General features: G+C 40.0%; 1 protein-coding gene across 2 annotated transcripts; it reads right to left on the minus strand.

The window, feature by feature from the left end:
* Positions 1-25,175: 25,175 nt before the first annotated feature.
* Positions 25,176-53,221, minus strand: KLF15 (KLF transcription factor 15). Of its 2 annotated transcripts, none has more exons than XM_088134271.1 (3): positions 52,896-53,221; positions 40,802-41,899; positions 25,176-27,183 (listed from the first exon to the last, which is right to left on the minus strand). In XM_088134271.1, exons 2-3 carry the CDS (start codon positions 41,842-41,844, stop codon positions 27,015-27,017), a joined length of 1,212 nt encoding a protein of 403 aa, XP_087990397.1. In that variant the 5' UTR covers positions 41,845-41,899; positions 52,896-53,221; the 3' UTR covers positions 25,176-27,014. The 2 variants fall into 2 exon arrangements, with proteins under 2 accessions (XP_087990397.1, XP_087990398.1); XM_088134272.1 differs by lacking the exon at positions 52,896-53,221 and adding an exon at positions 52,206-52,787.
* Positions 53,222-72,089: the final 18,868 nt, after the last annotated feature.

Here is a 72,089-nt window from a genome sequence, read left to right on the forward strand (position 1 = left end):
AATGCAGGGATGTGAAGTGAAAATCTGTATGATATAATGAGAATATTGGAGTGGGACTGGGGAGAAAGTAGGTTCAAAACAGATCTCACTGGGTGAGTTTGAATCAGCCATGATCTCTCAGTCTAACCTACTTCTCAGGACTGATGCAAGGATAAAATATATAGTGCTTCATGGAGAAGAGAAGAGGTCCACATATAATGCATACATGAGTAAACTTAATGAATGCTTTTCAAAAGGGCCCAGAGATTCTGAAGAACAATCTTTCTACTGTCCTAATCTATGTCACTGGAGATTCTATCCCCCATCTAATGGGAATGGGAATATTCGCTCAGGTTGTCTGTGAATCCTTCAGACATCCATTTCCCCACAAGATTACAGGCCAACCTCAGGAATGGTAAATGGTAACTTCAAAATGGGAGGGGGGGGGAGGCTTTTTTTGTAAAGCAGCTTGGGAACAGCCAGTGTTTGTACCAATGTTTTTCAATGGGATCCATTTAAAGGCTTTCATTGAACTTTGAAGGAAGTCATTTCCTTATTCACTTTCTAAACTGGAGCTTTTTAACTTAGCAGCAAGAGTCCGTGGCATAGTCACTTGCTTCCACCCCCCTCCCCCCTACCTCTGCCTTTGAACCAAGCCTCACTCAGCAAACAGAAATAATGTTTACTGTGGAAACTTTGCACTGCAGCCATTGCACTCAGTGCCCTGCCAGATTGTCCCCCCACCCCACCTTCTTTTTATATCCACATAAGGAACAGATCCTTGATCTAAGATAGCAATATACGGCATTCATTAAAGGCCAGAGGAGAGATATTTGAATCCCCTGTCTCATTCAACTGATTTATTCACTTATTTTTAGAGAGGTTGGAAAGATGGCATGTGAGTGAGTGAGTGGGACTGAGAGGTAAGCCAGAGGGTAAGTCATATGGCAGGGCTTCAAAGATGTCGTAGTGCTGAGCTATCTCCTATACAGGGGACTCTGAGTTTTGAGCACCTTGTGGCTAGCCACTAGCACCTGATATCATCGGATACTCTTGGACTACAATAGGCAACAGAGTTTTACAGTGCAAACATTACTGATTCCAATCTATCACATCAACATTATTAACTTGGAGAAGAAACCAGCCCTGTGCAGATATTCAGCCTGCATACAAAGGGGCTAAAGGGTTATCAGACTAAGGATTCACAAGCTATGCCCCTAGCCAAACAAGGTCCTGTTATTTAGATTCCTACCAGGGTCACTTATCTCATTCAACCAAATTTGCTTATAATCTTCCTGTAAATCTTTATGCCCACTACCCACAGATATGCACAGGAGTCTAATGTATGAGACTGTTGAGGGTCAGGCCGGCATACGCACCATTTTCCTATTGACTCTCATTTTGTATACAGGTGGATGAGTGCTAGATAGTGTGATTCTAGAGTTTAGTCACTAAATGGCATAAATTGTGTCTGCTTGTGGGGAGTCAAGCATTCCCTGTTTCGATTCCTTTTTGTAGGAAAGGAATAGCAACCTTGTCTAGTTTCCCAGCCTGTGCGCCTTTTATGCCTTCTGTGATGCAGCTGGATAAAATAGAATTGTTTCAAACAGGGGAATATTTAATGCAAAAGTGTCCAATGTTTGTGATCCTTGGAGTGGCATGTTAGAGAGTACCCTTCACAAGGTGGACCAGGACAAAGAAATCAATGGAACTACAACAAAAACTAAATTTGATTAATTGATTTTAGTGCAAATCAGATCAGTTATGTACAGTTAATATAAATACTCATATGTTTAAGGATTTCCTTATTCTGTTATAATAAAAATGACAATTTCATGGCAACTTTTGGAATGGTTCAAGAGTCACATCTAAGGTTCTGCAACAACAGAATTCTAGATCACATTCCCTTGATTTCATGTAAAGATGAGTCAGACAGAATATCCTTCAATCCTACATCCTGTCTCCAATTTTTTCAGGAGTCCTATACTAGATATATAAACAAGTTGAGAAGCAACCAGTGATTTATGGGCTCAATGGAAAATTTATGGAGTAATAACTAGGATTTTTAAAAGGTATTGCCCCAATGGTTTACAGTCCACATGTTGCTGTACCCATAACAACTTAAGTGGATCAAGAAGCTGACATTGATAATATCCAGAAAACTGGCAATATCTCTCTCACTAATGATTATACAACTACTATTCATAATTCAAATTAACTTTAGTTTTAATATTGTCTAGCTTTGGATGGATAAGGACAGTTGCCAAAATGATAAAAAGAATCAAAAGGGAATAGCCATGTTTTTGCAATTTTTCTTTATAGCATTGGCTTCAATAATGACCTCAATCAAATTTGGCTAGAAACCAATATTGCAGAGCCTGAAATTACTGTTCATTGACCTAGGAACATGCTTAATAAGAAGTATAAAACTGTACTTATTTTTTTATTTAGTTGGTTATCATGATGGTTGCGTAAAATTGTAAAAAATAATGGCAATGATAAATACACACAATTAAAACAGGTTAGATTTTAACAGGCTTATAAAAGCTAGAAAGCACTATCCAAAAGAAACCTAAGCTAAGCTGATTATATTTAATGAATAAAATATTTTGAAATTGCTGCAGATTGTACAAGGAGAAGACATTTGGATTTCCCCAGGAAAAATGATTATAAACAAGCACATGAGCAAAAGAAATTCTGTTGCTTCAAAAATGAAGAACAGGGCAGTTATGTGACCTGTGTTGTTAACATTGCTATAATTATTAGGTACAAAAAATTAACTATAAATATATTCTCAAAATATACTTGTTTTCCAGTGTTTAATCTTGGATATAGTCAGGAATGGAGGACTTTTAAACCAAAAAACATATAAACACAGCCGGGGGGGAAGAAATTCTCTGTGCTTGTTCCTAGAATTTAATGATCAGAGTTATATTACTTCCAAATGAGTCACGGGGTATCATCTGGAATCATGCAATGACTGGTATGGGAAATGTCAGAAGAAAAGGGGGAATTATGCAGGTTGCCTCTTAAAAGTTTGAAGCCTTTGTTGGACCAAAGAACCTTCAGTGAATAAAAGGATCGTGTTGGATAAGCTTGAGATTCATACTTTAACTCTATGTGAGATTAATGAATGGTGGAAACTTCACTGAAGCTGAACAGCATGAATTCAAATGGGATTGCTCTGAGCTTTCACAGGAACTTCAGGAGTTAGAAGCTGAACAAGAATATTAAAAGGTGATTATGTGTTACATTAAAAAAAAAACTTTTTGTCTGTCCTAAGCTAATTTTGAGGGGTGATCCTGATGCAGTATATATTGGTTTTTAGAGAAGGTTTTTTTAATAGTCACACCAGTCACAAATTGTGCCATGTCCATGATTTAATAATATTTAGAGAGAGACCTCATTGAACAAAGTGCATATCATGTTCATGCAAATCTCATGTTTTAAAAAAGTATATATTCCCAAAAGAATTTCAGCTGCAGAATCTCCCCCTCCCATCCATTATTGCTCATTATTATAGATTTTTATACATGTCTACTGAGAATTAAATCCAAGGTAATTAATAAGGTTCACTTCCAGTAACTGAACATACAATTGCTTCCTGAAATACCCAGTCCTAGAAGCTGTTCTTCATATGCCCCAATCATTTTAGACCAGGCTGTGCTTCTCCAACAATATGAATTCTGAAAAAAGGTGAGAATTTCTATCTGTTCCTTTTTCTCCATACCATTCCCTTCTTTCACCTAGCAACCCTTCTCAAGTGATAAGGGAATATTCCAATGCAGATGTGTGTGTGATTTATACATCTCTTATTTATTCATTGTTTTATCTGTTTCTTCCCTAATAATCAAACCCCCCCAAAAAAACAGATTAAATCCAAAAGTGCTCTTCCATTTGGGGAACAATTCTTTCACTTCTGAAAGGAGCCCTCCACACACACATCACCTAAGAACTTGTGCAAGAAAAGTAAAGTGAAATTAAATCCAAAGATATTATTATTCTTGTGCAAGAGATTGTGCAACCTATTGCAGAAGCAAAAGCCATGCAACTGCAATTTAACATAGCCCTATATAAACTCTTGTGCAAAGTTTTTGAAACAATGGGTTACCGGTACTTATGGCTATGATCCTTCTACTCACATATTCAACTTATAGGTTTTTATTTTCATTGTCCCATCATTGTGAGGCAACACTTTCAGTGAGTTTTCTAAATCAGTCATAGATCTCTTTATTGAGCAATCATAGCTAATTGTGATTGCATGAAAAGATCATTACTCTAGGAAGAGCTGTGTTACACAGCAAAAATGTGGAGGTAGAGAACCAGTGAGATATCAGAGACAAAGCTGTATGTGCCAGTGAACTAGTAGAAATAGCAGCAGGAAAAAAGGGAAAACCAATGAAGAGTTAAGAATTAAGCTAGGGTGGTCTATTGTCAAGGAGAGAGAAAAAAAAGGTGGGAGGAAGTAAAGGCACTAGATGAAAGGGGAAAGATGTGTGCATGAAGGTTGAAGGTACTAATGTACAGTAAGCTAGCTAGGTAGATACAAATGTAGAAATTATTACTAGGATCCAATATAGTATTATATCTAAATCCATAATGGACAAAACTATGTAACATATCTGCTTGCTGTCTAAGAAATAAATATTGATGGACAGTTTTAAGAATCTTTCCTTTCTTATGATTTGGTACCTTTTAGCTAGAAATGTGTGGGAAATCTCTTCAAACAGAGGACACTTTCAAATAGAAGATTGTTTTCTGTAAAAGTAAGACTTGATTACTCTAAAAATCCACAAACAATGTGATTTTATATAGCATCCAAGGATTCAGACTAGTCTTCCTCATTTAAAGTCAGGAAGTGAAACTCAGAAGATTGTTCTGCATATCCACCATTCACACTTTGCTTATGGACTCTAGATCCAGACTTCCATCAAAGACTAGAATGGATAGGCAAGTTAATGTAGATAGAATTGATCCTAAAGCACTTACAACTTTATAGACCAGCATTTTGAATTGGGTTCAGAAACAAACCAATGTGGAATATAGGATATCAGATATATATATATAGTATGTCACTCAAAATGGACCCCTGTTAACATTTTATGCCAGCTGGCATAGACTGAACTGAAGTTCCTGAGAGCCTTTTAAAGCAGTAATCCCATCCTGATATTCTCAAGCCAAGCGTGACAGTGATCAGATTTGGCTTTGCATTCAAGGTCCTGTATAAACATGTGTTTTAAGCCTGTTTGACTTTCAGATGATAACACGGATGATCAACATTAAGGAAAGTAAGTGGCTACATTCTTGGTTATTCTGGCTTCATGCTAATTGGCAATCATAACAAATTAAATAAATAGACATTTTGATACACAAGTAACTTATTGCCAGTCACTCATATGATCTGGATACCTCACTAAGGGCAATACTACCGAGAGCTACTCCTTCCCACCTTCACCTGACTCCCCCCCCCCCTTAGCCGCACTCTTCTATAGAGATGGCTTTTAGTTAGATTTTTTTGGCGTAATAATCTCAGCAGCTTTTTGAAGCAAAAGAGGAGTTGAATGGTAGGCTTTGTTTGTTGCCATTCTGCTGCTTTTGAAATTCTGACGCTTATTGAAGCATGCTATGTTTAGGGAATTTCAGCCAAATAATCCCGCTAGCCAAGAAAGCAAAGTATTATGTATATCCCTCATTGAAAAGTTTTTATATTTATGCTATTGTTGTCAGGGTAACATCTGGGCTTGGGTTCCAAGGCAGAAAAATCTCATGTTGGTACATACGTGTACAGCTGGGAAGACTAAAGGCCATGATGCTGAGTCCTCCAGATGAGCCTGTCTCATAGCCACACATGTGTTTAGAAAGATTATTTATTTATTTATATATCAAATTTATATCACTGCCCAGCTCCTCCACAAGGAGGGACTCTGGGTAGTTCACAACAAAACAATTTAAAATCAATAAGAACATAAACAATACAAATATAAAATACAAGTATTAAATACAATAAAATCCAAGAGATGGTGATATTATTTCAGCCTGTGACCAGATCATATCGGTCAAAGGTAAGACTAGGGAACCAGCCAACCCCAAGACTGACTATTCCCACCCCACCCTATTCGTGATGGCAGAACCAGGTCTTCAGTTTTTCTGAAGTCTAAAAGGGAGGGGGCCAACCTCACTTCTGGGGGAAGAGTGTCCCAAAGGGCAGGGGCTGTTGCAGAGAAGGCTTACCTCCTGGACCCCGTCAGATGAAATTCTCTTGCAGACGGGGTCCGTAGCATACCCTCTCTGCATGACCGGGTGGGACGGGTTGATGTAACAGGGATGAGACGGTCCTTCAGGTACCCTGGACCCATGCCATGTAGGACTTTAAAGGTGATAACCAACACCTTGAATTGGACCCGGAAGCAAACTGGCACCCAGTGCAGCTCATGGAGCAAAGGTGTTATATGTGCTGATCTTGATGCACCTAAGATCGCCCGCGCGGCCGCATTCTGGACCAGCTGAAGCTTCCAGATACTCTTCAAGGGTAGCCCCATGTAGAGCGCATTACAATAGTCTATATGGGAGATGACCAGGGCATGAGTGACTATTCGAAGGGCCTCTCGGTCCAGGAAAGGGCATAACTGGTGGACAACATGAAGTTGCGCAAATTATGGAGGACTGCCATGAGCCCTGTGCCTTATATCACCAAAAGATGGGCCACTAGTTTTCATTAGGAGGAAATAGAGGATGGCTTTCCATAAGAAGAAAAATAAAGTCAAAGCTTTTCACATTGATATGAATAAATAATATTTTTATTCCTTTTGTACCAGGATAATCAATACTACATTAGGAATTAAGAAGAAATCTGCAGTATCATATCAAAAGCCTATCTACTCGAATCTCTTCCTTATCAGATGCTTTTAAGAAACCCATAAACAGGGCACCCAGGTAGCTAATAGTTAACATAATCAAGAGTTAACATGATTAACAGCTATAGATAGACTTTTGTTGTATAAAATGTGGCTGAAGTAGGTTGGAGGCAGGCCCAGGAATTAGCTGCTGTTTCTCATTCTTACTCTTCTCAGCTCTGAAGCCTGACACCTAACAGTATGCTTCATTATAAAAAAAAAAAAAAGCAGCTGGTATTTAAACATTGTTACACATAGTTGGGTGCAGAGAAATACTTTTCCTGCTCTCTGAGTATACAAGAGATCCTTCAATAAAGTTGAGGGGCTAGACATTCATGACAGACTGAGTGCATAATAAACTTATGGAATTTGCTTCCTTGGTGAAGCCAGTGGTGATGGTGTCTAACTTTGATGGCCTTAAACAAGGATTAGATTAAATAAAAAAGGATAAGGATATTAACAGCAACTAGTTAAGATGGTTATATTTTACCTTCAGAAACAAAGGAAGTTTCTGAGTATCAGTTATTGAGTAACATGAATTAGAGAGTGATTTGGTGCTCACGTCCATCTTACAAAATCCCAATTAGGGCTGGGTAAATCCTTTGAAAGAGCTCTTTCACAAAGCTTAGGAACACATACAAAGCACCTGACTTCTAATGAATAAAGGCCCAGCAGAAACAGCTCCCAAGGCTGCCACGTGCCATCTGAGCCTTGGAAAAGAAGCGGCTGTTTTACTGATTTGAAGAGAGGTGTTTTGTATTGTTCTGATGCACATTACAAAAGAGAGTTTTCAAAGGATTCACATAACTCTATTACTTACAGATCCCTTAGTAGATCATCACCTGATTTGGGTGAAGGGGTTGTGTATCCCAAAGATATGGTGAGCTATAACGTTTGGCATATATACTTGCAGAAAGGTCACCCATGATGGGCAGGTCAGACTAAATATGATTCCAAGGTAATGGCAACCCACTGCAACATTTTGCCAAGAAAATCAGATGGTACTTAATATTGGAGTACGAGCCATCCAGGTCAGAATGTATACAGTAAACTACTGGGAAAAGGCAAATGATGACTATTTCTCTTTGTTATGCTAAATTTTAGTATTTTTTTTATAATACTGGGGTTATCTTACATTTGTGAAATGTGGATTTGTTTAGAGTTTAGGGTTAAGATATGGAATGTTTATTTGAATGAGATAAGTTGTTATTTGGAGTGGGGGGGGGTTGGAATTGTTGGTATTTGGAATTTTGTAAAGGAGAAATGGTCTCTTTTTGTTATGTTAAACTTTGGTTTTCTTTTATTTTGTTTACATTAGAATATTGGGACCATTTTATACTCTTTAAATGGAACTTTGTTACATCTAAGAGTGGAGATGTGAAATGTGGAGTTTTATATATGTTAATTAATGTTAATATTTTAGAGCTCTGTTTGGATCTCTTGCTGGTAATTGGATTGGAGATGACATTACTTATTCGATTTGCCTATTGTTAAGAGATGGATTATGGGATGAGGAGTTTTGTATTTGTTAACTAAGGGGAGGTGAAGAGATCATGGAATTGTTTATACTTGTCAAGATGGGGGTGGGATGTCACTTTCTTGGGGGAAAAGGGTTTTTCCTTCATATATATATATATGGAAAAACCCTTCTATCTATCTATCTATCTATCCCCATAAAAAGGGTTATATATATATATATATATATATATATATATATATATACCCTTTTCCCCCAAGAAAGTGACAAACAGAGCTCTAAAATATACTATATATATTTGCTTTCTTGCACCTTTTTCTCCTTCCTTCCTTCCTTCCTTCCTTCCTTCCTTCCTTCCTTCCTTCCTTCCTTCCTTCCTTCCTTTTCTTTAAGTTTGTGCTATTTTTTTATGGTTCTTTCTAAAACTTTTAATAAAATTATTTTTTTTTTTTAAAAAAAAGGGAAAAACCAAATGGTAAGTATGAGTAGCACTACTACTAATGATGTTACTGGATTAAAGCTGGAAACACATCCAATTTCTGATGTATGAGGCAAAAGGAAGTTTGAAGAGAACCAAAATGGAGTCGAGTGGGTCATTTCCATTTTAGGAGCGTCACATCTTTTAATGCAGACAAGAAAATTATAGAAGAAATGAAGTAGTTGTCACTATTAACAAAGGATGCCAAAGTCAGGGCTTGAATACAAACCCCAAAATGACAGAGTAATCTACCGCTCTTGGCATCCAAAGTGAACCAATCAATATTACAGTAATTCCGATCTATGTCCCAGCCACAGAGGCAGAGGCAGCAGGAGTGAGAAGTTCTTTGGTAACTTGTAACGCTAAAAAAAGACATACTAATTATAGGAGACTGAAATATTAAACTGGAAGTACAATAGCATCTGGAAAAACAGGAAAATTTGTTCTTGGTGTACAAAATAAAGCTGAAGTTAAACTAATAGAATTCTGCCAAGAAAAGATCATTATGTGTGCATTATGAGAAAAAGGAGCATTATGTGTGCCATGTTGAGTTATACAAAATAAAAATGGGATATAGTAATAATAACTAATAATAATAATAAAAATACAAAATTAGATTGATATATTCTGCAAGCAAAGATGGAAAAGCTCAATTCGATCAGCAAGAACAAGACCTGGTGCTGAGTGTGGCTCAAGTAAAAAAAATCATTAAAGTAGTTAAAGAATTCCAGACTGATATTCATGTCATCACCAAAGAAGAAGAAAATAAGAAAATATCCCCCAAATGCAAAAAGAGGTCAAAATGACTGTTCCCTGATATGTTGAAAATAGCTGGGGAAAGTCAGTAAGCAGAAGACAATAGACAGAGGAAAACTTGCCCAACTAAACTTTGAGTTCCAAAGAACTTATTTATATCTAAATAAGCAATACAGAGAGACTGAGAACAATTATCAAATTGAAAAGAAAAGATTTATTTAAGAAATGTATAGAAATCGAGGGAAACTTTTATGCAAAGATGGGTATGGTGAAAGACAAGACAAAGTTATACTGAAGAAAGAAGATATAAAAGAAAGATGCCACAACTGTATGGAAGGACAAAAAAAATAAAAAATTCCAAATCAGTGATACATTCAAAGGTTTGATTACTGAACTAGAGCCAGGCATTTTGGAAAGTAAAGTGGGTCCTAGAAAAATTTGCCAACAAAGCTGCAGGTGTTGATAAAATGCCATCCTAACAGTTTCAAATCTTACAAGATGATGGTGTTATAGTGCTATTTGTCATTTGTAAGCTGGTATAGAAAACACAGCTGTTGCCAAGGGATTTTTATATTCCAAGATCAAAAAAAGGGCAATGCAAAAGAATGTTCAGCGTACTGAACACTCGCTCATCTCCCATGCCAGTATGGTAATGCCCAAGATTTTGCAATCCAAACTTCAACAATAGATGCAACAACAACTGCCAGCCATACAAACTGCATTCAAAAGAGACAGAGGCAACTGAGATCACATTGGGAACATCCAAAAGACAAGGGAATTCCAGAAAGATGTCTGGTTTTACTTTATTGATTGTCATACAGCTTTTGATTGTACAGACTACAGCAAACTGCAGACAGCCCTTAAAAGCAAGGATGTACTAGACTACTTCATCTGCCTACTGAAGAATGTATGCAATGATCAAGAAACAGAATACAAAGGAACTAAACGGTTCAACATATAGAAAGCAGTGTCCCATCACTTTATTTATTTCACTAATGTGCAGTACGTATCATGAGAAAAGCCAGAATAGAAGAAATAGAAATTGGAGTTAAAATTCCTGAAAGAAACATCATCAGTCTCAGAAAAGCTGATGATACTAGATCCTGATGGCTGGAAATTAGAACTATATCATCTGCACCCTGAGTTGATGCATGATCTCAAGCCTTTCAACAAAATAGGAAGCATATTTTTCTATGATTATACAGTATGTCTCTGATGTTAAGCTGTTTTTGTGAGGAGACTGCTTATACTATCAACATATTATCAGAACGGAATCTATGACATTCTGACTAAAGCTAGAAGTGATTTCAATATTCCGTAGTTTCAAATAATGGTAAAGAAGATAACCCCCCACCCCCACCCCTGGCAAGTCCTGTTTTGCTGCCTCATTGTGGCAGAGGAGGGGGTGTTCCTGGGAGGGATGAGTGAAGAACTTCAGGAGTGTATGACAAGAGCATATATTCCCAGCAGGATCACCCAAGGCATGAAGATCATTCCAGCTGCCCAGCTAAAGCAAACTGACACCTACATTGGATAGCAGCAATATAGGAAGATGTTGGAGGCATATAATCACATTGGTGACAACAGCAAAGTCATAATTTCATATTACATGGGAGAAAGCAATTGTGAACTGCTCCTGAACTTTATCAAGAAAACCACATTATAGTAATTGACAATACAGTACCAAATGACGGCCCCCTCAGGTTGAATGGCACTCATGCTACTGAGGAAGAACTGAGAATCTTTCAGCATACTAATGGTGTTTATGATGCCATTAAATTAAAGCCTTCAGGATGTCTAGCTGCCAGTGTTTTCATGCAGGAAAAGAAATTCTGAAGCTGCAAAGACAGAATTACTGTGGAAATATAGAACATAAGAAGCATGAACATTGGAAAGCTCAAGACAGTGAAAGATGAAATAAAACTGTTAAAAATTGATATCTTAGGCAATAGTGAATTGAAATCATTGGAACTGAACATTTTTAGTCAGAAGATCACACTGTTGCTACTCAGGCCACGAAAAACAAAGACAGAATGGTGTTGCTTTCATAGTCTAGAAGAACAGTACTGGGCCACAATGCAATCAATGACTGAATAGTATCAATTAGACTTCATGGACGACTCTTTAACATGATGATTATCCAACCTTGTACTCCAACCACTGATTCAGAAGAAGAGTTTGATAAGTTTTATGGTCAAATTCAATGTGAAATCAACAGCACATACAAGCAAGATATGCTTCTTCTGGTTGGAGACTGGAATGCCTAGGTTGGAAATATTAAGGAGGAAAATGTAGTTGGGATGTATGATCTAGGAAACAGAAATAAAACAGGAGAATGACTTATTATTTTCTTCCAGTTATTTCTTTGTTGCTCATACAGTCTTCAAACAACCAAAATGACACTTATGTGTATGGACATCACCAGATGAAAATACACAGAAATCAGATTGGCTATGTTATTCGTACAATGAGATAGAAGAGCTCAGCCATAACAGCAAAGAATAGCCAGGGGCTGACTGTGGAACAGATCACAAGTAGCTCACATGCAAGTTCCAAGTCAAGCTAAGGTGGAAGAAGAAAGCTAACCACTTTCCATGATTTAATCTTGAACATATACCCACCATTTTCAAGGAGAACATCAGGAATCACTTTGAAGTCCTGAACCTCATTGATAAAGAACCAGAGGAATTATGGAATGAAGTCAAGTTACTAAGGATGAATATAAAAAGAGAATGCCAAAAGTGAAGAAATAGAACAAAGCCAACTGGATGTCAGAACAAACTGGAAATTGCTGAGAAGAGAAGAGATGACAAAGCCAAGAAAGATAAAAATCTCAGAAAGGAACTTAACAAAGAGTTTCAGAGAAGTGTTAGAAGAGACAAGTATCAGTATAACAACAGTGTAAAGACACTGAAGATGGAAACAGACATGGTAAAACAAGGAAAGTCTTTCAAAAGATTTCTGAACTCAAAAGGAGGTTCAGACCTCAAACTGTATGCTAAAGGATGTCAATGGACAGATAGTAACTGATTCAAAAAAGATCAAACTAAGATGGAAGGATTATACTGAAATTCTGTACAGTAGAGATATCAACATCCAAGATACCTTAGAAGACATTCCTAACTTACAAGAATATCTAATACTAGAAGATGAAGTTAGATCAGCTTTCTGCTCATTATCACATTGGAAGGCCACAGGAATTGAAGGAATGTCCACAGAAATATGGCAAGGAAGAGAAGAGTAATCAGTAAAGATTCTAATTGAGCCATGCCAGCAAATCTGGAGAATAACCCAATGGCAACAGATTGGAAAAAGTCAATCTACATACCAATGTCTATTAAAGGAGACTTAATATGGTTTGCAAACTATTGTACAATATCCTTAATTTCACACACTAGCAAAATAATGCTTAGGATCATCCAATACAGATTAAAGTCATACATGGAAAGGAAGATGCCAGATGTTCAAGCTAGCTGTAGAAAAATCAAAATCAATCATTGGAACATTTAGTCCAGCATCCTGTTTCTCATGAGCCAGTCATTCTCTCAGCCCAATCCACTTCACAGGATTGTTGTTTGGGAGAAAATAGGAGGGAGCATTGTGCAAAATGAAGGTGGGATATAAATCTAATGAATACATAAATACCTATATGAAGCTCACAGTAGGGCAGGAATTCTTTCTCATTTAAAGGCATGATACCGTTGCATCTCCAGTTAATATATAGACCTCATGACTAGTAAGTACTGATAGCCTTATGTTCCACAAACATATCTAATTCCCCTTTAAGGATATCTGAGTTAGAATCTATTACCGTATTTTGTGGTAAACAATTCTCTCAATAACTCCTCAATCTTTTGTCAGTTATTGGTATATATTAGTTTTATAGTATAAATTACATTATATAATATAAATTATAATGTAATCTATCTGTACCTAAATTCCAGAATTACAAGCTATCATGTGGATTCAAACATTATGAACTTCAAACTCATTCCAGTAGCAAGCATTTTAGAGCATCACTGATCTTTCAAAAGGTTCTTGTTGAATCCAGTTCTGGACTTTCCTGTATTCTCCCCCACACTTCACAGCCACTTTAAGCCTTATATTTTTAGCATTCTGATTGTACTTTTCAGCTTATTTATAAGATAATTACAGGTAGTTCCTGGGTTAAGAACGCCCAGTTTAAGGATGACCTATAGTTAAGAATGGAGCATATTGTAGCAAAATTCAAGTTAAATATACAATGATTTGAATTAAATATGCAATGGTTTGAGTTAATTACACAATACTACTTAATACAGTATTATACAACAATACTGTTCTGGCTTACATACAAATTTGACTTAAGGACAGGCCTTGGGAATAGAACTCATTCTTAAACTGGCGGACTATATGTACTTTAGTCAGTTTTACATCCATCTGTATTCTGTCATTAGATTATTTGTCCCTCTGAATAAAAGGGGTTAATTACACATAATTTACGTTATAACAAATCTATGTTGGCTAATTGCAATCTCTGAACATTTCAGCCAGATTCACTGATCTGCTATGCAAGGCAAAAGTTAAAAACAGTTCAAAGGTCATTCTACCAGTGCAATACAGTTTTAGTATTGCAGTTATCAAAAAGCCCCATGGATGTCATACTGGTTTAGCAATTTAAGATGGTGAAACTGAGCTGGTTCAGCTGCAACATGAACCGCTGCAACCAGAAAAGGTTCATAGTCAAAACAGTTCTGTCTGACTGAGATGTTGATGTAGAAGCTCAGAGAAATTGCTCTCTGTACATTTAGCTAGTTAATGTATTTCTGTTAACATCTTAGATGAAAAATCTATTTTATTCTGAGAAACACTGAAGAGATGTAAAAGCTTCCAGAAATGAGAGTGAGTCCCAGTCGTGCTGCCAAAAGCTAGTTCCTAACGTCTTCTGTTATTTTATGCAAAATGATATAAGGGGGTGAAAACAATAACCCTCATATCCTGATATTTATCCCAGCAACTGCTATTCTTATATATATATATATATGACATATTCCACCCTCCTTCAATGTCATCCTCAATAAAAATCAAGATTAATGCTCAGCATAAGTATGGCTTATGTTATGTAAAACCAAAAAGTGCTCCTGAGTGGATCAGTGATGCATTGATCCAATAAACCTGCTGAAAAACAAATTACTTCAGACTCATAGAATGGACTGTGTGAATTTTAACACAGCTCGTTTCATCTGAGAGACTTGAATCAAACGAATAAGTGAACCGGTGCTGCCTGAATAAAGGCTGCTTTTCAACTTTCAGAAGCAGGAAACCTATCATATTCAGACACAGTTGCCTACATTAATGGATGACTGCTTAGTCACTAGATGTAGTGAATGAATTACTCACTCTTCTCTTTTCAAAATGTGTTTTTTAGAATTTTCCAATTATTTATTGCAAAGACAGAAATCTGGAAATGATTGGTAAAATAAAGAAGGAAGCTTATTCAGATGACCAAACATTGCCTTCACAAATCTTGCTCTTCGACCACCTTTATTCTCTTTTTTCCTGCTCTTCCTGCCTTTATTTTATACTCAGCATCCTACCTCAAATGGCTCAGAGGAGATATTCTAAACTTATTGTTGTAAATTACTGCTTCGTAAACAACACAGTTGACTACACTTTCCCTTATAGACCCTGAACATACTTTATGTTCAACATAAACTAATCATTTCCACAGCAGTTAACATGGTGAGATTTAGTAGGTTTCTAGGCTTCCTACTTTCAGATAACTGATTGAGGAGGAGAAGAGAGAACAGTGCTTTACAAAATCCCATCCGTAGAAAACAGATCCTGGATACAAGGGGTTTCCAATTCAACTTTTACAGTGGGGAAGAAAGCGAGTAGGGAAGACAAAGGTCAGTCTGAGCAAATGCAATTGCATCTCCTTCAGGCATGGCTGGAGTTGAGAACATGGATAAAAAGGATACGCCAATGATGGCCCGTTGAGAGGTCTCTGTCAGTTGCTTTGTTCGGTTTATCCTTGGTGACCTTATCTTTTTTTTTTTTTTTTTTTACTAATATTGTTTCTATTGTTCTAACAAATGCCCAGAGATGGGCAGCCATATAAATCAATGTAATATAAATACATACAATTTATATAGAGGAGGCTGGGTTATCTGAGGGACTGCCTCTCCCTGATTACATCTGCCTTTCCCATCAAATCTGTCAGACAGGGCATGCAGCGGGTCCCATCTGTCAGGGAATTACATTTGGCGGGTCCCAGGAGGCGGGCCTTCTCTGCCATGGCACCCACCTTGTGGAGTCTTCTCCCCCTAGAAGTGAGATTAGCTCCATATATACTTCTAAAACTCTCGTATCTGTAACCTTCAACTAGGCAAAGTGGTGTGTCATAGGGCAACAATTTTTGAACCAAGCTACCTCAGATGGGCTAACTTACAGAATGTGCAAAATCTAGGACCCATTACTCCTGGGGGATTGAAATTTGGGAAATTTGTGGATGCTTCAGTGCTATTCTACTGCTGTGTCACTGTGGTCAGCCTAGGTCACATGATCATCATGGGTGTATCCCCAACCTCTTTCCCACCTCCCTCTGTCCCCTGTGCCCAATCGCCTGGTGGCAAGGCCTGATGGGTGAGTGGTGATTGGCTGCTTTGGAAACGAGGCAGAAATTTGAAATCTCTTAATGGCTGTGGGTTTGAGGGAAGGACAAGGGAGTGACTTAGATGCCTGCTGGCGAGGCTGGTGGTCACCAGTGGTTGACAGATGAGCCTTCTCCCTCAATGGAGGAGGCCCTTGGGAACATGCTGGAATGGGGAGCGGGGGTACAGTTTTCCTCATAGTCCCCAGCTCCCTTTGTTCCACCTCCCCCCAGCAAAGTGGCAGGCAGTTCTGCTGGTTAGCTAAGGAGGAGGAGGAGGAGGAGGCGGTGGCAGCGGCTTCACAGGGGCGGAAGGAAGGAAGGAAGGAAGGAAGGAAGGAAGGAAGATTTGTGACATTCCCTGCCAGCTTCCCACAAGCAAAGTCAATGGGGAAGCCAGCAGCAAGTCACAAGTCGCTCCCACTCCCACTGCTTTTTTGTCCTTGGTCATTGTGTTTCCCTGTTTAGGTAAGGAAATATCTCTGAAACGATGATCCAACATGTCATGGGTTGTCTAGTCCCTCTTAACTTTCTGCAAGTCCCTCAAGACCTGGCTATGTTATCAGGCCTGTGGGTCCCAGGGGACTGGGGAGGTTTTGCAATGGCTCCCTTATTGTAGTTAATATCATCCTCTCTGTTCTGTGTGCTTTTTATAATTTTATAGTTTTTAATTATGATTGTTTTATGTGTATTTATTGGGTTGTTGTTTTTTTTAATTAAGTGTTGTACACTGCCCAGAGTCACTCTCTTGTGAGATGGGTGGCTATACAAATATAAATACATACATACATAAAAGAGAAGGTGCAGTATCAAGAAGGATTTGATAGGAGAGGTGACATCACGTTCCTACTGTAGAAGTGACTACAGTGTGGGTTCTCTCCCCGCCCCCTGCCCCATGAAGGCAGGTACATTATAACATGTTGAAATAGTTGTAGCTGTTAAATTCAGCCATTGCTGTTGGGTGAACATTTCCTACTGGAATCTGCATTTTTTCTGCAGATATGGAACCACAAGAATTCAAGATGATATAGATTGTAAGTGGGAGAATGTGAAGGTGACATGTTTGACCGTTTCAAGTCTCATGACAGAAATTATTGTCAAAACTTGAAGTGGCCAGGAAAAGGTCATCAGCAGCCTTAAAAACTGTCAGCTAAGGATGCATGGTTATAAAAAATATAATTTGTTATATTTGGCAGAACAGTTGGAACAGATTTGTTGTTGTTGTTGTTGAGGGAGGGAGGCAACATTGTTAGACTGGATTAGGTGGTTAAAGGATCACAAGTAGTTTTGATGTTTTATTTTTTTATGTTTTTATTTTTATAAAGTTTGATATACTAACAGCAGGGCTGGCTGTTACAGAAAACCTTTTCCCTTGACCTGGTGTGCTTCCCAGAATGACCGTGTAATTTACCACACAATTCCTCAGCCAATTTTTTGAGAGGGAAGGACCAATGGTAGCAAGGCTATGTTTATGATGAGTTGTATTCCCTCACACACGCCTCTGGGGGTGAAAAATAACAAAAACAACGATTCTAAACCCAGAGGTCTTTGTGGCAGAATTCTTTTGTATCCTCATTTCTTTGCATGTTACTCATATTTGACCTATGCCTAAGTTCCATGCCCACGTTTCCTGCCCCCCTCATCTTTTACTCCCCACTTTCTCTCCAGTCCAGAAATCTTTAAATACATCTTGTAAAGCAGTCTAAGCTATGCCAAGTTAGCACCGAGGTGAAAATGCAATCAATTTGCATGATTTATGTTGAGCCTAGCATTTGGGTGGAGGGGTTATTTTGGTCCACAGGACATACAGATCCAACTGTGTATTCTCCCCACTTGTAAGTGACAGAGAACTAAGTGTAGAAATTGGCACCAATCCCAGCTGCTGGGTCTTTTTCTGTTTCCAGTGCGCAACACATACTCTGCAGGCTGAACTGGTAGACCTGTGTTTGCCACTCCTAGGCATAATAATATTTGCAGAACGTTTGCCCTCGCTTGCTGCCACAGGGGACCAACCATCTCTCTGTTTTCCACTCCATACGGCCTGGGACAAGCTGTCCATGGAAAAATAACTCTCATTAAAGAGAGCTGGATGCACAACAAGGCGACTACCTGGCTGCCATTTATAGGATACTGAAAAAAGGCCAGTTTGAAAGCAGTCAACACTGAGTGTTTATGTCCCTCTTACATTTTGCTACAGGATGGCTTATTAAATGCCTGGCATCAATTTGGCATGTTTGCCTGATATTGTACCTAGTATTCAGTGCCTCAGCCAAGTGTTCGCTGCCTGTTACACAACATTTTACATCAAATGATTTTCAGAAGCCCTAATAGCAGGCAGCTAATTCAAACTGATGGGGATCTTAGAATGATGACCCAGGGAGACAGAATTGCTTTGCCTATGCCCCACTCCAGAAAGGAGCAACTGATTAAGTCAGCTTCTGGCCACTACTCACACAGTGGGAAATGCCCTTACTTAAAACCATGCCTGGTGTGGGCCACAGCTTACTGAGGCCTTGATTGCCCAGCTTTCCACACAATACTTTCAGAGCACCTACTCTTTGGCTGGCTATCAGAGAAGATAGTGAAGATTCAGCATATCCTACATGGGGTGCATAAATCCAGATGGCCACTCAGTGGCAGCAAAGGCTTTAGATGTTTGTGGCCCTAATAGAGTAGCCTTAATGAAGATGGTATGGCCCTCTTTGCCAATTAAAAACGGGGTGGTGCAGGACAGTCTGAGAAAATACCTTACTCAGAGACCTCTTAAACTTGGGGAAAGGACAGACTCAGGAGGGGCAATCCATCCAATCCTGCAGTGGGATGTGAAGCTTGGGGTTCTCTGTGAAATGCCATCACTTCATCTTGTGAAGTATGTCTGAGCAGTCATTCTAGACACATCCAAATTATATCCCACCCAATTTACTTGCTTTAATTGCAATTTACTTATTTTAGCTGTGTGTAATAAATATGATCGATTGATTGATTCAGCCTCATTTCTTCACCACCCCAATTTAAAAGACTCCGAGCAGTATTCAAGATCATAAAATAACATTGCAAAAACTCCAAACACAAAACTAAAGACTAGATGAGTGTTAATTTAATTCAGCTGCAATCCTAAACACTATAAAAAGTAATGCTGTCTGAGAATAAGGTACATTCCTGAATAAATGTGCCTAAGGTTGAGCTGGTGATCAATAACAAATTACAGCTGGTGGAACATTTTGCTTCTGGGGCTGGAGTGATTTTAAGATCAGGAGAACTGAGAAGTCATTACATAAGAGCTATTTTAAAATGTTTTCTGACTTTTGGGGCATCTTAACAAAAGTAAAAGAAAAGGTTAACTTTCACAGAGATGACAAAAATGTGTATTATGCTGATGAATACATTTCAGTAAATATTTCACCAGAAGAAATAATGTTAGAGTAGAACCAACAAAGTATGTACTTTTTTCGTACATGTTTCCCTTTCCTTTTTATGCCCTAACCCTATATATGTCTGCTCAGAATTCTTACTAAATTCAGTAAAGCTATTTCTAATGTAACTGCATGTTAAACTGCCCTTAGCCATTCTGTCTGAGATGCCCTACATCTTTAAGAATCTGAGAAGGTAGACTGGGGTTGGAAAGATCAGTGGTCTACCATGTAAAAGAAAGGCTTTCCTCCACATGACCTTTCCTGCAGGACAATGGTGGCAAACTGAAGCCCACGAGACGAATCAGTCCCCCAACTGCTTTTTTTGCAAGCCATTGAGCTTCACAAAATGAGCTACTGAAATTCAGCTGCAGAACACCAACGATCAGCAGCATAGTTTACAGCTCTTGTATAGATTATCGTAATGTTTTAAGTCCTAGAATAGGCTTAACATGGCACAATACTCCTTAACCACGGCCACCCTAAAGCTGGAAAAAAAGGAGAATAATCTAGGAGATGCAAGCCTGTAGAATTTTCAGTGGGAAAATCCAGCAGGGGTCTTGTTGCATGAGCCTGATATACTTAAATTCCATATCATGCCTTCCTGCTCATATTCACTGTAAAAAAAGGCTTGTTGAATCCAACTTTCTAGCAAGTATATGCAGTCTAAGTTCCAATCATTGGTATCATACCATGAAGCATTGGCTCACCTGACGTAAAACAAGTGTACTTCTGTCAATGTTGGAGTGTCCCGTCTTAAAAAACATCAAGGGTTCAGCTTACATAACTCAGCAAAGGGTCACAGTAATCATTAACTTTGCCCTCTTTCAGTTCACTTTGTTCTCAAGTCACCTGTTTGCTTGGATTAAACATATAGCAGGATGTTAGAGAAGGAAAAACATACCCCAGCTGCAGCATTCTTGGACACTGCATGGAATTCAAGGGAGAAGGAGACCAAGAGGACAGATATTCCAGAAAAAGCTGGTTTAACAAGGACTAAGACCCACCACCTTTCATTTCAATGGTCCCAGGGCAATAATATATTCACTACTGTAGTGGCATGGTTGCAAGACACCTAAAATGGTACAGCTTAATGACCAGAAAATCCAAAAACCTAATAGGAAAATTTATGCAAAAAGGAAATGTTCTTGGCATCTCATTGGTACTCCTTTATTAAGATATTTCAAGGCAAGACATGGGTCATAATTTCCAATGAAAGTTCCTGTCACTATCAATGTGATGATATGGATGTGATGACAGGATGATATCAATTTATATCATCAGCAGTAAGGTACTGTCTCTAGACTATGTTGCCACAGTTGGAAGATATCCTTGTTGACTCCCTTTCCAAGGAGGAAGAAGAGGGCACACAGCACATGCAAAATTAGCATAGCGGAGAATACTAATGGGATGTTGCTACTTTTCTATGACCTCAGCACCATTTTTCATAAAGGAAGAATTAAAATGTGTGAGCCCCCTCTCTGTGCTCATCAGCCAGACGTAACACAGTCCAGGAACAGATATAGAATTTGATTCTCCTGAGTATATTAAACAGTGCTTAGTCACACCATGTCATGTCCTTTCTGTTATGGATGCAAAGCTTACTCATACATTAAAAAGTACTGGGGAGTGACTTCATGACACTCACAGTAAAATACATTCAAATAACTTCCAGGGCTCATGCATATTATCAGACTCCTCCCCAACAGGCTGGACTGAAATCATTTAACCAGGTACACAAGAATCCAGGAACTTCTGATAAGTAGTTTATTGCAGAAAAGCTAAGAAGTCATTATGACAGAATTCCAATGACTGCTGCGTATGGAATGAGAATCCTATTTATAGTGAAGTCAAGATTCTTATTTTTGTGCCTCTTCCTCCTGCCCAAGCTACACAATAGGCTGGACAGCCCTCTGTTTTCAGCAGGAAGATTGGTTTCCATTTGTCTCTCATTTTGGTAACAGGCAAATCTGGTATGAGTTTGTTTTGTTCTGATTGTATGAGAACTCACCAATATGACAACAAATGATGTCAAAGGATCTACTTTAATCCTTTAATCCTTAATACATAAATACTATATGTGGGTAACACCATATTGGGGAAGGTTTTTATAGGTGGAAACTCACAAAGTTGGAAATCGTGAGTGTGGTTTATCATGTTGTTCTTGCAAAGACAGAAATTCTTAATCTACTCCAGTTATAAGAAGCATTCACCTATCATACTTTAAATACATGCAAATAAATAGCCTTCCCATGTATCCAATTATTGTTGTTCTGCTGTTTCTTCCATGAGCAGCTTCAAGTTTTCTTGGATCAGCAATTCTCAAACAGTGAGTTGTGACATGTTAAGACATACATTTTATGGGAATCATTTATTTATTTATTCGAATTATGTGGCTCTGGGCATCTCACATAATTACAACAAAGTACAAATAAAATAACAAAAATATATTAGAATATTAATTAGCTGCTAATTTTGTTTCTACCCAATTGTTTCTACCCATCCTATCCAATCTGGCAGGAAGGGCATGCTCCAGGTATATTCAGCTAGGCAGTGTCGACTGGCAGGGCCCAGAGGAAGAGCCTTCACTCACTCCCATGTGCTTACGGTGAGGTGAAAATTACATGGAGACAGAGGTAGAGTCCCAGAGAAGCCCCTTTTTCACAGGGCCACTTTAGGACTACCATAGGTGGATAAAAGAAACTTGCTGGTAACCCATTCAGAACTCAGGATAGTTTGGGGTAAAACTAATTCACTTGGGAATAGTTGTCTAGGTTATTTATCTGAGCTAAGGTGTTTGTTTGCCCAACAACCTACTCCCCCATGACCCAATTGAGCAGGTCATGTAAACAGGACCAGTGATAATGGGAGTGACTCTCAGGTTTCCATATGGTCCAGCAATTTTTAAAATTTCTGTAAGAATCAAATATTTACTTACAAGCCCACTCCAGCCCCAGCCTATATTAATATGTAAAATGCAGAAAGTCTTTCATCCCTTATAGTGTGGGTGCTTAAAATTAAAAACTATCAAAATAATGCTGGAAAAATATTAATTAAATAATGCACCGAAAAGCCATTTGTGTGGGTTCCAGGAATGTCTCTTCTTTTCACAAGGGGGGAACCACAATTAAGAAAACCTTTTCCTTTGTAGGCAGCTGCCATACTTCATTTGGTGGGGCGACCAGAGACGGCCTCCACAGATTACCAAAGATCCAGGCAGATCATTTTGGAAGATGATGTTCCTTAAAATAATCTAATCCAAAAGCATGTAGTTTTAAAAATCAAAATTAACACCTTAATTCAGGCTCAGAAACGACTGACAATTGACAAAATATCAGCATGTTATCAACTTTAAGCAAACTTTATAGCTTTATTTTGGACTAATGGAAATTTCCAAACAGTCTTCAAAGACACCTGGACATTGCTTATTATATGGCTTTTAGAAAGCTTTAATAAGCCAACATGTAGGTAAGAACATTTGGTACTGAGCAGAACTTATTTTGTGAGATATGAGAGCTTTGAATCTCAGTAAGGACTGATTAATTGATAATGGAAGCAACATTTAGGGACAATTTCCCATAGAAGTCTGGAGCAAGCATGCTGACGATTGCATTAGACCAAAATAAGTCAAATTAGAAAGGAAAACCCATTGTATTTAAGTCAGGTATATTATCAGTTTTCAGTTTTGTCTTGGATGTGCCAACCATAATCCATGAGTGTTGCCAATTTATTTAGAAAATATTACCACCCACAGCAACCACTGAAAGCTTAAGAACTTCCAATTTATGAGTAGAAACCAAACATTAATATAACATTATTTGTAAAATTTCAAATTTTTTATTGTCAAAGTAAATATATTTTATGAAGGACGAAAGAAAAAATATACAGAATTGTAACTTATGTACACTGGCTTTAAAGATACTATTTTGACTCTAATTTACATCATCTTTGTGTTTTAAAAGATATTTTATATAGATATGCAATATGTACAATTTTATTTACATACATTCATAGGATGTGAGATAAAAACCAGTCAACAGAAGAGAGATTCACGTTTACAAATTTCGAGAGGACAAAAGGAATGCATTCCTAGCAGAAAGAACTGGAACTATTGCTCTTAAATTACAACATGGTCTCTGTTTTGACCTACTCAACCCAGAATTGCAGTGTTTTAATTCCCATTTGGTGAACATAAAAAGACAGGGCACGATGTTAAAATTCATTGCTATTGAGCCCCTCTGAAAGCAGTGGAACCTGGTCACAGCTAATCCTGTCCTGTTGCTTTTGATGGGGTTCAACAATGGCTAAGTTTGCTCAGGTTTGCTATCAACATGATAGCTGCAACTGTACAATATGTTTAGTTTTGTGATTGAATTGACCCATCTGGGGGCTTTGTACAATCATCTAAGATGAAAAACAAACAAAAAGCTGCATTAAAAGTGATCCAATTTAAAATGTTGCACAAATACTGCCACAAGGTCCTTAACTGATCTGGTTATGCATGTTGTATGATCACAGCCTATTCATTAAAAATACCCAGCAACCCTATTTATTACCTTCTCTTTCTCTAGAAACATCCTACAATCAGCAGGGTATAAAAAGGAAAAGGAAAAGAAAAAGGTGGAAGGAAATGTTGGCTAACACAATATTTTTCTGCTGCATCAGATTACGTGTGTGTGTGTGTGTATATTCCCTTTTTTAAAAAAATAAAAATAAAGCCCTTAACGCAGCTACTACACTAGTTGGCTGGAACACCCAATGCCCCAGTTGCATTGCTCTCTGAATAGTGGCCCATATGGGCACACTGCACGTTAGTACCACTTACTGTTGAAATCTCTCAAAGTGCTTTCATCAGACATTCACTAAGTCTGAAGTCCTTCCTCCTCAGCCACTAGGAATATGGATTCTATTCAGTACTGTAAACAAGGGCAAATTGGCTCAGCATGTTTTCACACTTCAGTCTGGGAATATGCTATAAGCTGTGGCAAATGGATTGGCACAGTTAGAAACTAAGGATAACATTCCAGAAGGGGTCACATGGATATTTTTGCAGGAACGGTACTTGATTAAGGCTGTCCACAGGCAGAAAGTCAATGGCACAGCAAGAAACTAACACAAGATTCCATGCAACTATCTCATTCTCCTGGAGAATAATCACAGGAGGAAACATCACTATCCTGCTGAAGGATCTATTGAAGACAAATTACAGGCATCATTCCTGGAAAAGAGGGGCATGACCCCTTTCCACCATTCAGTATAGCACAGAAGTAACTAACCTTTCAGGGCCAGGAGCATATTTGTAATTTTGAACCAAATCATAGTTTAGAAATGGCTATGATGCAGTAAGATTTGCCTGTTCATACAATGATGGTCAAGGGAGAAGATGGCCAATCACCAAACACCCATTTAATAATAGTCAAACTGGGGAAATGGCTTTCTGCTACCATCACCTCAACCCTCCTGAATGCTCTCCACCTCCTCAGTTCATCCAGAGTTTTATTTTTTAAGAGCACCATCAAGTTCATATCGGATTAAGAGGCACTCTTGTATATAAAGGTGACTGTTTGCCTTGGAGCATGACAGCTTCCGGTGTATCTTGTTTGTTTGTTTTGCATTAGAAGTATTTTAAAAACAATATCTAGTTGAGTAGAGAGCCTGGAGCGCTCTGATACTATGGCCAACACATTGCCTACTTCTTATAGTAGCACCTTAGCTGTGTTATAGTTTGAACTTCATAGAAAAACTGCATTCATTTCCTCCACAGCACTAGTCAGCCAAACACACACACACACACACACACACACACAATCAACTATCAAATCATCACCCTACCTTAGCTTCTGCAGGAACAGATTGTCCAGTGGCTGGATTTTGGCACTATGACATATAGTGCAGGACTGATGTGCTTGTTGGTGCTCTACTAGTAGAGAACCAAAGGAAAGTTCCTGGATAAATGATTTAATACATTGAATAGATAAATATTTGGCCTTCTTAAGTGCTGTGGTTGGCAATTTGATTCATCTTTGGTGAAAGTCTTTAATTATGGCAAGCTTAAAGTTTTGAGGCTTTGGGAAAAATATTATCAGATCCTAGGTACTAAAAATGAGAGAAGTGCTTTAGTTCGGTCTTCTTCAACCTGACCATGACGGCTGGGAAATTCTGCAAGATGAAGTCCTCTTATTGGGGGGGTGTCCAAGGTGATGAAGGTCGGTTTTAGCCCCTTTCATGTATCCAATCCAGAGATTATGAATCTGAATGGTGCAAAAGTGGGCAACAGGCTACTTCTAGGAAATTTACTATGGTTAATATACCATCTAAAGAAGCCCATGCCTAAACTGTGGGGCAACCCATGCAAAGTCATTATCCCTAGATTGAATTACAAAAAGTTGATATTTTGGAAACCAAAGTGATTGGGCAAAAGGGCGCAGATGCCTTACCCTAATCTATCTATCTCCTCCAACCACATGAGTTGTAACAGGCATTTTCAAACATACTGATCTTCACATGGGACTAGAATCAAGGGAGAACACGGAAGAGTGAAGTCTGTCAGTTCCACTGAAGCATTTTCTCAAGAGGGAGAGCTGGGGGTTCTGCAAGTGGCAGCAACTGACAGACTCAGATATGGTGTGCACAAAAACTGGAAAATCTGGGGTTTATTCAGACTAGAACTATTATTCCATACACAGATTTATTTTTTAGTCTAATAAAAGTCCCACCTGTTGGCAATCCCTTCTTTCTATATGCACACATACAGTATACTCAGTCACACAATCACATATATTGCTGACATGCTTCTTCTCTTCAGTCTCTTTTTGTGAGCCCCTATAAATATCTAGCTAGTGAACCCATCACCAAACGAACATATCAACAAAAACGAATTCATGAAAATGAAGTGGATTTCAAAAGGAATTTGCTGTTTCCAAACTGGACCAATAGGTCAACTTAATAATATTAAATATATGAGTTTTATATATATATTATATATATATTAACTCATTAAATATATGAGTTATGAGTTTTTATATATATATATATATAAAACTCATAACAAATAGCCCTGTACATGAGTAAAATGCTCAGGAATGCCAGAACTGTAATTAACTAGCAGCAAGTTGCCCATAAATTATCATGATGTTGGAGCTCAACTGGCTAAAATGAAATTGTACTTTTCAAAAACTGTAATTTTCAAAAAGAAGCAGTAGAGGCAGCAGCAAAAAGAATTAGAGAAAAAGGCCAAGTTGGTGAGTTATGGGAAAGAAGATGAACAATGTGATGTTCTAGAGGCAGCTGTTACGTGGAGAGAAATAAATTATCACAAGAAAGATCCTGGAACAAATGCTGCGTGTGGCAGTTCTTGGAGGGGATGTGGGGAAGGACCGGACTGGTCACATCAATTGACTGAGCGTATTGAGCGGCTGCTTCGCGGAAACCGATGGACTTTGACGTGCTTGGACAAGTGGTCACTTCGTGCAAACTTCTTCTCACACACAGGGCACTGATATGGCTTCACTCCAGAGTGGGAACGCCGATGCCGAGAAAGCTCATCTGATCGTGAGAACCTGGAAGCAAATAAGAAAAGATGATCAGTGTGATGCCTTCAACTCTGAATGGTCATCAATGTATATAAAAGCACAACCAAGAATATTGAACACTATTATCACGCTTTCGAAGAGTGGGGAAACAAGTTCTTCAGTACTCCTAAAGAATACTTCAGTAATCCTGCCAAACAGATTAGTATTATTATTCATCAGGACTTTTTCTAGAAAATACTCAGGTAGACAATTGTCCCAAGCTCCGTACATGGAAAGAAAGTCATCCAAACAATGGTTCAATATCTGAAACACTTTCATTTCAAAATGAGTTATTTCAGAATCTTAGGTTACCCCCGCACCCCTCTTCACTGGCCATTGCCTTCAACACATACATATACATATATGGTACACACACACGCATGCACACATGCACACAGAAAGCGAGAGAATGACAATTGTAAAGGATGCTATGAGAAGTAAATGGGGCAGAGGCAAGACTCAAATGAACATTCTGCCACTCAGTCTTAATAAGAACCTATTATTCTTACATTGTAGATTATAAAGCAGTGAGTGTCCAAAGGTCTTTTAGAATCCATTTGCCCTTACTTTCCCAAACATCAGCAGTTTAGTCTATTTCATGATAATATGAAGTTTACTTAATTTAGCACTGAATGAGGAAACAGTGGACTCAGCCATTTTCAACTCAGCCTAGACCACCATATATCCATTATAGTGCTACTTGTTCTGATATGTATGCAATTCACTGTAACTTAATGCATGGTCCTGCTACTTCACTTCTGGCTTTCTGTAATAAAAGCTTACCACCACTATCATGTAAAAATTAAGTTTTGGAATATTAGTAGAATTTCTGTACCATCTGAACAAATGTGCACTTATATGCAAATAACTGGTTATATAGAATCTGATGAATATTTCCAAGATAAACCAGATATATGAAAGACTATTGCTCTTTTTATTCAATGATATGAGTGCAGAAATAGCCAAGTAGCATAATGAGACTTTGATATACTCTACTTCCTCTCCAGCCCACCATTTTTAATCTACTGGATATAAAAACAACTATTTTATCATTTTCCATGCAAATTGACTAAACATGATAATGGTATTTATGTTGTTATATAAGCTGGTTGACATGTCATGCTAAGCCATGGTTTGCTTTAACATGTTTGTCAAATAGATTACAATTGGTCATGTTTGCACAATACTAAGCTATGGTTAAATTAATGTTTAGCCAACACTAGTTGCAAATCTAACCACAAACTGAGCTACTTGTCCACACTTGCCATTGCAACATGGTGATTACAAAGAGAAGATTCTCCAAAATATTTCTTGAGATGTTTTCCTTGAATTATTAGCTCTGTCAAGACAGATGCCAGTTATAAAAGGCACTTGAAACAATTGTTTCATACTAAGATTCGTTTTAAAAATAAATAATTTCATAACCGCATTCTCATATGCATGTATTAATAAGAACCTGGAGTTACAAAAACATTGAAACAATTCAGGGAGAAAAACTTAGGTTCCCCAGCTAGATAAATTAATCTCCATACTTTCATTATGGGCATACTTTCATGAAAGACAATAGAATAAAGACCAAATACTTTTTAAAATATTGAGGTGAACTGTTAAAGATCTGCAAGGCAGAGGGAATTCCTAAGAATTACTTTTAATCAATACTGAAACAAGAGCTGGACTAAAAACTCTTTAAAAATCCACATTTTTGCTAAGAAAAATTTTAAGAATTTTTTTTTTCTTTACCTGCCCAATTTCCCTCCCCTCCAAAAAAGATGGTTGCATGTTTCCATTTCCTAGGATGGAATAACTGCTGCTGTTACCTGCAACAAATCTGTGAGGTAAAGAAAGAAATTGCCACTCCTTCTGCTCCAAGAATGAGTCTTCCTCAGAGAAATTGCATGGACATTTCCAAGGTATCATTTGCACCCACAGTTCAAATGAAAGCTCCATTGGAAAATCCAAGTATTCATGAAACACACCTGGATATACAGACCCTTTGAATAGTAGAATCACACACTTGGTGTCAGCCAGAACAGTAACAAAGACTGGCACAGAATAGAGTCTTTAAGAACTGCTGTCAGCTGTTCCTTTATAGTAAATAAATGAAATCAGAGCCATTTCTTAGCCAAAAATGAAAAAAAAAAAAAAAAGGGTGGTGGTGGTCTGTAATACAGGTTTGTATGAAAAACTGGATGGTATCATCAAGCTTAGGGGTGTGTGTGTGTGTGTATGTGTGTGTGTGTGTGTGTGTGTGTGTATGTATGTATATATATATATATATATATATATATATATATATATATGCGCAGCTGGATAGCGTAGTGGTTAGAACACCGCCTTTGATGCAGGAGACCGGGGTTCAAATCCCAGCTGGTACCTACCTTACCAGTAGGGGTCTTTGGGCAAAGACCCCCTAACGCTTCACCTGCCTACCTCAAATAGGAGAGTGACACGAACAAACCATACATGGACGAGACAAGAGAACTTGGAATTGATGGAATGCTACTACAACAGCAGACCTAATGAGAGGGGATATATGAAACGTATGAGGGAACCATGGATAGACAGAAGGCCTACATCCACACTAACTGAGAAACAACTAGTTACCCAGCACTTCAACATAGTGAAGAGGAAGCTGCTCTCACAACTTGAGATAGACCAACTCCAAATTACAACCCGGACTCAAGCAGACCTGGAAGAACAAGCAGATGTGCAGCCAACACCTGAAGCTGGAATGTCATTGCCACCCCTTCCATTACAAAGCACAACAGCTGATATGAGGTATAAGATCATGGATAAACTAGCTACAGTCAACCCTCGAGTCCAATTACCAAGGCTCAGTGGAGAAGTACCATCAGATAGTATGCTAGAAGATGCCAACAGAGCCCTCCAGACAATCCCTACTACTACCATAACTGAAACCAATGAATTGGTATATGCTACAGCCGCTGTAATCCTGGAAATGCTTGGCTTACACGATCAAGAAGAACAGCAGTACATACCCACCCTGGAAAATGAGATTGGAGGCTAAGATCAAGGCAACTCGGAGAGAAGCCAAGTCAGCTGGTGGAACTACAGAAGCGTGTGGAGATTAAGGATAAGACTTGGCTACTGAAAAAATATATGGGCCTGACTCCATCTGAAGCCCTAGAGACTGCTAAACAAAGGCTCACAGCACTGGCTTGCCAGGCTAAGGAGATACACTAGAGAAGCAGAGGCCAAGAAGATAAATGCCCTGTTCTCCAAAGAACCATCCAAACAGCTAAGCCACCAGCAGCAGAAACTGAACAGTACTGGAAGAACATATGGGAGAAAGAGAAGATGCATAACACCAGTGCAAAGTGGCTGCAGGGCCTGAAAGCAGACCACAGCAATCTCCCAGAACAGGAACCAGTCACCCTCACAGTAGCAGACATCCAACAGGGGGTCAAGAACATGAAAAGCTGGACAGCACCTGGCCCGGACATGATCCACACCTACTGGCTAAAGAAACTAACAGCAGTGCATGAACACCTAGCAGCATAGATGAACCAACTGTTAGCAGCCAACCAGACTGACTAACACAAGGAAGGACAGTATTGATCATGAAAGACCCTCACAAGAGTACAGCACCATCCAACTACCAGCCAATAACCTGCCTCCCCACAACATGGAAAGTTCCATCAGGCATCCTAGCTGCCAACAAGACCATATGGGCCAGTACATGAGCACAGCTCAGAAGGGCATTGGGAACAACACCAGAGGCTCAAAACACCAGTTACTCATAGATAGAGCAGTCGCCTGAGACTCAAGGTCTAGGCAGACCAATCTGAGCACAGCCTGGATTGACTACAGGAAAGCCTATGACTCAATGCCACACACATGGATCTGTGAATGCCTGGCACTATACAAAGTCAACAGGACACTAAGGACAGCTCACACAAGTGGCCATCAAGTGCAGCATATACCAAGGTGATGCACTGTCCCCACTGCTGTTCTGCATAGGCTTAAACTTCCTCAGCCAGATAATCACAAGGTCTGGATATGGGTACAGGTTCAAGAGTGGAATCACCATCAGCCACCTCCTCTACATGGATGACATCAAGCTGTATGCTAAGAGTGAACGAGACATCGACTCACTGATCCACCTGACACGGATCTACAGCGAGGACATTGGGATGTCATTCAGACTGGAGAAGTGTGGCAGGATGATAGTAAAGAGAGGGAAGGTAGTTAAGACCGATGGAGTGGAACTACCAGTGGGCCACATAGCAGACATAGAGACCAGCTATAAATACCTTGTTGTCCCACAGTCACACGGGAACCATGAGGAGGAGGCAAGGAAGACAGCAACATCCAAGTACCACCAAAGGATAAGACAGGTCCTGAAGAGCCAGCTCAATGGGGAAAACAAGATCCATGCCATCAACATGTATGCCCTGCCAGTCATCAGATACCCTGCCGGTATAGTGAGCTGGCCAAAGGAAGACATGGAGGCTGCCGATGTGAAGACCCGGAAGCTCCTCACACTGTACAGAGGTTTCCACCCCAAGTCCAACACCCAGAGACTGTACACCAGCCGCAAAGAGGGTGGGCGGGTCTGATGAGTGTCAAAGCCACTGTCCTGGACGAAACCCAGAGTATCCAGGAGTACATCAGTAAGATGACACCCAAAGATGAGCTGCTGAGAGAATGCCTCAGGCAGCAGCAGACATGGGAGGAAGTTCAAGTGAAGGAAATACCATGGCAAGACAAGCCCCTGCATGGGATGTACCATCGACAGATAGCTGAGGTGGCTGACATTGGGAAATCCTATCAGTGGCTGGAAAGGACCGGACTAAAAGACAGCACTGAGGCACTGATCATAGCAGCACAAGAACAGGCACTAAGCACCAGATCCATAGAAGAGGGGTCTATGACACTAGACAGGACCCAAGGTGCAGATTGTGCAAAGAGGCCTCAGAGACAGTCCAACACATAGTGGCAGGGTGTAAGATGCAGGCAGGAACAGCATACACTGAACGGCACAACCAAGTAGCTGGCATTGTGTACAGGAACATCTGCACAGCGTATGGGCTAAACCCCCCCCAAGTCCAGATGGGAGATTCCACAGAAGGTCGTGGAGAATAACAGGGCTAAGATCCTGTGGGACTTCCAGATCCAGACAGACAGGCAGGTACTGGCTAATCAACCAGACATCGTGGTAGTAGACAAAGACCAGAAGACAGCGGTGATAGATGTAGCAGTGCCAAGTGACAGCAACATCAGGAAGAAGGAGCATGAGAAGCTGGAGAAGTACCAGGGCCTGAAGGAGGAAATAGAGAGGATGTGGAAAGTAAAGGTCAAAGTGGTCCCAGTGGTGGTAGGAGCACTCGGGGCCGTGACTCCTAAGCTGGTAGACTGGCTCCAACAGATCCCAGGAACAACATCAGAGCTCTCTGTGCAGAAGAGTGCAGTGCTAGGAACAGCTAAGATACTGCGCAAAACCCTCAAACTCCCAGCCTCTGGTGGAGGACCTGAGATTGAGGAAGACACATACCACCCACAGGGGTGAGAGGGGAATTATTTTATTATATTAATTATAGTAGGTACTCAGCTATTTCAGGCTGAAAGTCAAAAGCTATGTTTGATTTAATAACTATAGTGAATTTTATTAATTCCAGTAATTTTCCTCTTCTGTCGCATTAAAAATGGGAACTTTTGGAAGAGTTCTGGGAGCCATGTCCAAAGTACTAAGAGGCCACATGCAGGGACTCTGTTGGTACAACTTTGTTTTAAGAGGATAAAGTTAGTTTTTTCCTCAAGAAAAAGATGGAACTTCTCTTTGCAACCTAGGAGAGAACTTGAGTTTCCAACTTGAAATACTACCAATAATTATGTGATGTTTATGTTTATTTTTTGGTGTTTTGCCTTCATTAAAAATTTACTCCTGCCAAATAGAGCTCTTGTTGTCTATAGTTTCTCTGATATTTATTAAGAGTGTTGGAACAAAACATTACTTGATGTTTGCGATTTGACTTTATGAGCAAAACCTGTCGGAAAGCGGGGGGGGGGGATGTATATGTGCATTCAGAGTATGTGCTACCTGACCCATGGAAAGGAACATGAGTTAATATGATAAAAATATATTTTGTATCATAGCTAAGCCTTCAGTTGATCAGGTAACAATGTTGCTATGCTGTCATCCAGTTTGCTTGAAAAGATCAGTTTACTCTAACTACAGAAATAAATTTGCAGCTCCTTATGTGCTTACAACATGCACCCACCCAAAGATTAAACATCAGATAAAGGTAAAGGCTACAGATTATTATGCAATGCTCCCTGAAAACAATGTGTTTTATAAACTGATTTTTTTTCATTTTGGTTTGTCTTTTGTTGTGCAGTTTTACAGTATGTGGAATGATGTACGTGTTTGGAAAGAGTAAAATTAATGTCTGCCTCTTTGGAAGACTGGCATTTGATCTATTGATCTACAGTGCATCCTGGAACCATCATAGTAATCTCTGGGTTTCAGCAGAATATTAACCAAACTTGAAAATTAAGAAAAGGGCACAGATCTTTGGGCACAGTTCTGGGATCTGAGATAGTGTACAGATCAGGTATTAACATGCAATCATTATTCTTCATTCATGGAATCTTGGGAATCCAGATACTGTCATCTTCCATTTTTAACCCTCCCATGTTTCCTGAACTCTTCTTTTGCCCTTTTCCTGCTGGGAAATTTATATGTTGAGGATAAAAATACAGTTTTATTGCACAAGCTTTTGAATAGTAGCAGCAGGAGCACCCCAACTAATAGATTTTAGTGGTATTAAATATGCTAATTGAAGACTATTTTGAAAGTTGCTTTGATTCTTTGAGTTTCTCTTCTCAGAAGACACTGGAATAATATTTCTAGGAATATTTCTAGGAATAGGGAAGCTGTAACTTCCCTAATGACTAATTTCAGATCTGTGAATCAATCCAAAAGGGGTTTTGTGCATGTCTTGAATCAATCCCAAGGCATCTGACTGATCTGGAGATGCAATTATTTCTCTTAATTATGTTCAGTTAGCAGAGCTGCATCAGAGTGAGAATGTGAGATTTAAACTAGACATAAATCCCATTACTTCAGAAAGGGTCTTTAATATTAACCACTATTTTGGTTGCTACAGGCAGATTGAACTGCCAGAAAGCTCACTGAGGTCACCAGTTCTCCAAGGAACACTCTTTAAGGCAACTGAAGGAGCACAATTATTAACATTCCTTACAGATATCTTCACAGGACAGTATTAGCAAATAATGGAAGAACAAGATCCTATATTGGATCTGTGCAAAAAAACCCTCTCCCAGAACAATTTTGGAGGGAGTTTCAGTTTTAGTATTTTTAATCCAACTTTCCTGTGACATTGAAGAGAAATCTCATACACACGCATATAATCTTTTGAAGGAATAGCTGATATGTTTGAAGTTCCAAGTGCTGTTGTATGTATAAAATTGCAAACATCACCACCTTAAATATCAAGGATGTAGAATTAACATTAACTTCCTTAGTGAAATATGATTCATGGAGCTGAGTTTAGGTATGCGAACTGCAACAGATTTCAAGCAGAATTTTTAAATTATGAGTTAATTAAAATTATGGCATGTTCACTACTTCTACCAATCTACTTATCTCTTACATTTTATATTTGCCTAATGCTTCCTTCTGTGGTAATAACATACAGCTCTGTTGGGTCCTTTAAAAAATTATATGAGGTAAGAGTTCATGGGAAATGATTTTTCTGTGGAAAGGAGATTTTTATCATTATTCTACAGGCTTTATCCAATTGCACAGAAGAATCATGTAATTGCTTTTTAAGAATCTCATAATGGTACAATAATTACAAAAACTATCAATGCAATTAAAAATTAATCAGGGCTAGCAAAGGAGTTATCTTACCCAACTACTGTGTCCAGGGGAATATTTATAACTATGACATACAAAGCTTTACCATCTTGTAAATTCTCCCAGTCTAGAACACCGGGTTGGGGTGTATATAGGAATGGACAAAGTTGTCAAAGCAATTTTATCTATCCAGCACAGGGTTGTCTCTTCCAGTACCCAGTCACCTAATCCTTTCACTTGGAGATGCTGGTTCCTGAACCTGGGACATGTTCATGTTCATGCTGGGAGGTTGCAATACTGTATAGAGTTTGGAGGCGATGTGCTATCTGAGTGCATATATCGTTCATCTCTGCATTACAGGACAGATCTCCACAACCTGCAGATCAGGGCTGCTGCTGCTGCAAGCAAGATATTGAAAACAAAAAGAGGCCCTATCACACAACAGAAGACCTCCCAAAAAGATGGAAGAAAGTAGTAGATCACCTCACAGGCTGATATCAGATTTCCTGATGTTTCCTGAACATCCAGGTTGTTTGGGGGGAGAGAAAGTATTCTGATCAGGAGTGGAACTGCTAGGAATAGGAAAACACACACACACACACATCAATTCTTCCATTCTCAAACAAAGCTGCTGCCAGATGCCTTGCCTGGCTCAAGATCTAAATAAGAAAAGCTAAGCTGTTCAGAAAAGCAGAGACAAAGGGCCTTTTGTTAACTGTACTTTTCAGAGTGTTGCTTCCCATTGTTCTAGTACCAATGAGATGTTGAGGGAGAACTCTGAGCTCTAAAATACATCAGGAAATGGGATCATCAATTTTGCAGCTCTCTGTCTCAGATTTCCTTCATTCTTCTGCTATCCTCAAGCTCTACATTTCCCTGGGCTTATTCAATGGTGATGAGAAAGAAAGCATGGCTGATGGTTATTAAGCCCAGAAATGGTGACAAAAGCAGCTTTATTTTTTCTATGGAGCAGAGAGGGTAAGACGCAAACAGAATGGGAAATAGTACAGTCCAAATTCATTTCAGAAGCCGGAACATCTGTCATATCTGCTCCATCTACCTATTTGCTCCTCCATTCTTTCTTCACCTCTTATCTATGGAAGAATGGGTACCAGGCTAGAAGAAACTCAGTGCCAAGCTGACGTATGCTAACATCCATAAGGCTGTCATTCAGCCCTTTTCTCTAGAACTTACGCTGAGGTTTGGTTAAGGGCTCACTTGACACTGTAACCTATAGACTACTGATTCTGGAATAGTCAAATGAAGCCATACTTCATTTAAGAAACCTTGGGGAGGGGAATAAGAATTTAGTTCTCGTTGTGCAGTATCCTTATAGAAGGGCTGTAACTCTGATGATGAGCAATCAAAATATCCCAGCACAGGGTTCAGAAGACTATATATGTGGGGCGGGGGGGGGGGGGGACATTTGTAATCCCAGGTACATTGCCAATACCAAGTTAGGATATGCAGACCAGCATATCATAACTTGGTATGTTTCAGTTATGTTTGATTACAACTCCCAACATGCCCAGCCACACTGAAAGAGATCCAGGCTGGGCAAAGCAGCTATAGACAACGCTGAACTAAATAGACCAATGATATTGATAATTAATAAGAGGAAGGAATTGTTTCAGGATTGCCAATAAAACCAAGCAATTAAAAAAAAAAAAGCAGGCTGGCTAGATTCGTTTGTGTGTGTGTGTGTATTCAAATCAGAAAAATAAAGCATAAGCTTTTCATACTTCTCAGCAGTTCTGTTTGCTTTTAATGATACATACTTTAAGTAAATAGCCAGCATCTATACAGAGTTCTGCTCTGAACTTTCCCTTTTCCTCAGAACTCCAGATCATTGCCCTTGAAGCCCACAATCTCTATCTACGGACAGAAAACAAAATGCTGGCACTTCTATACTGAAACCAGTAGCAGTTTGTGGACATTTCATTTTTCATCTATGGAGAAAGAAGTATTATCCTCCCTTTTACATATATTAGGAATATCTATATCTTGTTCTGCAACTTCTTTCAAGCTTCCCAATAACCTTAAGTGCATTTACTTGGAAAAGAACTTCTACTCAACCGGACATAAAGAAGAAGGAAAGGGAGAGAAATACCAGAAGCATTTAAGGCAATATGGAAAAAAACAGAGGCTTCAGTGGTATTTGATCCAGTCCTGTGAGGTCTCACTCTCTCTCTGAACTTCTGAGAAGTAAACATAATCTGCTGATAAAAGAGAGCTGTGTAATTCTGAGCTCAGCTGACTCAGTCAACTTGCCAATCTGACTTTGATGTTCAAGAAGAACATGCAGTGGTGTTGGGATCCAAGAGATCTGTTCCTAAAGAGTGGACCATTTGAAGGAAAAATGCAGCAACTTCCCTTCTTCTGTATAACAACAAATCCCAGTGGCAAACATCTGGATTGGGATCAGAACAACCCCCAGATTCAGGTAGGGTTAGATCAGAGGCATTCAAGTTTCCTGAGTGCACTTGCCCAGCCAGAAGGAAAAATCTGGAGAAACTTCTAAGACTAGCTTGTTGTCAATGACAGCTCTTCACTATGTGCCACTTAATTAATCCTTAACTTAAAAGCAATTCTTAAATTACTTGGCTGATTTGTGTATTTAGCTGATTGCATAAGTGGCTAGTCTATTAGCAGCACAGGAAAACAGTCACAGAAGACTGAGGTTCAGCTTCCAAGATAGTTAGTTACAGAGCTTCCAGTACTCACAAGTTGAACCACTACCTGTAATGGGCAGAAGTAGGCTTGAGGAACAGGAGGAAGAGCTGCAAACAAGACAGTGGTCAGATAAAAGAATTCTGAGTCCAGGCCAGAGCTGTAACCTGAGAAAGCATCTCAGACAAGACCCTCCCTAGTTCTCACAAAGATAAAGGGGCGGGGGGAGGAGCACATTCAGACTTGTAAGATTCTGCTACTATAATCTTATAATAAAAGTAGTATTTGCATGCATGACTTTGGTTTCCTAGTCTGGTCTACCTTGGAGGGCTGACACTACCCTTCCTGTGGGCTTCCACCACACCAATCATGGCTTAGAGCAGTTATAAGACCATATTTGCTGAAACAAGAGGGGCAGACATCCTCACAGTCAACACATGGGAGCAGCACAGAAGAGTAAAGGGAAGCACAGGATCTGTAGCTCACAAAGGAATATGAAGGACCTCTGGTGAATGATATTACTAAGTTCCATAGCACTGAGGATCATATGCCAACACTTTTCTTCTATTTTTTTTTTTTTTTAGGCCAGCACAGCTTGTGACATATTTAGTCTACAAGCCATTCTGAATGTCCCCTTCCCCTTTGTTTTTGAAGAAGGGCCACCATTTCTGGCTGATTCAGGGCACCATTTCTGAACTGAGGTTAGCCAGTCTATATATTTGCCCAAGGCAACAAGTACCCATAAATACAAATGTAAAAGCAGATTTCCCCTTCCAGAGGGCAGAGTAGGTGACCTTCTGGTGGCTGGGGGTTGCACTTAAAATGGGGGGGGGGGACAGTGAGGACCATAATGGGGATGCCAAGATGTAAAATGAGCCAGGCCTGGACTTTTTGGATTTTCCAGGGGGGAGGGGGGGTTGGCAGGGATCGCTGTTGTTTAAACTGTTAAGCCTATTTTAGGGCTTACATATAATTTTCCACCTTTCCCATCTCAAAATGGTGGGGCACTATGGCACCATTTTTGGGGCAATTTTGGTCAACAAGTCATTGAGGGCCAGACAGAAAGGTATCTGGGACCTCAGTTTGGCCAAAGCTGCACTAATCCAACAGTTCTAGCACATATCCAAAACATCTGGAAAAGGGCCATATTAATAAATATACAACCGTCATGTTCTGAGAGTCAGGGAAGCAGTCTATTATGCCTACTAAAACATTATAAATATTTTGCACATCCTGCTGTAGAAAGAGTTGGAAACAAAAAAAGTTCCTGGGGAAACGCATCTGTCCAAATGTTCTGCATGGGGTTCTTAAATTGGGATGGGAGATTGTTGTGCCCCGTGGCAAATGAATATTTTTGGGATGAGGAATGAAAACAGGGTGAAATACGCAATAGAGAATTGCTAGCACTCATCTGCTCTTGCTTCTGGAGACTCAGACCCCACAGCCATCTAAGCTGCAGAATGCCTCTGCCTCTGTGTGGAAAATCAAGGGGCAGTGGTGGCCCAGGAAGGTACAGGGTGATTTCCAAAGTAGCACGGGCTTAGTAGAACAAACCTGGCTGATGCTGCCAAGTTCATCCATAGCCCTTAGGTAGACTGGTGATACTGCAAAGTCATTTCTATTATTATTCCCTGCATCCTCTTTCTCTTTAAGCAATTTGCCAGGAAGATATTAGTCACATTATGTCTTACATTATGGAAAATAAATATTAAAAATGTTTATATAAAACCTCATCATTAATGGATACCAATTTCCCTAAAAAAACAGAGGGGAGAAACTTTATACCACACAAGCCTGGAACTCATATCACTACTTCTGAAATTTTTCACATTTCAAAATTCAGGAAAATAAGTCTTGGGCCTACCTGGTATCAGGCTTTTTACAAGTGACTGATAATGAATATTTGACCTAAAATTCCCAATATTCCTTAACTATTGCCAGTGACAACTGGCAGTCATAGAAGTTTAAATCCCATTTATCTACAGATTTAGAGGCATGTTAATTAACCCTTCCTTATCTTGAAAAAAAACGTATGGATTAATTTGAATCAATCTCTCTGTGTATACAATCATATATATTTATAAACACACATACACACATACAGTAATAAACAATCTATCTGAAACTACTGGAAGACCACACTTATGGCTGCTCATAGTAAAAAAATGTCACTTATATCTTAGATTTTTAAGAAAGTCTATTTGCAGTTTAGTGGGCTACATTTAGTGAACATTCAGAGTGTAGTCAGTATAGTGAACATTCAGAGACCAGATTTGAGAAAGTATAACTAAATTTGTGTTGATTCATACTCTGAAAGAAATTAAGCTATTTACTAATGGAAATATCCTTTGATCTTAATGTGAACTGACATTAAAAAGTGTTTTGAAAACATGATTAACAGTTTATGAACTGCAATGGAGAAATATAGGAAGCTGACTTGCATCATTTCTGAACTGGTGTGTTTCGCACATCCCTACCTAGTCTTGTCCTCTGAGTTGACAATACTAGGCACAGTAGATAGAAACATGGTCTCTCCAGTACAAGTCATTCCCAGCAGTTGCTATCAGAGCTCTTAAGTGTAGCAGACAAGAATGAACCTTGGAACTTCTGCATGTAAAACATGTCCTCTCCTACTGAGCTATAGGGGGTACCTGAGCTTTACTCGTACAGTTTGCAAAAAGTAAGCTGTGATTGAATCAATGGCATACAAACCACAGTACTTGCTCTGTCAAGCATTCCCAGTCAATCCTGTTATTCAAATTACAGTTGTTTCTAGAGAGTTACCGAATTTTAAGGGAACATGCTCCAATTCTATTAATGAACAGGTATTAGAAAGGAATTATTAATATTAACTTTGTTCAATAGATGTGGAGTAAATAGATGTGTGTTTTTAGCATATTTTAATTAGTTAATTAATATTTATCTATTTTAATTAATGTTTATTCTATTTTTACTGTAAACTGCCCAGAGTCCCTCCACAGTGAGATGGGCGGTGACAAATTTGAAATATAAATAAATTTGAAATACAAATAAATAAATAAATATAAATAGTAGAATTTATGAAACATTCAGACACCATGCGTCAGTACTAACCTCCATCCACAGCCAGGCCAAGTACATGCAAAAGGTTTTTCTCCTGTGTGCCTTCTTAGATGGGCTTTCAAATGGCTGCTTTTTGTGTACATCTTGGTACATCCAGGGAAAGTACATTTGTGCATTTTAATGAGTTCTGCTGCAGGATTCTTTTGAAACTTTTGACCCATGATGACCCCAGTTTGACCCTGCATTGTACCTCCTGGACCGATAGGTTTTGCAGCTATCGGAACTGGAGCTATGCGGACAAATTTGGAAGATGAGTTCAAGTTGGATGATTGAACAAGTTGTGGCACCAATGCAAAAGTTTGCCCTTGGATGTTGACCAAAAGCTGTGCAATTTTAATGTTTTCTTGCACTGGTCCTTGCGAACTAGGGCTCACATTTGATGCTTGTTTAACTTGAACTGGCTGAATCTGGAGCATGACTGGTATCCCTCCATCAAGGGACATTGTTCCATTACATGCATGGCTACCTTCCATTGCACCATTTGATTGTTCATTTTTACTGTCTTTTAAACTAACACTTGGCACCATCTGGTCTTTTTGCTGTATGGAAGCTACAGTAATTTGGCTGCAAGCTCTCATGTCTTTGGTCTCACTCTTAGGTCCTTCTTTGAGATCAGACTCCATGTTCTCTTCCAGAAACTCCTCTATCTCCTCAAGGGTGGGCTGGAATGGTCCAGAATCTTCCATCTCCACCATGAACTCAGGCATTCTAAAATTCTCCTCCTTCACAATGGGCTGAAGTCTCCTTTTATCCCACCAAGAAGTATGGCCATTCCCCAAAGATGCCTGGGACAACAAATAGTCCAAGATACTGTCCTGATTCTCGGCACTTGATGAGCTCCCATAGCTGGAGCCTAGAACCTGTGAATCTGGACTTGAACAAGAACAAAAACTTGAGGAATCACTGTCATCTTCAGACACTGGGGAAGGCAGCATTTGGTATGACCTCCCAACTGCTGTCATGTCCCCAAAGTATCCAATCGAGGGCCTGGTGGATGAGAAAGATTCATCCGCAGGAAGCAAGTGATCCACCATTCCTGAATAATCTCTTTATGCGTATCCCACCAGCATGTACCAAACAGGTGAAAACCTGAATATGGGAAACACAAACATTGACAGTCAGAAGCCAGATTTAATTGTTCATCTCAATACACTGAAACCCTGTAGCTCAATTTAGAATGCCTATTGAGTGCAGCACATGTTGCTGCATGTTTCGATACAGCTTGTATCACCCAAGAGGGTTTCTTGAGTGCTTGAAAGCTTTCTCCAAGATTGCACCACATGCTTGCAAAAGAATTATCTCCCAAAACATTTCACAACTATACATCCTTTAGATTTACAACAGCCTTCTTTTCAAAAGTTTGCTGGCAAAAAGACGAGTTCTGTGTTTTTAGCCATTAATCCTATAGATAAAGCTAAAGAGTACTCAGAAGGAAAAAAAGAATACCGAGGCTACTCCCATACCTGAACTTTTGCTTCAAACAGAGCACTTATTCCTGGAAAACAGTTTTGCACCAGCTTTATTTTTAATTCTTTTGCATATACAAATATAGGCTAATTACTGTAATGCAAGGTTCAGAATAGTCTTCAACAGCAAATATACTAGGACAATTTTCCTTTCTAAATTAATGAATCGAGCTTTGAGCATTATTATCTTCAGTGCTGGTCCTTATAAGGTTTTGAACCACGCAGGATTCCTCAGTTACCATACTTCTGGAGATGGAGTACATTTTTGCTCTACCAGCTTCTACTTCCAATAAATAAATAAAGATTATGGGCAAAAAATTACATTCATTTTTTTTTTCTCTACCTTTGGCCTGACTACACTTGGCCTGACTACAAGTTCACTGTTAAATGGTTGCAGCCTCATTGCCTGCATTATTGAATACCTATCATTTGCAAACACTGCCTTAGAGTGATCAAAACCACATTCCATTTCTAAATTTGGTTTAGAATTAGCACTTCATTCAGGTTTTGGATTTCAAAGCCTTATGACCAGTCTATTCTGCTGAGTGCTGACATCCATCAATTCATTCAACTTCAGAAGGAAAGGGTTCCATCTCTACAAAGCCCAGCATTAAAAAAAAAAAAATCACTCACAGAGATCCATTCTACTCATCAAAGCAGAATTCACACAGAGGTTTGCTACTTTCAGATGGAAACAGAAGCTGAAAATGTCTACAACCAACCTTTGCCGATGTTTTTGTCCTAGTGAAGTTGATTGGTTGAAAAAAGGACTTTATGAACACCCTTAAGAATATACATGTTTTTATGGAAGATATGATGATTATGGAGGCAAGTTATTGGGTCTGGATTTGCAAGGCATGCAGGGAGAGAGACAAGAGTTAGAGAAGATGCATTGTAATAAAAGGCCTGTAATCTACCATAAAAGAAGTACCAAACACACCTTTTCACATTATTTTTAACATGATCTTTTGCTATTGCTATGACCACTTTGCCACAATATTGTCCAAAGAAAGGGACAGCATCTTCACATAACTGATACAATTTATTCTGCATATTTAACTTCCCTATCTTTGTTTTCTTCCACTCGAAGGAAATGAAATCCCACATACAAGATAAATGGGTAATTTAGCAAGAGGTATTCTGCACAATGCCTTTCACTTGCTCCATCAGCACCAGTCCATTAATATTCCACATGACATCCAACAGAGGACAAGTACATTTCTCTGAGATATGGCTTCTTCACCAATCCAAGATGGGGATGGGGACAGTTAGTTTGGAAGAAAAAGCACTAATTGGCCTGCCAAGTTGTACACTTTAAGCATGAATGTCAGGCTTCTCTTTTGGTCAACAGACAACACATATGAAATGCTTACATACGTAAAACAGCAGGAAGTTCAAGCAAAGGTTAGAGCCCATGTTGTGTGATTCACCCTACAAAAAGTTTCAATAGCAAAAGTAATTCCTCACATAACTGGTTTAAATGTTCAGAGCCAAAGCAAGCCAATTACACTCCAATGAAATGGCAGCGTACACTTCAAAACGTTCTCCTTGGTTCCACAAACGTTACCTCATACTCCTAGATGCATCTCACTCAGAAGTCTTTTGGGACTCATTCCCAGGATATGAACACTGGATTGCAGCTTTAATCAGTTTACTCACTAGCTTAATTAACTCAAGCTTTCGTTAAATCACTACTATGGGAAATGTTTTATCTGTATGTCTGGAAGTAGGCGAGTATTTGGTTATTTGTTCAGGCTGTTTTGAGGCTGGTACATTGGCATGTTTTCCTTTTAATAATGCACTGATTATAAGTATATTTCAGACCCATAACACTGTACCTGAAAAAAATCAACTTGAAAGGTTTTTTAAATCTACAATTGAATTTATATTTAATCAAATAATTAATTCTTTCTTTGACAGGCAGATGGCTAGGCAGGCAAGTATGGTGTCAGTTTGTAAACTGGTGCTTGAATTTACTCAGGAAAGAACGGCCATATCTACTAATACAGTGTGACTAAGCCTACAAAATGGACATAGTAATCTCCTTCGCCCTCTGAAAAACTTGATTGTGTAAAATGCAAAAAAGCCACAAGGATTGCAAATGGTAGAACTGGAAGGCATTCCCGCTTGATTTTGGTTTTGCCCAGGGTTGTTCTTCTGACCATGTCTGGTCAGTTCAGGATGAAACTGAGTTCTTCCAATCCTAGTCAGACACTTTGGCCATACTGGCTGTTCCAGAAACATGACGTTTAGCCAAATGATTCAGAACTTGAGAAGAGACCTCTTCTCTGCTCTAGCCTTGCCACAACTTAGTTGGAGTTGCTTAAGGGAACTCAGGGAGACCCAAGTTCAAGTCATAGCAGCATCCTATTCTACATCACCCACAAAGAGCCCAGCAAGTTGGTTTTCTCCCTCTTTTAGAAAAGGATAGGAATATTTTATCCTGGTAGCAGGGGGAGGGAGTTCAGCATTTTTATTTCTGCTTTTTTACAGCTGCATTTTGCTAATCTAAATCTGTTTGTAATATCCTGATGTTTTTAGACTGTGCTTTTAAAATTATGATTAATTTTAATTAATAATCTTATATAATTATTATTTATTGGGTAAATTCTTTCTAATATTCCAGTGCTATGTTACACAGAGTAGCCAAAAACAAAATTAAAATAACTGAACAGAAAATACACTCCAAAAACAGTGAAATATATTCGATTTCTTCCTTTTTATATTAACATTATTTCCCATTCTGCAGTCATACCATGGGAGACACAGTGTTTATAAATGAATAAGTAACTAAGTACATATTATACATCATCACCAGTTTGACCTAATTCTAAGGCTGCAATTGGACATAGGGTTAAGCAGCTCGCTCATATCCAAGGCTGACAGTGCCATTCAGCCTCTTCAGGGAACGGGTCTGATGTCACGAAAAGACAACCAATTGTTTATTAGCAATGAGAATGATAATTGCATTTTCACTGCCAAGGAGGGATGGGCTGCTAGTGGGATTTTAGTCTTGTGCATTCTTCACTTTGACCAGTGGGGAGCCATGTCTAGCTCTGCCCAAGGGGAACAAATGTCTCGGGCTCTTGGGGTAGCTCCTTACTCAAGTTAGGTTTTGTGGACATGTGCAGTGAAATATATTATAAGCAATGTTTTTCAGCTTACACACTGACTGGGCTACACCAGGATTTGTTGTGACAAAACTGAACTAGGGCAAGTCAAACCAAAATCCCCAAATATTAACTGGAATATATGATTGGACAATATTTACCCAGGCTTGGTGTCCTATGTTCCAAATATTTAAATAGGAGCATCTCTTCTTGAGATTTTACTGTCACAATTCTACCCAGAACTAGACACCCTTACAGCATAATTCTCTCCATTTCAGATCAGAAGCATTGATTCAGAGGGGCTAAAAGCAAAGTCAAACAGGTTGCAACTTTAAGCCCTCTGTTTTGTATTGTGATCACTGGATTTACTGTAGGAAACATCCAAGCTGCCATGCAAGTAATGAAGAGATATAGCATTGGAAAAGGGAAGCATCTGTGCCAGTAAAAGATGCAGAGCAGAGTAGAAGGACAGACAGAGAAAGCAAAGATAGAAGCTCTCTTTGTAAATTTTAAGCTTCCCCAACTGGGTGCCTCCAGATATTTTGGGCTTCATCTTCTTATGTTGGTTGGCATGCCCAACCCATTTGGAGAACTCCTAATTGGGGAAGGCTGGCTTAAATTTCCTTCCCCTGGTTGGATACTACCATTCAAAACACATAAAAATGATAGCAAAGTTCAGCATTTCCAAAGAATGTCATATTAGCAGGCTATATGAGAGGGCGGTTGGAATACTAGCAGAGTCTCTGAATCACAAGTATACTTCCTAATTAAAGGTCAGCTATTCTTCATCTTCCATCTACCATATCAATGGAGTCCACAGGACTATCTGACTCAAGAAACATGAACATTGGGTAAAGATGCCCTGCTCAGTAGAAGGATCCAGGACCTTAAGCCACTTCCCTTGCCCATCCAAGCGGTCATTCAATGCAGGTTCAATTCTGGGTACTGCAGAATGCAAAGGCAAATTGTATGTAAACAGTGAAAAAGTTGAGCAAGTGGATGAATTTGTATACCATGGTAGTATGCTTACTAAAAATAGAAAAATGAATAGACAAATTTTAAGACATGTAAATGCTGGAAGAAAAGCTGTGGGTAATGTGTGATCTATTGCAAACTACACATGCATGTTCAACAATGAAGATGGTTGTGTATAAGAGGGTACTCCTGCTTAGTTTGTAATAGGGAAGTAAGAATTTGGGATGTCAGGAGAAACTTGACATGAAAGCTGGTTGGGTGACCTTGGGCCAGTCACTCTCTCTCAGCCCAACCCACCTCACAGGGTTGTTGTTGTGGTGAAAATAGGAGGAGGAAAAAGTATTAGGTATGTTCGCCGCCTTGAATTATTTATGAAAAATAATACAGGCGGGGTAAAAAATCTAAAAAACACCTCAAAAGTAATCTGAATGCAAATGAAATGGGCTATCAAAGAAGTGTATATGGTAAAGCAAGAAGACATAGGGTCAAGAATGAATGGGCGACTGAACACCAGAAGTCTGTGACCAGTATTAAAGGAGCAGGCTGAGGTGGTTCGATCATATAGGCAAAATGAGCAATGATCAGTTGCAAAACATGAAGGAAAGGTGAATGGAGGGAGAGGAAGAGAAAGACCAAGAAAGCTGTGGTTGGGTGGAGCTGATAACATTTTCAGAAACAGCGAGGTGAGGAGACCAAAGGCAAAAAGCAGTGTACAAAGTGCTGCATGGACACAGAAACCAGAGTGGTTTGCATGGATAGAAACATATGGTGAGAGATAGTAGAGGGTGTTGGTGTAAATAGATTTAGCTGTTTTTCGGTTTCTTGTCTGATGGTTTTAATTTGTGTCTTATTATTTCTTATTCCTTTTCTGCACTTTGCATAATGTTTACTCCAAAATGGAACAGCCTGATGGCTATGTAGATATACATATGTATGTGATCCCTTTCTTATTAAAGGGAGCAAATTTCTTTGACTTGAAATTCTCCAGAACCAGTAAGCGGTTATGTCACAATTCCAGGAACAGGGGAAAATCTGTATTTTCATTTATTGAAATCTGCTCCCTCCCTCAATGGAACTAGTTCTGGTTTAATTATGAATGGGCCCCTAACTGCTGCAACTGAACCGGAGCCAGCTCTAAGGAAAAACTTATTTCACTACTCGCAATAATCCCCAAGTTTCTGCCCTGCAGTTATCATACGTTGCTTTCTTACCAACCTTAAAACAAGCTTAGGAAGACAAACGTTACTCTGTTCCAAAGAACAGTTGTCAGTTTAGGTCAGCAACTAAATATTAAAAGGACAGGAATTGTATTGCTGCATTGTGGACTCGGCATTTGGAGGAGAATGTAGAAAGCTATGTAAAAACTGATCTACTTGTCATTCTAGGAGGAGTTTAGGGCATTACCAGGGAATGCTATGTCACTGCAAGCATGATCAGCTTATTTGGTGTTTTTTAAGCAGCTGTGGATATGCTGACAACTACATTCTAGAGCTGCCAACATCTCTTTTCCCTTTGATGCAAAACAATCCCATAAATCTCTGCTTTCCTGACAAGACAGATTGCACAGATGTAATGTGTAGATACTTGTTTACATTTTGTATAACCCAGATTGGAGCATAGCTTATGTACTTTCTAAATTGGTCTTTGCCCAAATTCGCTGGAATGCCGTGGCTCAAAAATTCCAAGAAACTGAGAACATAACATGCCATTGCCACTGTTTTTGCATAGGGAAAACATTAATCCAGAAGCTAGTGTGCTCCAGCAGGCAGTGCTGGACTTGTTTGGATTGGGGAAATTTAAGCTTCAGACTCTGCTTAACTGCAGAGTAGCCTTCCCCATCCTGGTCCATTTTTTCTCTCCAACCCAACAGGTTGGAAGAAAATTTCCAGAAAGTATAGCAGCCGGTGATGCTGTCTAGAGATTATGGGCTCTGTGGTCCAGCTCTAGAGACAACACAAGGTTAAAAAGAGTAGCACTGGCCAGCCTTTATGTCTGCCAGTGATACGCCAGTGCCATTCAGGCACCCGACCATCTGCATGTTAGGCTGCACTGAGAATGGGCCCTATTCATGTACAGAAGTATGCTTATAAGGAATTTCTTTGTAAAGGCAATTCTGGGCCAATCAGGATTCCTTCTTGGTATGCAAGGAGTGCACACTCTGATTTTAGTTGTATACTTAGCTGGTGACAGAGGTACAACCAACGATTTCTGCATTCTTAGGGTAGATGAATGAGGCTTGATGCTCAAAAGCTGTCAAAAGGAGCAAGAAGCAATGCTCACACACATATACAAGGACATCACTACTTCCTATCTTCCTATATTACCATATAGAGACAGTAAATTACTGCATTAGGAGAATTGTCCTCCACAATTAACACTTGGTGCTTTAGATTCTATTGAAAGTTCTTCCCTAGGTATATCCATAAATGTGCACACACCATAGAGCTATCTATGAACACAATGCACTTCTCAGACACCTTTGAATATACAAGCTTGCTCACTCTGTCATTTCCTTGCCTTTTTACAATGACAAGCACTGTGCTTTTGATTATCATCACACTCTAAGGTTTGATAGCTCTGCCAAAAAGAAAAACCTCCAGATGATAATGTAGAACACTGTATAGAAGAGGGAGTCAGGCATAGCCTCCAAAAATGAAACTCTATACCATATGTGTTTTGAGCAAGCCATATAATAATCCAGTGTTAGGTACTGATGTATCGCAAATCAAGGCAGCAAACATGGGGTCCCCTGATTTCATCAACTCAATAATCCTATATGGCAGGGCGGTGGAGAAATTGTAACAGGCTCAAGTTCATTCACTGAACTATGTGGCTAACCAGAGATTTCAACTGACTGCCTGATCCAACACTCTAGAAACAAGCTTGGGTACTGTTCAGCTTGTTGGAAAAATGGGTATCATATGAACATTTTAAAAGGATGCATTTTAATCTGAATCATATGTTCTGCTGTTCATGCTGGGTCAACAAGAATGAATCAATTAATCAATTAATGAATCAATGAACGAATCAATGAATGAATCAATGTAGCAAGCAAATGAATACTATATAGCATCTCCTAATAAAAGCCTTTGCTGTCCCTTCTTTTAGGCAAATTTAAATATATTGCTGCAAGAAGGATTTTCCAGGTTAGAAAAGATTCAGGTCTTTCAAAACTGTTAATTTTGGCTGGTTATATGTTTTACAGAAATAAATGTTTAATAGCATCAGACAATAACTTCTGTATATTCTTAATTACTCCATGCATCTGACAAAGTGAACTCATGAAAGTTATGCCTTTTAATAACATTTGTTACTCTAATCGAAGAAGATGCTAGTAGACTTCTGATTTTTCACTACCTTAGACAAACATGGTTCTTCTACAATCTCTACATAAGGGGTGTGTCCCTGTATAGTATGATAACAACTGGACATAATATCATTTGCTCATTTTTTTCAAGCAGAAGAATTCTTTTCTAGATCTCATTGTTAGTGAAAATATTGCAAAGTTTTTCTGCAGGCCTCTTAAAAGATTTAAATATTAAAGGGTGGGTTTTTTCCCTTTCCCTTTCCCTTTCCTTTTCTTTTCTCTTTCTTTTTTTGTCTCTCTAGAGCACCATCTCAGTTTCTTTACTGCCCACCACAGGTCACTTCCTAAGCGTCTTACACTGTTTTGCACTTTGTAACTTACAGAACATAACTGGTCATACTTGGCTGGATAGACAGTAAGGTAAGAGACCTGGTTCTTAAAGCAAAGGAGCCATTAGGACACACTGATTCAAGTTAAAGACAATTGCCAAGCTTGTTTTCTAATTTTCAGGAGTTCATAGCTTTATCTACACTTCTGCTGGGAATGGAACACAGGAGGGAAATTTGGAACACAGATCCCTATTCTTGTCTAAAGTTAATTGGTTTGAAATTATATCCACTCCTAATTCCTTTCTGAAAAGGGAAAGACTTTTGTTTACAGCAAAAAGCTTTAATCCGCAGCTCTGGCCAAACTACATTCTGTTTGGTCATTCATGCTGGTCACACACACATGCAGTCCCGAGCCTGCCTGTGCTCATCTATCAAGCTGGCAATGGAGGAGAGCTCTGAGATTCATTGCAGGGGGGAAGAAAAGAAGGGGAGAAGAGATGGAGTGGAGCAGGGACACGGCTGTATGACATCAGGCTGCAGTTTAGCCAAATGTTTTTAAAACCCAGCCTCAGCTTTACACAGCAGGTATGAAAGAAATGGAGTGAACACAATTTTGCTGGGGCTGTTCTCTCTTCCTCCCTCCCTCCCTTTGGACTCTGAAGTTTGGAGTGACCGAAAGTAACCCGGCAGCCATCTCTCTCTCTCTCTCCTTTTTTTCAACATTACCATAACAGCCAGAACAGAACAAAACAGGCAGCTGCCTCCTCCTATTCCTTCTCTAGGTTACTTTCCCACCACTACCTCCCCAAAGGAGTCCTGTGCACCCCAAAGTTGTGCAGGACAACTAATACGCACCCCAAATGTTTCTGCTGCAGCAGTGCCTCCCACTGGAAACATCCCAACTCCAGAGGTAAAAATGATGTAAGCAAAGAGAGCTCACAAAGTTTCTACAGCTAAAGTGTTGCAAGGCAGGCAGGCAGGCAGGCAAATCTTCCTGCAATTCAGAATGAGAACACCTTGAGTTTTCTCCAGCCAGGTGCAAAGAAATCTCCTCCAACTTGACGCCCTCTAAATATGCAGATTGCACCTCATTCCAACCCTTGGCCATACTAGCCAGGATGAAGATATAGTCTGTTATCTGGAAGGACAAGACTGGAGAAGGCCAATGGAGAGAAAAGGAGTCTTTGCCTCAGCAACATTTGTGAAAAATAATAGGAGTCAGGTTTTCCCCCACATTCTTGGAAGCTGCCTCACTGACATGTGGAAAAATAAATGGGTGATTTTTCAGATGGTACTGTATAGTATAGTATATACAGCTTTCTCTTCCACACACACCCTCATGCTCAAGATGGAGAGCTTCCAAATAGGAAACATTCCTGTACTTTCCAGAAAATTTACCAAACAACTTTCTGCAACAACAACAACAAAAATGCAGTAAGCTTTGGGGTATTGGATACACTCAGTCCTCAAGCAGGATTTGGGATAGGCAATACGGCAGACAGATAATTCCAACATACAATTCTATTAGTAGCTCCCCCAAAAGAAGCATAGGACAGTTTCTTGGGTAAGTGAACACTACTGGTGGCAGATTGCAAAGTTTCCAATCCCATAGCATGTCTTATCAAAGTTCTTCCATGTAACTCTGCACTGCTACTATCATCTGTACAAATCCATCCATTTAAACACACAATGTCACTTCTAGTTAGTTGCTTCTTAGACTTAACCCAGCAATTTCTGCCTTTTATGGTTGGCATGGGCCAGCCTTCCCCAAAGAAGGCACCCAACAGATACCTTCACTTCAGTTCCCATCATTTTCAGCCACCAACAGCTCTAGGTTGGCAGGGATGATGGGACATGTAGTAAAATACCATCAGATGGCTTCCATATTCAGCGTTACCATAAACACCAACCAGTTCCTCTCTGCTGTGCTCATCCACATCGCCTGCAGCCCGTGTCTCCGTTGCCCTCCGGGAACAGCGTGGAGGGGAGAGTGCAGAAGGGGGGCAGCAGCGCTGCTTGGCATAAGCCAGAACCACTTTTGAGCGGCTGGAAGGAACCAAGCTTTCAAGTCGAAAAAGGAGCGGAAAGGGAAAGGGAGCGGGGCATTTGCACCACAGCAGAAGTGGCGGGACTGGGATCTTGACAGGTGGCGCTGAAAACCACCCTCCTCACGTCCTGGGCTAAAAGAGGAAACAGAAAAGTACCTGCCTGTTTATTTGCTACCGAAGGGGAGACGGCTGTCCCCGCACCGAGCTCCGGCACAGCAACTCCAAGGGTCTACGCCCGGCTGACGAAACGAGTCCTGCCCTACCAACCGCTCTGCCCGAACATATGGTGGGAAATCGCCTTTGGGCTCATTCTCCGGAACCTCGGTCCTCCAACCGATCGAGAGCAGCCGGCTCCTACAGACCGTGTCCTTCAAAGGAGGGAAGAAGGGGGGCTCCTCCGTAATAGGCTGTTCTCTCCCCCCCCCGCGCCCCTCCTTTATTACAAACAACTTGGCGCGCACGGAACGCCGTGTTCGCTTCCACGTACTGGAGCAAAGGCGGATTTTCGCCCGTCCTTCCTTCCTTCCTTCCGTCCGTCCGTCCACTTGTTTAGCATCCCCAAAGCCAGAGTTCCCCAGAGGCCGGCTAACCGCTCGGTCCGCTCCTCTCCAGTGATTCAGGAGATCTGCTAGCAGCTCATTCCCTTCCCGTGTAACGCGGCTGCACAAGCGCGCACACAGACATACACGCGTTGCCGGAACTCGTCCAAGAACCGTCCGCATCTCTTTCTTTCTCTCCTTCTTCCCCCTTCTCTTCTCTCCCGCCCCCCCACCTCCCCCCCCCCCCGTTCGTTCCCAAGTCGCGCCCTCCCACTACGTGAAGAGGCAGGACCGTGTCCTTTACTCCTTACCTGAACTTTCTCTGTCTCTCAAACCCGGAATGCGGGTGAGTCTGGAAGGTGGGGGAAGAACACCCCCCAAACTTTAAATTACCCCAAAAGCAATGGAGAAAAAAGATCCCGACAGGCAGCCGCTCCTCCTGGCATTTAAGAAAAAATGGGAGAAAAACGCAGCTATTTTAAAACCCCGACGTTTCCCCCAAGAAGGTGACCGACAGGATGGCAAACGACGTCCTTGGGAATCGCCAAAAGGCGAAGGGGGTTCCGACGCGCGACCAGCAACACGGAGGGTGATGTGTCCTTTCGCTCTCCTCGCGTAGTACTATATCCCCATCACATGACTGCCAGGGAGGTTATCACAGTAAAAGCAGGGGAAGGCTTGAAGGAGGCTCGACCGAAACTGGCCGCCTCATTGGCCAAGGAAAAGTCAAGGGGCGGGCCAGAGGTTTTGTCGTCAATGGAAGCATCTGGCACGCTGGCGCTCTCTCGCTAGCCCGCTCGCCCCCCGCCCGGCAGCGCTGTCTCTCAGCCAGGACCGAAAAGGTTTCTGCCTCCTCGCGAGGTGGAATCTCCCAGGCTTCTAGGCAGAACTCCTTTTTCCCTTGACAGAAACCACGTGGGCGCATTCCTCCTCTGACAATCGTTGGTCGTTTGCCTGGTGTTTTCAGGGATGTCTGAACTCAATCCTTCCAGGAAGGGGCGCAAATGGCCAACGCGCTTCACTTTCAGGGAGACAAGACCCAGCTGCCATTTCTTGTTAACCACCTGGTTTCACTCCTGGGTTTCTCACGAAATCGGCTCCTCATGTACAATCCGGTCACGCCAGATTAATAACTCCTTCCCTCCGCTCTCCTCCCTACTCTCTCGGCCCTGGATAACATGTAATGCTGGGAAATCATACCGGAGGAGTCGAGTGTGAGGACTTATTGCCCTACTCAGCTATTTTGGGGGTTGTAGTACAGATCTCCTCTGTGCAGCCTCTGCAAGGCTGTAGTTGAGAAAATGCAAGACCAGTTCCCAAACGGAGCTTTCAAGCAGAAGAGGCAATGACTTCGATGAAAACATGTCAGTGTTTTCATGCCAAAATGGGGATTACTTTTGCTGGAAGCTGAACATTGGGGGAAGCAACACTACAAATGATACAGCGCTTGGAAAATAAAGTGTTAGCCAAACCATCTGTGCTGGTTCTCCCTTTTGGTCAAGATAGTTTGGAAGAATTGGTCCTCAGTCCACCTACATTTAACTGTTGTATGATGATCTCTGCAATCCTCTGTGGAGAAGTGAATCCCACATACAGAGTTGTCCTGAGCATTTGCTCACTGAGCATTCAAGTTTGAGGAGCCCTAAGAAGGGACTTATTTCTTCATAAATGGGTTTGTTAGAATTGTAGCTAAGGAGTTAGATCATAGTCTATCACTGCATATCTGTCAGTATTTTTTTTTTAATAATAGCCATTGTGGGAACATATCAGTTAAACCCACAGGGAAAGTAGCCTTCATGGGTGCTACTGTTGATGCACTGATGCATGCACAGTGCGGAGGCAGAGGTTTAACATCACAGCCCCATTTCTGACTCCTCCTCCTCTCCCCATACCCACCCACAGCATGCTGTGGTAAACAGTGTGACTGACATATCACAGGGCTAGGCAACCTGATGCTTCAGCAGCTTTGGACCACAACTGCCATAATCCTCATCATTGGTCATGCTGACTACAGTTGATAGAAATTGCCATCTAAAACACTAAGAGCAGTCTTTCCCAAGGTTGGGCACTCTTTCACTAGTATGGCCATTGTTCAGCATTTGGGGGTTTAGGTCCATGCATCTGAGGTCCCTAGACTGGGGAAGGCTGACCTAGAGGACAGCAGTTCATCTGTCCCTGACACAGAATCAGTTCATAAATCATGCTTGCCTAGGCTTATGATTAGCCACTTGCACCTGCCAATTCCTCCTTCTCTTTCTCTTGATCAGCATGGTTAGTTTGGGGCAGGAGTAGATTACCTGAGCTCCAAGGTTTACACAATTTTGTGGCCCCAGGGGTCCCCTCTCAACACAGTTTCTGAAAACTGAAACTTTCCCCCTATTTTCAGTTGGGAAACACAGAAAATGTAGTGTAAACCCTAAAATAGGTTTAATATAATGGAAGATTGAGAGGGAGAGAAGGAGGGAAGAGGGCAAACTCTCCTTTCCCTGAGACCAAGAAATATCTTAGCCTTGCCGCCTTTGTATAATTGCCCCACTCTGCATTGCCCTCAGCCCTCAAAAAATGTTCCCAAAAATTTTCTACATCACCTTTAGGATTTAGCATGAAATCTGGCTTCAGCTAACCAGAGGACAGAGCTATGAACAAATCTGCCTCAGTTATGCAATTAGTTGAGGCTGTAAATAACATGCGTCCTAAGTTCAAAACAGGTAAATCCTACACTAACCTATGACTGGAAATAATTATTCCACTTCAAGAGAAGATTGAGGGAGCAAATGATAGCACACTTCTCAAATATCTGAAAGGATGTCACACAGGAGGTCAAGTCTTGTTCCCATGTCCTCAGAATGCAGGGCATGGAATAAAGGATTTAAATACAAGAAGATTCCAACTGAATGTTAGAAAAACTTTGGCGGTGGAACCAAATACCCAGAGAGATGGTAACCCTTCTGCTAGGCTGCCATCTGTTGGGGATGCTTTGATCTCAAAAGCCAGCATATGTCCTCACTTAGCTGGGATGGCAGCTATGTTTGCTTAAATTTGGTCATATTTCTGCAATGAATATACACTATCAATTTTGCCATTGCTGCATATTCTCCAGTTTTGGTTCTCAATCTAATATCATTGGCAAAGTTCCTCTTTTCCAATGTTGTGCTAAATTTGTTCTTATAACTGTCAGCATACAGTATGTCTTAGTGAATTGTATTATTTTTCATTTATGTTTTCTGGAATTATACCTAATAAGAATATTTGTGGTTTCAATTCAAATTTTATTTTTAGGATGTTCTGATTATTTTGAAGTATTTCTTTCTAATACTTTTGAGGTGTTTTTTTTTTGTCTCATATGATAAAATGTTCCTTCTTTGTTATGGCATTTCCAATATTTTTTATATGATTCACCTATCTTGATAATTATTGACTGAGTTATAGACCATCTATAAAACATTTTATACCAATTTTCCTTTAATTATAATTGGAGTATTTTATTTTTCTTCATAGCTCTTCCCATTGTTGTACTGTGATTATTTTTTAAAAATAATCTTTGTAACTACTTTGATAGTTTTTAATTGGTTCCATCTCCATGTCATATTTCAATAACAATTTATATGTGTCCTAATAAGTGATCTTGATTTTGTATAAATGTTTCAAAATCTGTCATCTTTCTTAAAATCCTTCCTTCTTGAGACCATTTTTTATTCTTCCAGCAATTTGTAAGTACATCAGCCATGATACATTCCTACCTTCATTAAGCAGTTGTTGCTGTGTCTTTAGCCTGATTCCTAAGTCTCAATGCACCATGTTGTATTGGCATATGTGATTACATCTTTCTTACTATTGCTTGGGTGTCTCTAAAGTAAGAGACATTTGACAGCAAAGCTAATGGTGAATTTGCCAGACTTATTCTTGTTTTCAAAAAAGGTTCCATATTTTTTATCAAACTTTGTCTTATGTTTTTTTTGTAATTCTTCTCTTCATTGTTTCCTTATATCAGTGTTTCTCAACCTTGGCAACTTTAAGATATGTTGGCTGGGGAATTCTGGGAGTTGAAGTCCACATATCTTAAAGTTGCCACAGTTGAGAAATGCTGCCTTATACCATAAGTACATTGATTAAACTGGCTCCTTCTATGATTGATATTCTACTATTTGGGAATGTTATCCATTCGGTTATCCATAATAGACAGCTAGCATGATAATGTAATTTAAGATCAGGAAATGCAAGGCCACCTTTTAGTTCTGAATCTTGCAAAATTTTAAATCTTACTCTCTCATCATCCCCCCCCCCCCCCCCATATGAATCTCTTTGCTGTCCTTTGCCAATCCTGCAAGGTTTTGTCTGAGATTGTAATCAGTGCCATTTGAAACAGAACATTTTTCTTGGGCAGTATGTTCATTTTTACTGTTGCAATAAGTGCTAGCCAAAAAAGTTTTAGGTTTTTTTGCCTTTTTTATTTCTTCAGATGTTCCTTTCCTAAAGCCCTGGCTGGGGTCAGTCTCCAGGAAAGCCTCTCAGCAAAGTAAAGCAGGGCCTGGTGAGCTACCTTGATAGACAGCAAAGTCCCGGATTCGTCTTTCTTGCTGGTAGGCCACTTGTCAGCAGCAGGTCCGATATTAAAAGACAGGATTATCCATCAGTGGATATTTTGCCCTTCCAGTATGTACTAATATGCAAGAGTTTAGGCAATTTAGCCTGCAGAGGTGGGTGTGTCTTTCTGTAAAAGGAACCATGTTGGCTCACCCCACCATACCCCTGCTTAAAATATACAGCTTTTCTGAGACATCTTCTTCTTTCTTGAAACTTCCTGCCCTGGATTAGCCAATCCAGATAAAACACAGTAACTTGCAATTGCTGCAAACCCAAGAAAGGAAATTAGATCCAATGATTCACTTCTTGTGAATCTCTCATGTCACAAAACCTTCAAGTCACAAGTCATGGTCGTTGTTGTTTTCTTGATAATATTTTGGTGCTCTCAAAACTTTGTTTTGATTTGATTCTGACTTTGGATTGGTGAAGGAAGCGTATTCCTAAAATGTTTCATTATTCTATGTTTTAGGACAAGCAGCTTCAGAAGCAAGTGATTTATTGATCTGTTTGTTCATTTATTTTCCTTCTAAGTCACCCAATAATTGAAGTCCCTTGGGCAGATTAAAACATGACTTCAAATATTAAAATGTTCTTTAAAAATAACATTAAAAAAGCAGATAAAGCAAAATAAATCCATGCTTGATTGTATGCTGCATGCCATAGTGAGTGCTCCAGAAAGAAAACATCGAGGCGAGATGGATGTACTGGCTATAAAATTAAACAAATCCTGCCTTCTGTATGTTGGGACTTGTGCTGCTACAGTATAACTTATATTTGAACTGAAGCCTGATTTGAGATTTAGAATAAAAATTGGGCAGCCTTAGCCCACCTTGCCTGATGAAGGTGCAGTTTTATTCAAATAAATGTTCCCTTCAAGGCTTTGCAAATTCTGAGTGTCCATCCAAAATCCTGGCCTATGGGTGTGCTTTGGATCAAAAACGTAAGGATGGCAGATGAGGAACGCTTCCTAACCCTCTGGAGGAGGGAGGTTATTTCCCTGTGGCCCCATGCCCCCTTCTATCTCAAAGCATCTTAAGTTCGTGGGATTGTTTTTTCACCCATTGTTTTTTGTCCAACTGGGGCTGTGTCAGAAAATAGAAAAGGCTGAACAAACGTTAACTGCTTAGCACAACTTGAATGAACCGTATCAGTCTGTCTGGTACTTCCAAAAACTGAAATGTACTTTGGATGGGAACCATCCTGTGACCTGGGCAATTCTCTCAGCCCAGCCCCCCCCCCCAAAATGCACTTGCTACAGTACATATAATGAACATTATATGAGCCAGTATAAATTCCCTCCAGGATTGTAGGCAGATACATTGTTACTGAAGATTAATTACTACACAGAAGCAAATATTCCAGCATCTCAAGCCTGAACGGTGTTTCAGGGACAGCAAATGAGTATAACCATTCCCCTCTACTAATAAAGCAGGCAAAATCTCTCATAGATGTTGCATTAATTAAGAAATATGTACGTATGTATGAATGCATTTAGTGAATTGATACGGCCACCCATCTATCCAGTGAAAGTCTGGGCAGCAAGGCAAACAGAATAAAGACAAAAGCGTTCCACAAAACCCAACAAGAGAAGCAAAAACACCAAGCTGAGGCTCGTATACTGCCTATGCTAGAGCTCCTATAACCAACATCTCAGTCCCAATGCCTGGGGGAAAGCCAGGTCTTCAGAGTCTTCCAAAAGGCCACTTGGGCTATCTTCGGGGGGAGGCTGTCTATAGGGCAGACGCCATGGCAGTGGGGTAGCTCACTAACAACGTAAGCCGTGAGATCCTTTTCAAGGGAAGAACTCAATTCAGCTTCACTTTGAAAGAGCCGCTTAGTTTCAGTATATCATAAAGGAATAGATGACAGCCATGAGGAGGGAAGTTCTCTAGAAATTATTCCTAAGTGAACAACCCAGTTAATATTTCTGGAAGTTTCTGGGCGGGGGGTTGCATTCTCAGGTTGCTTTTAAATTTCAAGATTCTTTTGTTAATGTTGTTGATAATAATGTGCTGCTTCAAGGTGGAAGAATGTGTTAACAATCTTGCTTTGTGGTTATGTCTTGTTCCAAGAGGCTAGGTGAAAATGGATTGGGAAGTCAGAACTCACATGAGTTCCAATGACTCTTGTAATGATCCCATGATAGTCAAGTCCACATGTTGGCAAGGGTGAATAGAGGTCAACATTTGTCCATGTGACATGCTTTAAATAAGCAAATTAACCTTGCAAAAGTGTTCAAACTCTACTTCTGCTCAAACTGAAAATCAACTATACAAAGATCCTACCTCTTTAAGGCTATACCGCTCCCCAGCAGTGTGTCACATGGGCTATGATATGAGCCACCCAGAGTCCCCTATTGTGGGGGAGATGGGCAGGGGAGAAATCCAATAAATAATAATAATGAGGTAAAAGCTATCAAAGTCATACTCCAACAAAGTCTTTTTCCGCTAAAACCATGTATCCCTTTTTTATATTATTTTCCTTTTATTTAGCAAAGATGCACAGTAGTTCAAAGTCATAAGCTTGGGTTAATAATGAAAGTGCTTGAATCCTATTCCTACATAGGCAGCTGGACTGTTTTGCCCGTGTTAATTTGCAGTCCTTGAACATAACCAGATAAGAACTCCAAGTCCTCTTAATGCTACAGGAGTATTGACACAAAGAACATGTTTATCCTCTACTGCTGTATTGCAATACAAGGTGGAAACAACGACAGTAAACCAAAATTTCATCATTAATTGCTGAGAATGTCTCTCAAGGGCATTCAGACAACATGGCTTCAATGTTTTCAGTTTTCATCGGTTTTGTAATTAGGCAATATGGAAATTGAAAGTACTAGTTCATGCCAAAATTGAATGAGTGGAGGTCTAAAATTCTACATTAAAGGTAACAGATATATTATCATTTCTCAAAATTGGCCTCTGGCTTGTTTGAAAAGTTTTAATGCTTTTCTAAAGGAAAGCAAGGTTGGAGCCAAACAAACTTGCAGGGGGGATGATATTCCAGAAGTTGGGAGCAGTGACAGAGAAGGCACAGCGCTGGGATTCTGTGAGGTGACCCTGTTTAATTGGTGAGAGTATGCCTACCCTGCCTAAACTTATAAGATGGCAGAAATAATTAGATAAAGGTGGTCCCATAAACAACCGGACTGATGATACCATACTCTGTGTTGATGGATGACCCCACCCAGCAGCTTCATGTGGATGTTAAATAAAAGTGGAGAGAGAGTAGAACTCTGAGCCACACCCCAAAGCAGGGCCCTCAGGCTTGACCTCTTCCTCCCCCCATCAACACTGACTGAAATCAGCTCCAGAAAAAGGAGAACCACTGTAGCAGTGTGCGCCTCCCACTCCCAATCTCCTACACCAACCCTCATCCCAAGCCTGCCAAAGGTCATTGACCAGAGTGATCAATTATTTTCTTGGTACTATGACCAGGCCTGCATCCTGACTGGAAGGGGCCAGATAATCTGCTTCTTCCAGGGCCCTCTAGAGCTGTAGGTTAACCATCTTCTCAACACCCTCCCCTAAAAAGTTTGGCTGGGATCAGGATCTCCATCAGCTGACTCCTACTGAACCTACTCCTATTGCTTGTTAGCTGAGTCAGCACTTTCCAAATCCTAAGGCTGATAATCTGCTGGATCAGGCCCCTCAGCTTCTGACTCCTCTAAGTCAGAGGAGACCATAATATATTCCTTCCCATCCAGACAATAACAGCCTCCAGGAACTGGGACAACACATTGACAGATCACTGATCAGCCAGAGGTTGAGATATACAGCTGGGAATCATCAAGATATTGATGATACTGATCTCATGCCATTGGAACAGCATGAACCACAGCAATTTTAAGTCTAATAGTATAGGACTTCCCCAACCTGGAAACCTCTTCTAATCCAACCAGCATGCCCATTTCTGTATGATAGTTGTAGTCTAACACATTTGAAGGGCACCTCCAGATCTACTGCCTTACACTGTTAGACCAATTAAAGCTACCAAATGATCACTGAGAATTGCTCCTAAGGGAGCCTAGACATCCAGCTAGCTCTGATACAATAGCCATAGCAAGCTACTAGGAAACCAAATGATCAGGGAACCTAGAGGAAGATAGTTACAGCTGTCATGATCCCTGTATCCCCTTAGGCTACTTGTGTTTTGGTGGAGAGTAGACAATTCTCTTCTGGGACAATTGGGATTCTTGCATTTGGACATGATGACTGAAATGACCTGTTCTAACTCTATGGTTCTATGATACATATAATGCTATTTGTGGCCTCTTAGTAGAGAAATATGCATTGTTCTCTTATGGCAGCACCTGATCTGGCCTATGAAAACTTAGCATTCTGTTTTTTGGGCAAGGCAGAAAATACTAAGATCTCTGGAGGATAAAGGGACATTTAATTAAAAGCCTAAATCACTGGTATCAAGGCTTCCTTTATATGCATTTGTTTGTCATCATAGAATTTGCTCCTAAGTGCACTGAGATTTTAGGAAAACAGGATTTTTTTTCCCAGGGTGCAGTTCAATAGGAAAGGCAAGGAGTACAGTACTGCCAGAAGGACCCAAGGAAAACAAAGATTTGCAAAAGGAATGTGCAGTTGACCAATTTCTCTACAACCATGAACATGAGGGGCACTCTGGCAAATTTTGGAAGAGTGGCCAGTTTGATGGTTGGCAAGAGTAACCATTTATGAACCTTCCATGCAGTTTGACAACAGCGCAATAGCAGCTTTTCATTGCCTTCATATGAGAGTCTAGCCTGCAGTACTGGGATTCTCTGGTAGTCTCCCATCCAATTATGAACCAGGTCCAATCTTGCTTAGCTTCTGAGCCCAGACAAGATCAGCCACATGCTATCACTTGCTGAGGCTACTCAGTAGCACCTCTAGTGAACTACACCAAAATCTGCTTGCCAATTTTTTCCCCTTGGGAAAAAAAAAATCTAATTTTTGATTACTTCATTCTTAAGGTGTTTTAGAATTTCTTTAAAATTTCTTTGAGTGGTGTTTTTCCATTAGCGTACTCCATGAGGTGGTGAGAATGCTGTTACATTTCTCGATCACTTTGTAGCCTTCCTGGCTGTCTATGGTTCCCAATTTGGAAGAAAGAAATACAAAATAAATAAAAATAAATAAAAGTCTAAGGGGAAGAATTCTCTCCCTTTGAGATTTACTGGAAGTGTATGAAGCCAGGGAGGCAAACAACCACTGGAAAGATAATACTGCAGTGCGAACAGGACATTTATCCCTACCTTGTGGTAACCTGATAACAAAGTAACCGCAAGAATCCAACACTCTACCCACATTTATTTCACCGAAATGCTCTTTGTCTTTGAAAAAACAAATTAAAAACATCTTCTTTTCCATCAAACTGTATGAGAAAGATTTTTTTAAAGGCAGAAGAATTTTCAGCACAAAGATTTTCAACTTTGTGTCTATGTATGTGAGAAAGAGGAGAACTTGAAAAATTAAGTTCTATGGAAAGTAAATTAGCCACTGTAATAATTCACAATGGAAATCCACTCATAATAACTCAAATAGAAGTAACCTCCCCCCCCCCCCCCCGCCAACTCAATCAAAACCAAATGACATTCATATTTCCAATTTGGAGCCAAAAGAGGCTCACTGCAGCAGTGATTGGTTGGCTCCCAAGATAGTCATGAAGTTTTCCCTTTCTTCTTTGCAGTGGTTTTCCAAGTAAACAAATTAAATCAAATAAACATGCAAAACCCATGACAATTAAAAACGAAACAGAAGGCCACTTGAAGCATGAAGAACAGCATACTGACAAAGACATTTGCGTTAGATCTGGTGCGAGTATTTGTATCACTTTCAGGAAGTAGGAAGCTAATTTCGGACTCCATTTTTAAATAAATGTACATGCATCTGTTATTGGAGCTAAGGGAACCCTGTTGCTCTTCACTTTTAACTGACTGTATTTCAAAAAGGCAGCTGCGGTGTGTTCTGGTTCCTCTGTTGGCTGAGCCTAAGGCATCGTAACAAATTAAGATAATTATTTATGTTTGGTTGCACTTTCCCTCCCCGTTTTACCTATTTATTGCTCACCATCACAAACCATTTGGGTCCCCATTGATCTCAGCCCTAAGGTACACGGTTTATTCCAAAAGAAGAGAAAGATCCAGCTGAACCAATGGTGGGTCTTCCCCAGCTTGACTTCCTTGACCTCGGTGGGTCTGCAGATGTCCTTCTCAGCTGTCATGGCCAAGGGCTTTATTGTTTGGTGGGAGAGCTTGGGGTTCTGCTGTAAATATGGTGCTGTTGGTTCTGTTGGTTTTCTTCCTACCCATCTAATCATCCTTTCAGTACCTCCACTGGGCACCTTCCTCCTCTGCTTTCCATTTCTCCACTGATATTACTTCCACTCACATCCATCCAACTCTCTGCTGCCATCATTACTCACTTGCAGTTCAAACCATCTTCACGAGCTTTCTATCCTCATTTCCCACACGCTTAATGGCCTAGCCCATCTTTACCTCTCCATACTTTTATTTGACACATCCCTTCCTGTCATCCTCACTGATCTTGATCCATCCACTCTGTTAGTTACATTGTGGGAAATTAAAATGGAAGTGTCAAGGTGTCCAGCTCTGAGCAAACTACTATTCCCAAAGCAGTGGAGAGCAGTGCAGTATGAGCAGGCACTGGACCAAGAACAGAACAAGTTCATGTAGAACAATGTAGTTCTTCAGGAACTGAGACCTCAGTTAATTTGAGGATGCAAAATAAGGACCTTACACATTAAACTCCAAAACAGACAGGCAGCCAATGCAGTTGTTTCAAGGCTGGTTAATAGGAGCTTCAAAAACACAAGAATTGCTGTTTTCCTTTGGAATATACAGAGATTATGTGCAGTATATGCCACACAAAGCCTTTTGCAACTGGACCCAAAATGGTGACTCTGTAGGAAAACCAGGCAGCTTAAAGAAGGTGCCACACAGAGTAATCTCTTTTATTTTGGGGCACTCATATTATTTATCGCAGTTGGTTGAGAGAGCCAAGAGGCTGGGCTGGAAGAATCTTACCCTTCAACAATAACAATGCGCTGTAGTAATTCATTCCTGGAAATGATACACCCAGTATGAAATTGTCCTGGATCCTGGACAAAACGGCTAATGCCCATGAGCCAGTATTTCCCAGACTCAGTGCCAGAACATAGGTGAATGCTTTGAAAGATCTGCTAGTGCGCCACAAGCCATAATAAACGTGATTAGAGCTTAAGATCCTCCTCACCCCGCCAAAAATGCTGCAGGCTGTGCTGCAGCCCAGTTATTGTTCTAACTTGCCCCTAATGACCCAGCCTAAGGGATGCTTCATTCTGCCTCATCTCTTCACCTAGAATGGGAGTCCTTCAATGATTCCCAATGGACATACAGAAGAATGACTTGCCCTGTAAAGACTTATACCCAAAATTCTGGCATGGACCATGGAAGGACCATGAACCATGGAAAGAAGGGATCCAGTGACTGGAACTCGTCCCTCTTTATTTTTTTGGAGGGAGGGGAGCAATCTACATGAGATAGTAAACATACACTTTGTGTATTTAAGAGCATAGGAAGTTGCCTTATACTAAGTCAGGTATAACTTCCTCCATCTAGTTCTGCATTGCCTTCACTGACATGCAGCGGCTTCCCAACCAGAACGCTTCTCAAAGTTGGAAGCATCAAATAAAGGATTTGCTCTATGTAAAAATGTACAATCCCTTCTGTAATATGAGCTGTAGAAAGCTACTTTGTATTAGGTCAAATCATGGTTTCATATTGTTTCTCCTGATTGGCAGAGACTATCCAGGCTTCCGGCCTAGAGTGATTCTTAGCCATACCTGGAAATCCCATGAATTGAATTAGAACCTTTGGCATTCAAAAATAGTTGAGTTACTTTAAATAAAAACCATATGCTTATGAGTACTGTATGTAGGGATCTGGGTGTCAGGATTAATACCGTGATGTATGAAAATGGTTAATCCTCTCTCCCACACTCCTTGCATAATTAAAGGTAGTATTTGGGATAAAGGGGAAGATACTATTCAGCTTTGTCTCCTATTACATTGGAACAAAAGCAATAAAGGCAGCATAGGAAAGTGATAACGGAAACATCAAATTTCCTGCCTGTGTAGTTTTCTGACAACTCAAGAACAGATGAAGAACATTATAAATTAGCAGGCCCTAAGTATTTGATTGTAGTGCTACAAGCCACAGTTTGCTGAGTTAGCCTCAGATATCTGGGTTCACACAACACATTAAGTTAAGCCTTGAGTTGACTCCATGATACATCCACGTTGAATTTTTTGGCAATAACATGCAAGCAGTTTGCCATTTGCCTCCTTCTAGGAAATTTCTATAACTTCTAGTCTACAATCTTGGCATTTCCTAATGGTCTCTCATCCAAGTATTAGCCAAATCTGACCTTCCTTGGTTAGATGCTGCTGCTATGACCTGTTTACCACTGTTTATTGAACAAGCCACAATTCTCTGGGTTTGTGGATCATATAAAACCATCTACCATAGTTGACAAACCAGGATAGGTTCAGCCCAAACCAAGCAAACAATACGATTTGCATGAAAGGTGAATCCAGGTTTTCTATCACATGTGCTGAAAGAATAGGAGTGAAAGAATAGCCCTGACCAGCTAAACTGCCAGTCAAAAGGAAAATGTAATTATGACTATTTGAAGTTCTATCCACAATACAAGTGCATATTCTCATAGCTACACAGCTAATTTTATGAGCTTGAAAATCCTGTTCTCCCCTTGACAATGAAAACTGTCAGTAGAACCTCTTCTAGAATTTTTAAAGGGTTTATGTTGCTGCTTCTAGGTTTTTGTTTTTAAATGAGTATATATTTGTAAGCACTTAAAAGTTATCTGGGAGCTTGTGACACATACATTTGTAGAAAAATGAAATTAAAATGAAATTTTTCACTCCAGCATCCACTTTCAAAAGTAGATTACATCTATATCAAAAACTACCTTCCACAAGTTGGGTTCAAGCTTCACCCTGAGCAAAGCTAAACAGACCAGTTACCAGGGAGGTGCTAAATAGGCACAGGTAAAGACTGGGCAGCTGATAGAGATGCCTCACTTGGGTTCTTGCACTGGGCAAAGTTTTGGACCTGAGAGCTGAACTAGCCCCTTCCAACTATTTGATTCTATGGAATCTCTACCCAGCCAATATATCCTAAAGCTTTGTCACCCCAAGTCACTCGTCTCCATAACCTAAACCTTAGTAGTGATAATGATGCTAAGGATGGCTTATGCTGGTATTACCTCAGACCCTTGATCTATGCCCCAGTACTCTGACTCATAAACTCAATGCTACACAACTATATCTTTTTCCTACATCTTGTTCTCCTTCCATCTTCTTTCATGTTGTCCTCCATGACTGAAACAAAGAAGGACATAATTAAATATTACAAGCATATTATACTTCTAATAGGTTTCTACCATCCAGAAAGATGATGTATATCATTTGTCAAAGTTTCCAGGTATTTAATTTAAATTAGCTTTTGATGTTGATCTTCTATTTTAATTTACTATTATTAATCATCTCCCCTATTGGCCCCCGTCTCACACTCGGAGATCAGAAATATAATCAAACAATTTAAAACAGGGAAAGCCCCAGGAGCAGATTTCATTACAACTGAAGTAATAAAAAATAACCTGGATTGTGGATTCCTGTGTTAGCTTCACTTTTCACAGCAATAGATTGTCTGGCTGTGATACCAGAGGACTGGGGTCTGGCCATTATAATTCCAATCTATAAGAAGGGTAAAAGGGATGATCAGCCAACTATTGCCCAATCAGTTTGTTAAGCCAGATTAGTAAAATGTATGCCAAACACCTACAGGAGAAATTATTAGATTGGCTTGAATCTGAAAATACTATAAAGGATGAACAGGCTGGGTTTAGAACAGGATGATCAACATTAGACCATGCCTTGGTCCTGCAACATTTAGTTGAGAAGTACACTCATAAACCACGACAATCTCTTTACGCAGCATTTATTGATTTTAGGTCAGATTTTGATACTGTTTCTAGAACTAAACTGTGGCTTAAATTAAAAAATTCCACAACAGATAAATGCCTATTACTGCTGCTTATTAAAATCCATGAGAACGCCAGACTGAAGGTTAGGTGCAGCACTCAAGGCCATGGCACAAAAGAAATACCTGTAAAGAGGAGAGTTAGACAGGGATGTGTACTGGCCCCAGTTTTATTTAATTATTATATAAACTCATTAGTGTCTTATTTAAGTAAGTCTACGTTTCACCCCCTAAATTAGCCCAAAGACATATTAACTTATTATTGTATGCTGATGATGCAGTAATTCTATCATTAACCTCTGTTGGCCTTAAGAGAGCTTTGAATTCACTTATAGATTACTGTATCAAGGAGGAATTAATAATAAAGTATACCAAGACTAAGATCCTTACTTTTTCTAAATGCCCTAAACAAAGAAGTTGGAATTTAGGCAGACAGTCCATTGAGCAGGTTAAAGTCTTCAAATATCTAGGGATAGTTTTTCAAGCCTCAGGAAATAGAAATGCCCACATGGACTAGGTAACCCGTAACGCACAGAGGTCTGCCTTAGCCATCCAAACCTATTACTTTTCCAGAGGAGCGCAGTTTATTCCCGCTGCAATTAAGTTGTTTGCAGCAAAAGCTCGAGCACAACTGTTATATGGGGCCCAGTTAGGACCAGACAACAACATGATTACCTTGGAAAGAGTTCAAACAAAATTTCTAAGAAACATCTTCCAGGTACCCAGCTGTGTTCCAAATGCAGTACTCCAACAGGAAGCAGGAGTCAGTACACTTGAAACCAATCTATGGATTAATATCTTTACCCACTGGCTAAAATTACACCATAACCCCAGTGGACTGACCCATCTAATACTGGCAGATAACTTTGAGATGACCTGGAAAACAGCTATCCAAAAGAAACTGAGTCTCTATGGGTTTTCCAACTATGCCATTTTGACTTTAGAGTTTGACCGAGCTAGGTCACTACTAAGGCAAAGGATCTTATAGGCCAAGCAGAAACTGCTGTTTTTACCCATAATATAATTGCAAATAACCAAATTCTAGTGAACAAACCAGTCTCATACTTGTATCATATTACAGTCCCAAAATTCAGGAGAGCTTTATCCTTAGCTCAATTTAACGTTCTCCCTACAGCTGTTTTAGAAGAAAAATATAGGAAACTCCCTTATGATATTCGATACTGCCCCTGTGGTACGGGTGCCATTGAAACCACAGTCCATGTTCTCTTGTATTGTCAGTATTATAGGTAACATTTCAGCTAATTACCCCTCTTTTATTTAAATTCCCTGGGCATTCCGATAATTTTTACTTGCATTATTTGTTAAATAATCAAGACAAATCTATTTCTTTAAAAGTTGCAAAATTTTGCTACATAATGTGTAAGCTTCGCCTGCAAATGGTTGCTAATAGTTATTGATGAAAGGGGTAATACTATTGTTGTCTGTTTTATTGTATGTATTTTTATTGGTCAATGACTGAAATAAATATGATGATTATTATTAATCATGTATAATTTTTATCACGTTACTGATTCTTTCATTTTAAGCATCCATCTCAAACACTATCAAAACCTATATTTTTGGGGGGGATAATGCTATACTATTAAGAAAGAAGATAGACAACTCTTACATAATTGGGATTTGCGTCAACTCCTTTCTTAGGGGCAATTTCCAATTTTCTGTTGAGTACAGAAATTTCTAGCCTCTGTTGTCAAAGGAACAGGGGCAGAAGGGAAAGCAGGTAGCAATGCAAGCTTTGGTGAATCTCTCTGACTCACACATGTTTCCTTTTGGTAACCCATTAACCATGCTGTGTGGAGATCAAACTTTCCTAATGTGATTCTGGCCATTCAGTGACAGCAGCTGCAATCTCACCTGGAAACCTTACCACTGCTGGTGTTGAAATGATATACAGGGAGGAGATTGCAGGCTTTGACGTCATTCTAATAGCATGAAACTCAGCTGTTTGCCCAAAGTGGGATTGCAGGTAGATGTCTTGAAAAACAGAACAATTACACAAGAGCAGAAGACTCGATCAGACATAAAATGATTTTGACCATATAGCTATGGCTACCTCAATAAAGGAAATACAAAATGATGACTTACATATTATACTGCTGGCCAAAGAAATCCAGAGGTATTACCAATTCTCAAAATAAAATATTGTGTATCTGGGAAAAGGTCAATTAGGTTACAGTTCAAGACACCTTTTCCTCTGGGCAAGCCTGGTGGATCTCAGGGGGACTTACCTCTAAGTGGATATGTATATCCACTTGTACCTCTTACAGGAAAATGTAATGGTTGGTATTCAGTAACTGGGTTTGCACGTGCCACTAAGTCCTCAGGGCTTAATTCCTAATTCAGCTGCCAAGGAAAAAAAGAGGATCTGGCATGCTCATATGCTTTCATTATAAGCTGATCTGCAGAAATAAGCAGGCAAAGGTTTTGAAGGGTTGAAGTGTTGTCATCAGTCATTTCTTTGATACTGCAATCAAAGGCATGTAAGCAGGATTGCTAAAGCCAAGCAAGAACTTTGTTTCAAGGAGCTTTGTATCTAAATGCCAGTAATGGAGGGCAGATTGAAAATATAACCAGGAATAACCAACACATCTAAACCGTACTTCTGCCTATGGAAGTGTGGACTCACAATGTAATCTGCCTGAAGTTAAGGGAAATCATCTCCCCACCATATATAATTCATGCTATGGCCCTCCAGATACCATTGGACAGGAGCTCCCATCAGCCTTACCTTTGGCTATGCTGGCTAGATTTGAGAGGAAATGGCACTTAGCAACATACAGAGAACAAGACATTGCATCTATCACTGGTTCAAATGATAAACTGATCCCTGCAGCTGTTTCTTTCAGATACCAGCTCAGTAAGGTGGCTGAGGCTTGGGTGTCCAATCACCTAAGGTCAAAGAGCTTCCACAGAGCAATAAGACACAGCAGGGATGATTCCTTACTCCAGGAGTTCCCATTTTGGGATGGTGTTGAAGGATGCTAAATTAAACAGATGGAACTGGAAATGCCATTCTTTCAGACTAGGAATCTTTAGGCCCTGCCTCCCTTAAGCTAAGCAGTCAGCTTCAGGATCATTTATTTCCATTAGTACAGCTGCAGGACTAGAACAGCTGCAGCAGCCCTTCTATTTATAGGCCGATCAGGTGTCAGCTAAAATGTTTGCACTTTCTATAGATTATAAAGTACAACAAGGGGTGGGGGTAGGGTAAATGAGTGCAGGTTAATGAAGCGGTATCCTCCTGAGTCCACCTGGGCTTGAAAGGACACCTTCTGGCCCTGTGCCCAGAGTTTCTCCCCAGCTCTCAGGAAGCCAAGCGGATTGTTGGACAAATGCCATTAGAGACCAAGGAAAGTTTCAGAGAGTTGGTTGTTGCCATTTAAAATAGGGCTACTGTATCAGGCAACATATCCAGGGCTATTTAAACATACCTTCCTTTACCTATGCATTCTGCCTAACTCACTGCAATTGCAGCCATGTGTCATTTTGCTGCATCTGGTTTAACCAAACTGAGAAACTGTGACAAATTGACCAATGATTGCATCTTAATTGCCTGCCATTCATGCAGCTTGTATCTCTTGGCTCCCTGAAACTTCATCTGAGCCTCTTATTTTCTAAAGAAAGCATGAATGAACTGAAGGATGGGAGCTTCTGTTTATTTTTCATGCTTTGGCAGCATTGTTGTCTCCATTTCATAAATGCATTGGATTCAGCCAAACTATGGATCCCAAGTCAGAGCAGAGTAATTAGTAACACATTTTTATTTCCCAGAGGCAGAGCAGATAGGTCTGAATGTGCTCCAGTTTCATTCTGGGCCTCCACAAATCTCCAGTCTTGATATCTTCATCTGGAACTCTGGTCTACCGCAAAGAGTAGCAAGCCAGTAGCTTTAGGGGGCTGCAGGGGGAATTATCATTTTACATTACAGGGAAAGGTAAAAGGGGAAGACCTGCCTTTAAACAGTCAGGCCATCGTTAGTGGCTTTGTAGGATGATAAAGCAGAGAGTGGTGAGAAATTCTTAACTTTACCATTTGGTCCATGAGCTTTTGTTTCATTTTTTCCCTGCTCTTGGCCTGAGTGGTTGTGTGATTCTTCCCTGCCCCACCTCAAATCTGCATTAGTTGATTTGTGGTTTATTTTATATCAAAACCAAGAAATGCCCCTCTTATATGTCTATCTCCACCCTTGATCTTAGCACCCCCTCCCCACCCTTTCATTCAGGAAAGAGTATTGTCATTCTTTACAAACAGTGCTTCCATGCATAAAACTTCCTTCACTGATTCAGCAATCAGTGTGAAATTTGTCACGGGCATTCCCTGTTATCTGACTTGTTATTGATGCTCATTTCTTCAGTAAGGTATAACACTTATTAAAGAAAGAGTATCTAAAAAACTGTACCTCAAAATCTCTGCATCAATTTTAATGAAATGTAAGATAACCCATCCCCATCTAACATGGAAGTCCAGCATGCCTGCAGTTTCTTCTCATTCTTCTCATTCAGTTTTCTCCTCTATGTAGAAAACAAAAACAATATAGCTATTTATCTTTTATACATATGGGAGAAAACTGATCTATTTTTACACACTTCACGCTTGAACTGTACATAGAGTTTAATTGTAAGGCTGTGCAGTGCTTCAGGTTCAAAGGCAAAAAGGTGTTTGGGGTAGGCAAAGATGTGAACACTTGCTATGTTTGTGCCCCAGCATATTCCAAAGTCCTTGAATCTGAAGCACTGCCCAGCCCTGTTAAATTGCACCACCTCTGGAGTAATCCATACAGGATCATGCTTTTCCACAGCTCTGGACATGAACTTTGAACCAGACTGGATAATCTTTGCACACCCCT

The sequence above is a fragment of the Python bivittatus genome, unplaced genomic scaffold (assembly GCF_059951505.1).
Source record: "Python bivittatus isolate LINGU-HERP-01145 unplaced genomic scaffold, Pbiv_v1 ctg000080_np1212, whole genome shotgun sequence".
In the NCBI taxonomy this organism is placed as follows: Eukaryota; Metazoa; Chordata; class Lepidosauria; order Squamata; family Pythonidae; genus Python; species Python bivittatus.

Bases quoted from the DNA above. Each gene is read 5' to 3' on its own strand.
- KLF15 (XM_088134271.1), bottom strand. From the start codon at position 41,844: ATGGTGGATCACTTGCTTCCTGCGGATGAATCTTTCTCATCCACCAGG. The intron at 27,184-40,801 runs GTTAGTACTGAC...ATTTGCTTCCAG, and splicing joins TGGCCTGGCTGTGGATGGAG to GTTCTCACGATCAGATGAGC.